At 44.2% G+C, this 72,089-nt stretch overlaps 2 protein-coding genes and 1 pseudogene across 2 annotated transcripts; all 3 read left to right on the top strand.

The window, feature by feature from the left end:
- Positions 1-25,464: 25,464 nt before the first annotated feature.
- On the top strand, positions 25,465-27,133 carry LOC123402729 (pathogenesis-related thaumatin-like protein 3.5). Its single transcript, XM_045096682.1, has 3 exons — positions 25,465-25,891; positions 25,978-26,647; positions 26,747-27,133. Exons 1-3 carry the CDS (start codon positions 25,735-25,737, stop codon positions 26,877-26,879), a joined length of 960 nt encoding a protein of 319 aa, XP_044952617.1. The 5' UTR covers positions 25,465-25,734; the 3' UTR covers positions 26,880-27,133.
- A 3,655-nt stretch (positions 27,134-30,788) lies between these two features.
- On the top strand, positions 30,789-31,849 carry LOC123403177 (thiosulfate sulfurtransferase 18-like). Its single transcript, XM_045097132.1, has 4 exons — positions 30,789-31,138; positions 31,254-31,324; positions 31,395-31,448; positions 31,550-31,849. The coding sequence occupies exons 1-4, from the start codon at positions 30,955-30,957 to the stop codon at positions 31,640-31,642; spliced, it is 402 nt and encodes a 133-aa protein (XP_044953067.1). The 5' UTR covers positions 30,789-30,954; the 3' UTR covers positions 31,643-31,849.
- Positions 31,850-48,731: 16,882 nt separating this feature from the next.
- Positions 48,732-50,828, top strand: LOC123406117 (annotated as a pseudogene).
- The last annotated feature ends 21,261 nt before the right edge of the window (positions 50,829-72,089 follow it).

Here is a 72,089-nt window from a genome sequence, read left to right on the forward strand (position 1 = left end):
ACCTTGGTTAGCTCATTAATATTATATACTTAGCTTGTTTTCCTCTATAATGACATAATTAGCCCATTTAGCTCCAAAAATACATAGTTAGCTAATTTAGCTCCAAATAGGAGAAATGAAAAGGAAGAACAAAAAGAAGAAGAGAAAGAGAAGAGAAGGAGAAGGAGAAGAAGGAGGAGAAGAAGAAGAAGAGAAGAAGGAGAAGGAGGAGAAGGAGCCGTCCTTATTCTCCTTCTTCTTCCCTCCTTCTTCTTCTCTTCTTCTTCAATTTAGCTTATTTTCCCCAACAAAGACATACTTAGCCAATTATCCAAAATGACATAATTAGCTTAGTTAGGTAAAAACATCATAAGAACCTTGGTTAGCTCAATAAAATGACTAATTAAGCTCCTAAAAGACATAATAAGCTCAAAATGGCATAAGAACCTTGGTTAGCTCATTAATATTATATACTTAGCTTGTTTTCCTCTAGAATGACATAATTAGCCCATTTAGCTGCAAAAAGACATAGTTAGCTAATTTAGCTCCAAGAAGAGGAGAAGAGGAGAAATGAAGAGAAGGAAGAAGAAGAAGAGAAGAAGAAGAGAAGGAGAAGGAGAAGGAGAAGAAGAAGGAGGAGGAGGAGAAGAAGAGAAGAAGAAGGAGAAGGAGCCGTCCTTCTTCTTCTCTCCTCCTTCTTCTCCTCCTTATTCTCCTTCTTCTTCTCTTCTTCTTTTTTCTTCTTTTCCTCCTCCTTCTCCTTCTCCTTACCATCCTCCTCCTCCTCCTCCTTCTTGTTTTTCTTCTCCTTGTTCTCTTCTTGCTTCTTCTCTTTCTTCTTCAATTTAGCTTATTTGTCATATATATGTTGTTGTTGTTCTTCTTCTGACTTTCTTATTCCCATTTTGCAGATTGGATGTACTACAAGCATGGAAGCTAGCATTGGAGTGCTTTAGTTCCCATTTTTATTTGAGTTGATGAACAATGTGGAACTATATGTATATGTATATATGGATGAACAATATATGTGCAACTATATGTATGTATATATGGATGAAACTTTGTATGTGTTGGTTCTTTTGATATATGGGATGTACGCTGATGAACAAATGGCATTAATGAGCTTTATATGTATATCATATATGTCTTGTGACCTATTTATCATATATGTGCTATGAATTATATGTATATGTGATGTGAAATAGAAAAAATAAACAAAAATGTGACAATATAGGCTCTTTGCCGTTTGCCAGCTGATGGCAAAGGCCTTTGCCATCAGTTGAGCGACGGCAAAGGTGCCACGTGGAGCCCAGCTGTGCAACCTAGGCAGTAGCAGCTGGCCATATAGTATCTTTGTCGTCTGCTTCCAGGGGGGCAGACGACAAAGAAGATGGCACAGAGGAGGGGGGAGGAGGAGGTGGAGGCTGACGGCAAAGAAGAAGAGGAGGCAGATGACACAGAAGAGGGGGAGGCAGACGACAAAGAAGAGGGGGGAGGCAGACGACACACAGGAGGGGGAGGAGGAGGGGGAGGCAGACGGCAAAGAAGAGGGGGAAGGCAGATGGCAAAGCCTCCGTTAGTGTGACAGCCCGATGCCGGCGTTCCAGAAGATTCCCCTCTCTTTTTGTTTTCGTCGTATCCTATTTTTATTTGTTGCATCATCATCGCATCATGCACATCATCTGCATTGCATCGGCATCTCCGTTGCCGCCAGTTTTCAAAACTTGCATCCGCTAGTAGTTGCCGGTTCTCGTCGTTGTCCGTTCTGAGTCCGACCACACACGCACGCGCCCGCGGCACCGTCGTAACTCTGGTTTTAAAGCGCGTTTAAAACTTTCACTGATCAGGTTGAGATTTGACGTGCGGTCTCATTTTAATATAGGTAGGCCGCCTGTCGAATTTCGTCGCGATCGGAGTTCGTCTGGTACCCGAACGGTCGACCGTAGCGGCACCGTATTCGGTCTACCGTCGGACGGTCATCGGTGTTTCAAAAAAATTGTTGCCGTGCCGCCCGTTCTCCCTCTCGTCCCCGGATAACCACCCTACACGGCCACGTACCCGTTCCCGCGTTCGGAATCATCTGAATCCGACCCCGCGGTTGGATCCGGAGCGCGATTCCGGTTAACCGAGCCCCCCCCCCCCCCGTTTGTCTATATATAGCCCCATGCCATTAATTAGAGAGCCACACCCTCCTCCACCTTGAAATCCGTGCAAAACCTACTCCTAACCCTAACTGCGCAGCCCCACCTCCAGCCTCCTCCTCGCGCCGCCGGGCCCGCGAGCCCATGCGAGGCCCGCCGGGCCCGAAATGCCGCCGCCGCCCGATCTGCCCCCTGCTCTCCTCCCGAGCGGCCGCCGCCCTGCTAGCGCAGCAACTCCGTCGCGCGTCACCTTCCTCGCCGGAGTTTGCCCCGTTGCCGGTGCCCCGCTGCCATGCCTCGCTGGAGCCCCGTCCCCGCTCGCCGCCAGGCTAGCAGCCGCACCCTGGTGCCCTCTGCGCCGCCGCCATGCTCCGCCTGCCGAAGCTCGCCGGTCGCCGTGGAACCTCCCGGATCCGGTTCCTCCGGCCGCCTCCCGCCTGCATCTGGCCTCCCGCGACCCCACCACGTGCAGCCCCAGTTCGTCGGCCTCCCCTACCAGCGCCTCGCCGCCGTCCTTCGTCGCCGGCAACAGCCGCCGCCATGGGATCTCGCACAGGAGGACGAGGAGGTCCCTCCCGTGTCGCTCGAGCGCAGCGCACCGCTCGGCCTCGCCCTGGCCGCGTGGGCCAGCTCGCCCGGCCCAGCAGCAGGCAGCGCCAGGCGCGCCCCCGGCCCAGTCTCGCCCACCAGCAACCGCTCGGAGCCGGCCCAGCTCCTCCTCCCCCCCAGGGCGGCCTACTTTGGCCCGAAGGTGAGCCCCTTTCACCAGCGCCTTCCGCGCGTGTTAGCTATATTGCGCCCAGCTTTTTTTCCGGTCTGGTAGAATATTAGGCCCGGTAGTATTTATTTATTTTAGGATTTTCGGTATTATAATTTCAGGATATGTAGATAAATTAAAACGCCCGTAATTTTTTTCCGTTAGTCGGATCGAGGTGATCTTTATATGGATTTGGTGTAGAATTTCACGTAGTACCTGTTTTTGCAACTTGCATCATCATTTGACGTAGTTTGACATGCCAAACGCCTAGTTTTGCGTGCTGTTTCAATAGGATAGACGCCGTATTTATATTTTCGCGCTAGACCGTATTGCCCGTATGCCGTTTTAGAAATGCCCATGTTTTAGGGACCATTTTTCCATGCTTTTTAGAGCGGTCACTCGTATTTTTTGCGCGTAGGATTTGCCGGTAGTTTATTTTCCCGTATCTAGGTTATTTTCCCACATTAATGTGTGGCTTTATTTTGTGTTGCAAACCCCACATATTTTATATGTTTCCGGGGTAGAAAAATCCCATGGATTTTTCTGTGCAATTAGTTTTAGCGTTTGAGGAAGTTAGTTCGCGAGATATTTTGCCATGATGCCCTTTTGTTTAATTTGTAGGATTAAATCCGTTCTTCATTTAACGGAGTTGTCAACTAGAGAGTTGATCTTGGATGTTTGGTTTAGCCCCTGGTATTTTTGGTTGCAATAGAAATGCATGTTTAGGTGTTATTTGCTTGCTCTCAAGTTGCTAGAAATAGTGCTGATTTGGAGGAGCTGAAATATTTCTAAGTCTGGAATCTGTTATTATTTTGTTGCTGTCTTGTCTTGCTTGTATCTTGTGATGTGTAGCTCTTTTGAGGTTGGTCCAATGGAGTTAGTTGTACCCCTTGTATTTCTCTAGCATGCTGTAAAGTTTCATGACATTTGGAGTCCTGTAGCTATAGGTTGTGCTGCTGTCAATATTGCTTCAGATCGAAAACTGCACTTTCATGAGGTGTTATTTTCACAAAGTCTGAAATAGTGCGTGAAATGCCATTTTGTGTCTTCTTTTTCTAGTGCTCCTTGCTGCCATCTTAGTTGTTGTTAGTAGTTTGTAGTAGTGCTTCTTGCCCTCTTCCGTGCCATGCCTTTCTTGAGCATATTGGAGTTGTGTAGCCGAAGTTGTGAGGCGTAGAAAATGCTATTTGGCTGTTTTTGGCAGATTGTAGTCATTTCTTGTTTTGCTCGTAGTTGTTGAACCGTAGCTCCGATTTGATCGTGTCCTACATGAAACATGCTTAGAATCTCATATAGTTTCATTTTCTCTTGCTGTTTGAATGTTTTGAAGTGCTCGTGACCGTCGTTGCACACATATTGCATTCATGCCATCATATCTTGCGGTGCTTGTATCTTTTGATCCGTAGCTCTGTTGGAGATGTTCTTTATGTGTAGATTTCTTGCCTTGACGCGTAGAATCACGAGAACCTATTTGTTTTGCTGTTTAACTACTAATTAAATGTGTTAATTCAGATCTGGACAGAATTGTAAATTAACATGTGAGGTCTTCTCGGAGATGATATATGTCATTTCCGACCTCATTTAAAATGCCTAGATAGGTAGCTTAATTTCCGTTTCACCTCTTGCATGTTTGACAACATTAATATTGTCGTGTAGATAACCGGGAGTGAACTAACTAATTCCTCTGTGGAGTTTCGTCAATATGCAACTCGTTGCATATTGAACTTCACTTAACGTGTACTGTTTGATTGTGTGAATTGTCATGCCGTGACTTGCATGAATTCAGTAGCTCATGCATCATATGTGTCTTGCATCGTGTGGGGAATATCGTGTGTTGATGCTTGTTTCTGTTTCCCTCCGTCTCGATAGAGTTCCGCAAGCGTGTCGGATGTGAGGACCGTTCGACTACGTCGGTTCGTCTGCTTCACGGAGTCATTCTTCTTCCAAGCAGGATCTCACGCAAGATGATCATTTCCCCAGATATCATTACTATCATTGCCATGCTAGTCTTATCGCTTCTACCGATTATGTCTCGTTGCCTACCACCTGTTAAATATCAGCCTCTCAACAATGCCATGTTAACCATCAACCTGTTCAACCTAGCAAACCACTGATTGGCTATGTTACTGCTTGCGTAACCCTGTTGATAGTGTTGCTAGTTGCAGGTGCAGTTGCTTCCATGTGATAACATGGGTTCCTTCTTATATCACCATATTAAATGCTATTTAATTTAATGCACCTATATACTGGTAAAAGGTGGAAGGCTCGGCCTTTCTAGCCTGGTGTTTTGTTCCACCTTTGCCCCTCTTAGTTTCCGGCTATCGGTGTTATGTTCCATAAATGAGCGCTCCTAACACGATCGGGGTTGTTATGGGGACCCCCTTGATAATTCGTTTTAGATTAAAGCTGGTCTGGCAAGGCCCAACTTTGGTACTACATCCGCCTAATAACCTAATAATTCATAGGGACCCGCCGGCACCCGCGGACTATTTTAATCAACCCCCGGGCCAGTGCTCCTCATGAGTGTTGGTCCAAAACAGAGCACTGTGCGGGGCCACCACGAGGTAACTCGAGGTTTGGCACTTGTACGCGTCGCTTATCCGTCGTGTCCTGAGAACGAGGTACGCGACTCCTATCGGGATCGTCGACACGTCGGGCGGCCTTGCTGGATTAGTTTTACCTTTGACGAGATATCTTGTGCATCGGGATTCCGGTGATTCTTTGGGTAATCTCAGAGTTGAGGTTTTCCACTAGGGAATCCGACGAGATCGCGAGCTTCATGATTGAGGATTTCTATGCGGCTTGTGGTAATTTGTGATGGACTAGTTGGAGCACCCCTGTAGGGTTAAATCTTTCAGAAAGTCGTGCCCGCGGTTATGTGGCAACGTGGATACTTTGTTTAACACTGTTTCTAGAAAACTTGAAGTTAACTTAATTAAAACATGACAACCGCGTGCGTAACTGTGACTGTCTCTTTTGGAGTTCTTACTCCGATCGAGGACACGGTGGGGTTATGTCTGACGTAGGTAGGTGTTCAGGATCATTCACTAGATCAACAGTAATTCACGTCCGCTATGCGTAGATCTTCCCCCTCTTATTTCTGGTACTCGTAAATTAGCCACCAAATATACGCTTAGTCGCTGCTGCAACCTCACCACTTAACCATACCTCACCCATTAAGCTTTGCTAGTCTTGATACCTTTGGAAAAGAGATTGCTGAGTCCCGTGTGGCTCACAGATTACTACAACACCAGTTGCAGGTACACGTAATGGTTACTTGACGCGAGCGTGTTGATTGTTCATTTGGAGTTGCTTCTCCTTCTTCTTCTTCATCGATCTAGGATGGGTTCCAGGCCGGCAGCCTGGGATAGCAAGGATGGACGTTGTTCTTCTTTTGTCGTTTGTTTTCGTCCGTAGTCGGACCCTGCTCTTACTCTTGATGATTATGTAATGTACTGATGTGACTCTGATGTAGCTTGTGGCGAGTGTAAGCCAACTCTTTATATACCTCTTCTTTTCAGTACATGTACTTGTAACGATATCCATTCTTGCGGCACGACGATATGCGCTTCTATCCCTAACGAGGCCCTCGTGCCAAATTGGGGATAGGGTCGCATCTTGGGCGTGATAAGTTGGTATCAGAGCAGTACCGACCTAGGAGCCCCCTTGATTGATCGAACTTGGCCGAGTCGAGTCTAGCGAAAAACTATTTGAGTCTTAGTTATATATCGGAGAGTAGGATTCTTTTTTCTCCTCTTCTATGCTCTGGTGAGGAATCTTGACGTAATAATTTATTCTACTTCTCTTCCCACTCAAAAAAAAATTAGGATCATGTGGATATTTTTGGAATCTATAGGATGCCGATGTGACGGAGTTCTGTCTTGGTGCCTCATGTCTAACTTGATTTTCTTCCAAGGAGTTGAGCTCCAGGGGATTCTTGAGCACATCGTTATCATTCAGATTTCTTAATATCTCAGAACGAAGGATGTTCGTAATTGCTTCAATACTAGTAGTGGCGAGATAACCCCGATGTCCCCAGTACTGGTGCAGCTTGTTCGGGAGTACTGCCATACTTTGTATCGTTGTGATCACGAGGGTCTGTTGTAGATGAAGGTCCGAGATTATGGTCGTGTGTTGACGGATGTGATACAAGTGACGGGTTAGTATAGGAGTTGTGTGATATTACTCCTTGTATCCGTTTACCAGATTGCATGACCAGATATTTCGGGAATTCATAGGTGGGAATTCAAGTAGTTGCTTATAGGACAATCTTCCAACAAATGCATGATGTTAGGTTGGGGTTCGACATCTAGTGGATTCGTTTGTTCACGGTCGACTTACAGCGGTACACGTTGTGTCTTAAAGAGTCCTTGTAGCTTGCTACGACTCGGGGACGCTTCGTATGTCGGGTGCACTGCCTTGCACTTGATGGCTACTATAAAATCGAGCGCGTGCGATCCTGTCCACGAAAATATCGAACGGAAATCTTTCTCATGAGTTTGTTCTGGCTTGTTTCATAAGCCGCACCCTTTGTTTTGTTGAAATATAGTAATTCAGTTGCTTCCATGTCAAGTGGTGATTTTAGATCTTTCCAAGAGGTGTTCTCATATTTTTATGTGGGAATGCAAATTCTTTGCTCAATCAATTGTATTATCAATTCTTGTCAACCGGAGTCGTCATGTTAATTCCTTTTTAACCGGTGTGTTTCTCTTCAAGTGGATTCAATCCTCTCTAATTTGTGCAGATCATTCTCTCTTTTATTCTGGAGTTCATCTCATCTGCCCCAAGTTATCTTTGTTTTTTTCCCGCCCTCCCGCCCTTTTCTTCAGTGTTTGGATTTCATCCAAGCGTCTTCTTATTCAGTGATGCTTCCGCTATCTCGTCTTCCTTTCGTAGCTGGTGATTCATTGTGAAGATTCTCAGGAGCTTCGTGTTCCTCTTTGTTCATTCTTGTCATCCTTACCGTTGAATTCAATTCAGTTGTCCGTGGTCATCATATCCTTTTCATCCTTGTAATTATTTCCTATGTTGGAAATTTTTATCATTCTATCTTCTTGTTGTCATTCCTCTCTATTCTATCCGGAGCGTTGAAGTTTTATCAAAATTCTTGTTCTCAATTCTTTAATTATTTCGGGGTGCTAACCTCATCTAGTTTTCTTATTCCGGTGCAATATCTCTCGTTTTAGCAATTGTTTCAACGGTGATCTCCTTTGAGTGGGCCCATAACCCACAGGTTTTCCCAGGATCTTACATGGCTCTTTAATCTTTTGCAGAGATCCTTAATTCTTTTCAACTATGACGTAAGTATGAATTTCATCAGTCATATTCCTTCTTCAAGATCAATTTGAATTAATTCTCTTATTTGGCTCAACCTTGCATCCTTCTTTATTCTGGAGTGTCTCATTAATTCTTGGTGGTGTTCTCCTCCTCATTCTCAGCTTGCTATCCGAATGAGTGTTTCTCTCAATCTTGGTTCATTCTCTTGCAGATTCTTCATTTCAGCTTTGTGCCATCATCTTATTTGTTCCAATCATGAGTAATTCCTTTCTGGCTATCCGGTGCATTTCTGAGTTGTTTTCATTCTCGATCCTCCGAAGGCCATCATTTCCGAAGATTCTTCGTTCTCAGCTTTCAGCTTTCATCCTCAATTCTTCTCAATTGTTGTCTCTTCGTTCGTCTCTCGGTTATTCCGGTGCCTTGTTCTAGTTTTCTCTCAGGTGACTCATGATCTCTTCGTTCTCATGTTTCTCCATTGATTCTTGGTGTTCCATTCAACTGTGAATTCTTACCGGTGCTTCCTTCAATTAGGCCTCAAGTGGTGCTTATCTCTCTCTCTTCAAGATTCTTTCAAGAAGGATAAGGTGTATGCTAGATCCGTTGCTTGTCATCAATTATACTTGATGAAGGATTAGCATAACATAATTCTTATTCTGGTATTCCTTCTTCCAAGAGATTTCAATTCTTCTTCCGGAGTGGCTCTTGATATCAATTCTTTTCTCAAGTGTCCTTATCTTTTCTTTTCCGAAGTTCCAAGTTCTATCAAGTATCTCTTTGTGAAGCTTCATCTAAATCTTGGCAAGGTCATAATCTTATTCTTTTCTACCTTGTTATCTTTGCAACATTCATTCGTATACGGAGGTCCTTCATGGTGGTTCATCAAGATTTCAATCCATTCTCAAGTGTTCTTCAAGAATCTTGTTGGAGTACCTCAAGTATTCATTCTCTTCCATTTTCGGTGCATTTGTTCTTCCGTTATCCTTTGAGGTGGTATTATAGCCTTCTTGTTAGTGTAGGAGCCTCGAAGAGTTTTCTTTTCAAGAATGAGATAATAAAACCCACCAATTCTATGGTCATGAGATATTTCAACCCATGATTTCTTCATTGAGCTATCTTGGTTTGGATTTCACCTAAAGCCTTTCCTATGGATTGTTGCTATCATGGTGCTTGTCATTAATCCAAGTTCTCAATGTATCCTCTTGGTGTAAGAAATTCTTCATATCTTGTTTCCCCCAATCAATCCTTGTTTCTGTTAGTGGATGGTTGTCACTTCATTAGTTTGAAAGGTTCCCATAATCCCACTACCATCTTGTTCTTTTCGTTGTTGTTTTTCCAACAACTCCACCCAATTATTCTTGCAAGGATGCTTGCCAAGTTCATTGGAGTTAGTAGTTGTCATTCTCTCTTCATTCTCTTCTTCCGTATGAGCTAGTTCCTATTCTATTGTTCCGGAGGCTTTATGATGTTGCTCATTTGGGTCAATCTTGTTGTTCTATCAAGATCATGGCGTTCCCTTGTTCTATTTAGTTGTTTGTTGTGAATATTGTCTATTTCTTCCACCTTTTCGAATTTTTTGTCCTTTTTTCCTACCGAAGTGCTGCCGAAATTTTCCGTGAATTCTTGCTTCTTTCTCATATCATTCCTCATTGCTTTGCAACCTTCAAGGTTCATTGTTTTCACTCGTTTGTCAAAGAAGCAATTAAGTTTTTACCTCGTGTTCTTTCTTATCCTCTCCCCTTTTCATTCTTGGATCTCGGGGCGAGATCCTCTTGTAGTGTAGGAGAGTTGTGACAGCCCGATGACGGCGTTCCAGAAGATTCCCCTCTCTTTCCGTTTTCGTTGTGTGCTATTTTTATTTGTTGCATCATCATCGCATCATGCACATCATATGCATTGCATCGGCATCTCCGTTGCCACCAGTTTTCAAAACTTGCATCCGCTAGTAGTTGCCGGTTCTCGTCGTTGTCCGTTCTGAGTCCGACCGCACACGCACGCGCCTGCGGCACCGTCGTAACTCTGGTTTTCAAGCGCGTTTAAAACTTTCTCTGATCGGGTTGAGATTTGACGTGCGGTCTCATTTTAATATAGGTAGGCCGCCTGTCGAATTTCGTCGCGATCGGAGTTCGTCTGGTACCCGAACGGTCGACCGTAGCGGCACCGTATTCGGTCTACCGTCCGACGGTCATCGTTGTTTTAAAAAAATTGTTGCCGTGCCGCCCGTTCTCCCTCTCGTCCCCGATAACCACCCTACACGGCCACGTACCCGTTCCCGCGTTCGGAATCGTCCGAATCCGACCCCGCGGTTGGATCCGGAGCGCGATTCCGGTTAACCGACCCCCCCCCCCCCCCGTTTGTCTATATATAGCCCCATGCCATTAGTTAGAGAGCCACACCCTCCTCCACCTTGAAATCCGTGCAAAACCTACTCCTAACCCTAACTGCGCAGCCCCACCTCCAGCCTCCTCCTCGCGCCGCCGGGCCCGCGAGCCCACGCGAGGCCCGCCGGGCGCGAAACGCCGCCGCCGCCCGATCTGCCCCCTGCTCTCCTCCCGACCGGCCGCCGCCGTGCTAGCGCAGCAACTCCGTCGCGCGTCGCCTTCCTCGCCGGAGTTTGCCCCGTTGCCGGTGCCCCGCCGCCATGCCTCGCTGGAGCCCCATCCCCGCTCGCCGCCAAGCTAGCAGCCGCACCCTGGTGCCCTCTGTTGGAATTATGCCCTAGAGACAATAATAAATATAGTTATTATTATAATTCCTGTATCAAGATAATCGTTTATTATCCATGCTATAATTGTATTGAATGAAGACTCATTTACATGTGTGGATACATAGACAAAACACCGTCCCTAGCAAGCCTCTAGTTGGCTAGCCAGTTGATCAAAGATAGTCAGTGTCTTCTGATTATGAACAAGGTGTTGTTGCTTGATAACTGGATCACGTCATTAGGAGAATCACGTGATGGACTGGACCCAAACTAATAGACGTAGCATGTTGATCGTGTCATTTTGTTGCTACTGTTTTCTGCGTGTCAAGTATTTGTTCCTATGACCATGAGATCATATAACTCACTGACACCGGAGGAATACTTTTTGTGTATCAAACGTCGCAACGTAACCGGGTGACTATAAAGATGCTCTACAGGTATCTCCGAAGGTGTTAGTTGAGTTAGTATGGATCAAGACTGGGATTTGTCACTCCGTGTGACGGAGAGGTATCTCGGGGCCCACTTGGTAATACAACATCACACACAAGCCTTGCAAGCATTGTGACTTAGTGTAAGTTGCGGGATCTTGTATTACGGAACGAGTAAAGAGACTTGCCGGTAAACGAGATTGAAATAGGTATGCGGATACTAACGATCGAATCTCGGGCAAGTAACATACCGAAGGACAAAGGGAATGACATACGGGATTATATGAATCCTTGGCACTAAGGTTCAAACGATAAGATCTTCGTAGAATATGTAGGATCCAATATGGGCATCCAGGTCCCGCTATCGGATATTGACCGAGGAGTCTCTCGGGTCATGTCTACATAGTTCTCGAACCCGCAGGGTCTGCACACTTAAGGTTCGACGTTGTTTTATGCGTATTTGAGTTATATGGTTGGTTACCGAATGTTGTTCAGAGTCCCGGATGAGATCACGGACGTCACGAGGGTTTCCGGAATGGTCCGGAAACGAAGATTGATATATAGGATGACCTCATTTGATTACCGGAAGGTTTTCGGAGTTACCGGGAATGTATCGGGAATGACGAATGGGTTCCGGGAGTTCACCGGGGGGGCAACCCACCCTGGGGAAGCCCATAGGCCTTGAGAGTGGCACACCAGCCCTTAGTGGGCTGGTGGGACAGCCCAAAAGGGCCCTATGCGCCTAGGAAAGAAAATCAAAGAGAAAAGAAAAAAAAGGGAGGTGGGAAGGGAAGGAACGACTCCCACCCACCAGACCAAGTCCAACTCGGTTTGGGGGGAGCCTTACCCCTTGGACTCAGCCGACCCCCTTGGGGCTCCTTGAGCCCCAAGGCAAGGTCCCCTCCCTCCCACCTATATATACGGAGGTTTTAGGGCTGATTTGAGACGACTTTTCCACGGCAGCCCGACCACATACCTCCACGGTTTTTCCTCTAGATCGCGTTTCTGCGGAGCTCGGGCGGAGCCCTGCTGAGACAAGGTCATCACCAACCTCCGGAGCGCCGTCACGCTGCCGGAGAACTATTCTACCTCTCCGTCTCTCTTGCTGGATCAAGAAGGCCGAGATCATCGTCGAGCTGTACGTGTGCTGAACGCGGAGGTGCCGTCCGTTCGGTACAAGATCGTGGGACTGATCGCGGGATTGTTCGCGGGGCGGATCGAGGGACGTGAGGACGTTCCACTACATCAACCGCGTTCACTAATGCTTCTGTTGTACGATCTACAAGGGTACGTAGATCACTCATCCCCTCTCGTAGATGGACATCACCATGATAGGTCTTGGTGCGCGTAGGAAATTTTTTGTTTCCCATGCGACGTTCCCCAACAGTGGCATCATGAGCTAGGTTCATGCGTAGATGTCTTCTGGAGTAGAACACAAAAGTTTTTGTGGGCGGTGATGTGCGTTTTGCTGCCCTCCTTAGTCTTTTCTTGATTCCGCGGTATTGTTGGATTGAAGCGGCTTGGACCGACATTACTCGTACGCTTACGAGAGACTGGTTTCATCGCTACGAGTAACCCCGTTGCTCAAAGATGACTGGCAAGTGTCGGTTTCTCCAACTTTAGTTGAATCGGATTTGACCGAGGAGGTCCTTGGATGAGGTTAAATAGCAACTCATATATCTCCGTTGTGGTGTTTGCGTAAGTAAGATGCGATCCTACTATATACCCATGGTCACCACGTAAAACATGCAACAACAAAATTAGAGGACGTCTAACTTGTTTTTGCAGGGTATGCTTGTGATGTGATATGGCCAACGATGTGATGTGATATATTGGATGTATGAGATGATCATGTTGTAATAGAAAATATCGACTTGCACGTCGATGGTACGGCAACCGGCAGGAGCCATAGGGTTGTCTTTATACTAACGTTTGTGCTTGCAGATGCGTTTACTATTTTGCTAGGATGTAGCTTTAGTAGTAATAGCATGAGTAGCACGACAACCCCGATGGAAACACGTTGATGGAGATCATGGTGTTGCGCCGATGACAAGAAGATCGTGCCGGTGCTTTGGTGATGGAGATCAAGAAGCACGTGATGATGGCCATATCATGTCACTTATGAATTGCATGTGATGTTAATCCTTTTATGCACCTTATTTTCCTTAGAACGACGGTAGCATTATGAGGTGATCTCTCACTAAAATTTCAAGACGAAATTGTGTTCTCCCCGACTGTGCACCGTTGCTACAGTTCGTCGTTTCGAGACACCACGTGATGATCGGGTGTGATAGACTCAACGTTCACATACAACGGGTGCAAAACAGTTGCGCACGCGGAACACACGGGTTAAGCTTGATGAGCCTAGCATGTGCAGACATGGCCTCGGAACACATGAGACCGAAAGGTCGACCATGAATCATATAGATGATATGATTAGCATAGGGATGCGTACCACTGAAACTATACTCAACTCACGTGATGATCGGACTTGAGCTAGTGTAAGTGGATCATGAACCACTCAAATGACTAGAGAGATGTACTTTTTGAGTGGGAGTTTAGCAAATAATTTGATTAAGTTAAACTCTAATTATCTTGATCATAGTCCAAGTCCACTTTGAATATATTTGTGTTGTAGATCATGGCTCACGCGACAGTCACCCTGAATTTTAATACGTTCCTAGAGAAAGCTAAGTTGAAAGATGATGGAAGCAACTTTGTAGACTGGGCTCGTAATCTTAAGCTAATCTTACAAGCTGGGAAGAAGGATTATGTCCTTAATGCTGCGCTAGGAGATGAACCACCCGCTACGGCTGATCAGGATGTTAAGAACGCTTGGTTAGCACGTAAGGAGGACTACTCAGTAGTTCAATGCGCAGTTTTGTATGGCTTAGAACCGGGACTTCAACGTCGCTTTGAGCGTCATGGAGCATTTGAGATGTTCCAGGAGTTGAAGTTTATCTTTCAGAAGAACGTCCGGATCGAGAGGTATGAGACCTCCGATAAATTCTATGCTTGCAAGATGGAGCAGAACTCGTCTGTCAGTGAACATGTGCTCAAAATGTCTGGGTATTCAAACCGTCTAGCTGAGCTGGGGATTGAACTCCCGCAAGAGGCTATCACTGACAGAATCCTTCAATCACTGCCGCCAAGCTATAAAGGCTTTGTGTTGAACTACAACATGCAAGGGATGAACAAGTCACCCGGCGAGTTGTTTGTGATGTTGAAAGCCGCAGAGTCTGAACTCCGTAAAGAACATCAAGTGTTGATGGTGAATAAGACCACTAGTTTCAAGAGAAACGACAAAGGAAAGAAGGGTAATTCAAAGAAGAGCGGCAAGCCTGTTGCCAATCCGGCGAAGAAACCCAAAGCTGGACCTAAGCCTGAAACAGAGTGCTACTATTGCGAGGGTATGGGTCACTGGAAGCGCAACTGCCCCAAGTATCTGGCTGATAAGAAGGCGGCCAAAGAAAAATCAGGTATATTTGATATACATGTTATTGATGTGTACTTAACCGGCTCTCGTAGTAGTGCCTAGGTATTCGATACCGGTTCTGTTGCTCATATTTGCAACTCGAAACAGGAACTGCGGAATAGACGAAGGATGGCGAAAGATGAAGTGACAATGCGCGTAGGAAATGGTTCCAAGGTTGATGCAATCGCCGTCGGCACAGTTTCACTTCAGTTACCATCAGGATTAGTGATGAACTTAAATCATTGTTATTTAGTGCCTGCGTTGAGCATGAACATTATATCTGGATCTTGTTTATTGCGAGACGGTTACTCTTTTAAGTCAGAGAATAATGGTTGTTCTATTTCTATGAGTAACATCTTTTATGGTCATGCACCTAATGTGAGAGGATTGTTCATATTGAATCTTGATAGCGATACACATATACATAACATTGAGACCAAAAGAGTTAGAGTTAACAATGATAGCGCCATATTTTTGTGGCACTGCCGCTTAGGTCATATTGGTGTAAAGCGCATGAAGAAACTCCATGCTGATGGACTTTTGGAGTCACTTGACTTTGATTCACTTGACACGTGTGAACCATGCCTCATGGGCAAGATGACTAAGACTCCATTCTCCGAAACTATGGAGCGTGCAAGTGACTTGTTGGAAATCATACATACCGATGTGTGTGGTCCGATGAGCGTAGAGGCGCGCGGCGGATATCGTTATTTTCTCACCTTCACTGACGATTTGAGTAGATATGGTTATGTCTACTTGATGAAGCACAAGTCTGAAACATTTGAAAAGTTCAAGAAATTTTAGAGTGAAGTGGAAAATCATCGTAACAAGAAGATCAAGTTCCTACGGTCTGATCGTGGGGGTGAATATCTGAGTTTCGAGTTTGGTGCTCACTTAAGACAATGTGGAATTGTTTCACAGTTGACACCGCCTGGAACACCACAGCGTAATGGTGTGTCCGAACGTCGTAATCGTACTTTATTAGAGATGGTGCGATCTATGATTTCTCTTACCGATTTGCCGTTATCGTTTTGGGGTTATGCATTAGAAACAGCTGCATTCACTTTAAATAGGGCACCATCAAAATCCGTTGAGACGACACCATATGAACTGTGGTATGGCAAAAGGCCAAAGTTGTCGTTTCTTAAAGTTTGGGGATGTGACGCTTATGTCAAAAAGCTTCAGCCTGAAAAGCTGGAACCCAAAGCGGAAAAGTGTGTCTTCATAGGTTACCCAAAAGAGACAGTTGGGTACACCTTCTATCTCAAATCCGAGGGCAAAGTGTTTGTTGCTAAAAATGGAGCTTTTCTCGAGAAGGAGTTTCTCTTGAGAGAATTGATGGGAGGAAGATAGAACTTGACGAGGTTGTCGAACCTCTCATCCCTCTGGATGGTGGCGCAGGACAAGGGGAAACCTCTGTCGTTGCGACGCTGGTTGAGGAGGAAGTTAATGATGATGATCATGAAACTCCGGTTCAAGTTTCTATCGAACCACGCAGGTCGACGAGACCACGTGCTGCTCGAGAGTGGTACGGTAATCCCGTCTTGTCAATCATGTTGTTGGACAACAATGAACCTGCAAATTATGAAGAAGCAATGGTGGGCCCAGATTCCAACAAATGGCTAGAAGCCATGAAGTCCGAGATAGGATCCATGTATGAGAACAAAGTGTGGACTTTGGAGGTACTGCCTGAAGGCCGCAAGGCTATTCAGAACAAATGGATCTTTAAGAGGAAGACGGACGCTGACGGCAATGTGACCGTTTATAAAGCTCGACTTGTGGCAAAGGGTTTTTCACAAGTTCAAGGAGTTGACTACGATGAGACATTCTCACCCGTAGCGATGCTTAAGTCCGTCAGAATCATGTTAGCAATAGCTGCATTTTTCGATTATGAAATCTGACAGATGGATGTCAAAACGGCGTTCCTTAATGGTTTCCTTAAGGAAGAATTGTATATGATGCAACCCGAAGGTTTTGTCGATCCTAAGAATGCTAACAAGGTGTGCAAGCTCCAGCGATCCATTTATGGACTGGTGCAAGCATCTCGGAGTTGGAACAAACGCTTTGATGAGGTGATCAAAGCATTTGGGTTTATACAAGTGGTTGGAGAATCTTGTATTTACAAGAAAGTGAGTGGGAGCTCTGTGGCGTTTCTAATATTATATGTGGATGACATATTGCTGATTGGAAACAACGTGGAGTTTTTAGAGAGCATAAAGGATTACTTGAATAAAAGTTTCTCTATGAAGGACCTAGGAGAAGCTGCTTACATTCTAGGCATAAAGATCTATAGGGATAGATCAAAACGCCTGATAGGACTTTCACAAAGCACATACCTTGATAAAGTTTTGAAGAGGTTCAAAATGGAACAGTCCAAGAAAGGGTTCTTGCCAGTTTTACAAGGTACGAGATTGAGTAAGACTCAGTGCCCAGCAACTGATGAAGATAGAGAGCATATGCGCTCCGTCCCTTATGCTTCAGCCATAGGTTCTATCATGTATGCAATGTTGTGCACTAGACCGGATGTTAGCCTGGCCATAAGTATGGCATGTAGGTTCCAGAGTAATCCAGGAGTGGATCACTGGACGGCGGTCAAGAATATCCTGAAGTACCTGAAAAGGACTAAGGAGATGTTTCTCGTATATGGAGGTGACGAAGAGCTCGCCGTAAAAGGTTACGTCGATGCAAGCTTTGACACAGATCCGGACGACTCTAAGTCGCAAACCGGATACGTATTTATTCTTAATGGGGGTGCGGTAAGCTAGTGCAGTTCCAAGCAAAGCATCGTAGCAGATTCTACATGTGAAGCGGAGTACATGGCTGCCTCGGAGGCGGCTAAGGAGGGTGTCTGGATGAAGCAGTTCATGACGGATCTTGGAGTGGTGCCAAGCGCATTGAATCCAATAACCTTGTTCTGTGACAACACGGGTGCCATTGCCTTAGCAAAGGAACCACGGTTTCACAAGAAGACCAGACACATCAAACGACGCTTCAACCTCATCCGCGACTACGTCGAGGGAGAGGACGTAAATATATGCAAAGTGCACACGGATCTGAATGTAGCAGACCCGCTGACTAAACCTCTTCCATGGCCAAAGCATGATCAACACCAGAACTGTATGGGTGTTAGATTTATTACAATGTAATTCGCATGATGATGTGAGGGCTAGATTATTGACTCTAGTGCAAGTGGGAGACTGTTGGAATTATGCCCTAGAGGCAATAATAAATATAGTTATTATTATAATTCCTGTATCAAGATAATCGTTTATTATCCATGCTATAATTGTATTGAATGAAGACTCATTTACATGTGTGGATACATAGAAAAAACACCGTCCCTAGCAAGCCTCTAGTTGGCTAGCCAGTTGATCAAAGATAGTCAGTGTCTTCTGATTATGAACAAGGTGTTGTTGCTTGATAACTGGATCACGTCATTAGGAGAATCACGTGATGGACTGGACCCAAACTAATAGACATAGCATGTTAATCGTGTCATTTTGTTGCTACTGTTTTCTGCGTGTCAAGTATTTGTTCCTATGACCATGAGATCATATAACTCACTGACACCGGAGGAATACTTTGTGTGTATCAAACATCGCAACGTAACTGGGTGACTATAAAGATGCTCTACAGGTATCTCCGAAGGTGTTAGTTGAGTTAGTATGGATCAAGACTGGGATTTGTCACTCCGTGTGACGGAGAGGTATCTCGGGGCCCACTCGGTAATACAACATCACACACAAGCCTTGCAAGCAATGTGACTTAGTGTAAGTTGCGGGATCTTGTATTACGGAACGAGTAAAGAGACTTGCCGGTAAACGAGATTGAAATAGGTATGCGGATACTAACGATCGAATCTCGGGCAAGTAACATACCGAAGGACAAAGGGAATGACATACGGGATTATATGAATCCTTGGCACTGAGGTTCAAACGATAAGATCTTTGTAGAATATGTAGGATCCAATATGGGCATCCAGGTCCCGCTATTGGATATTGACCGAGGAGTCTCTCGGGTCATGTCTACATAGTTCTCGAACCCGCAGGGTCTGCACACTTAAGGTTCGACGTTGTTTTATGCGTATTTGAGTTATATGGTTGGTTACCGAATGTTGTTCGGAGTCCCGGATGAGATCACGGACATCACGAGGGTTTCCGGAATGGTCCGGAAACGAAGATTGATATATAGGATGACCTCATTTGATTACCGAAAGGTTTTCGGTGTTACCGGGAATGACAAATGGGTTCCGGGAGTTCACCGGGGGGGCAACCCACCCTGGGGAAGCCCATAGGCCTTGAGGGTGGCACACCAGCCCTTAGTGGGCTGGTGGGACAGCCCAAAAGGGCCCTATGCGCCTAGGAAAGAAAATCAAAGAGAAAAGAAAAAAAAAAGGAGGTGGGAAGGGAAGGAAGGACTCCCACCCACCAGACCAAGTCCAACTCGGTTTGGGGGGGGGGAGCCTTCCCCCTTGGACTTTTCCACGGCAGCCCGACCCCCTTGAGGCTCCTTGAGCCCCAAGGCAAGGTCCCCTCCCTCCCACCTATATATACGGAGGTTTTAGGGATGATTTGAGACGACTTTTCCACGGCAGCCCGACCACATACCTCCACGGTTTTTCCTCTAGATCGCGTTTCTGCGGAGCTCGGGCGGAGCCCTGCTGAGACAAGGTCATCACCAACCTCCGGAGCACCGTCATGCTGCAGGAGAACTCTTCTACCTCTCCGTCTCTCTTGCTGGATCAAGAAGGCCGAGATCATCGTCGAGCTGTACGTGTGCTGAACGCGGAGGTGTCGTCCGTTCGGTACTAGATCGTGGGACTGATCGCGGGATTGTTCGCGGGGCGGATCGAGGGACGTGAGGACGTTCCACTACATCAACCGCGTTCACTAACGCTTCTGCTGTACGATCTACAAGGGTACGTAGATCACTCATCCCCTCTCGTAGATGGACATCACCATGATAGGTCTTCATGTGCGTAGGAAAATTTTTGTTTCCCATGCGACGTTCCCCAACACCCTCTGCGCCGCCGCCATGCTCCGCGTGCCGAAGCTCGCCGGTCCTCGTGGAACCTCCTAGATCCGGCCGCCTCCTGCCTGCATCTGGCCTCCCGCGACCCCGCCGCCTGCAGCCCCAGTTCGTCGGCCTCCCCTACCGGCGCCTCGCCGCCGTCCTGCGTCGCCGGCAACAGCCGCTGCCACGGGATCTCGCACGGGAGGACGAGGAGGTCCCTCCCGTGTCGCTCGAGCGCAGCGCACCGCTCGGCCTCGCCCTGGCCGCGTGGGCCAGCTCGCCCGGCCCAGCAGCAGGCAGCGCCAGGCGCACCCCCGGCCCAGTCTGGCCCACCAGCAACCGCTCGGAGCCGGCCCAGCTCCTCCTCCCCCCCAGGCCGGCCTACTTTGGCCCGAAGGTGAGCCCCTTTCACCAGCGCCCTGCGCGCGTGTTAGCTATATTGCACCCAGCTTTTTTTCCCGGTCTGGTAGAATATTAGGCCCGGTAGTATTTATTTATTTTTAGGATTTTCGGTATTATAATTTCAGGATATGTAGATAAATTAAAACGCCCGTAATTTTTTTTCGTTAGTCGGATCAAGGTGATATTTATATGGATTTGCTGTAGAATTTCGCGTAGTATCCGTTTTTGCAACTTGCATGATCATTTGACGTAGTTTAACGTGCCAAACGCCTAGTTTTGCATGCTGTTTCAATAGGATAGACGCCGTACTTATTTTTTCGCGCTAGACCGTATTGCCCGTATGCCGTTTTAGAAATGCCCATGTTTTAGGGACCATTTTTCCATGCTTTTTAGAGCGGTCACTCGTATTTTTTGCGCGTAGGATTTGCCAGTAGTTTATTTTCTCGTATCTAGGTTATTTTCCCGCATTAATGTGTGGCTTTATTTTGTGTTGCAAACCCCACATATTTTATATGTTTCCGGGGTAGAAAAATCCCATGGATTTTTCTGTGCAATTAGTTTTAGCGTTTGAGGAAGTTAGTTCGTGAGATATTTTGCCATGTTGCCCTTTTGTTTAATTTGTAGGATTTAATCCGTTCTTCGTTTAACGGAGTTGTCAACTAGAGAGTTGATCTTGGATGTTTGGTTTAGCCCCTGGTATTTTTGGTTGCAATAGAAATGCATGTTTAGGTGTTATTTGCTTGCTCTCAAGTTGCTAGAAATAGTGCTGATTTGGAGGAGCTGAAATATTTCTAAGTCTGGAATCTGTTATTATTTTGTTGTTGTCTTGTCTTGCTTGTATCTTGTGATGTGTAGCTCTTTTGAGGTTGGTCCAATGGAGTTAGTTGTACCCCTTGTATTTCTCTAGCATGCTGTAAAGTTTCATGACATTTGGAGTCCTGTAGCTATAGGTTTTGCTGCTGTCAATATTGCTTCAGATCAAAAACTGCACTTTCATGAGGTGTTATTTTCACTAAGTCTGAAATAGTGCGTGAGATGCCATTTTGTGTCTTCTTTTCCTAGTGCTCCTTGCTGCCATCTTAGTTGTTGTTAGTAGTTTGTAGTAGTGCTTCTTGCCCTCTTCCGTGCCATGCCTTTCTTGAGCATATCGGAGTTGTGTAGCCGAAGTTGTGAGGCGTAGAAAATGCTATGTGGCTGTTTTTGGCAGATTGTAGTCATTTCTTGTTTTGCTCGTAGTTGTTGAACCGTAGCTCCGATTTGATCGTGTCCTACATGAAACATGCTTAGAATCTCATGTAGTTTCATTTTCTCTTGCTGTTTGAATGTTTTGAAGTGCTCGTGACCGTCGTTACACACATATTGCATTCATGCCATCATATCTTGCGGTGCTTGTATCTTTTGATCCGTAGCTCCATTGGAGATGTTCTTTATGTGTAGATTGCTTGCCTTGACGCCTAGAATCACGAGAACCTATTTGTTTTGCTGTTTAACTACTAATTAAATGTGTTAATTCAGATCTGGACAGAATTGTAAATTAACATGTGAGGTCGCCTCGGAGATGCTATATGTCATTTCCGACCTCATTTAAAATGCCTAGATAGGTAGTTTAATTTCCGCTTCACCTATTGCATGTTTGACAACATTAATATTGCCGTATAGATAACCGGGAGTGAACTAAATAATTCCTATGTGGAGTTTCGTCAATATGCAACTCGTTGCATATTGAACTTCAGTTAACGTGTAGTGTTTGATTGTGTGAATTGTCATGCCGTGAATTGCATGAATTCAGTAGCTCATGCATCATATGTGTCTTGCATCGTGTGGGGAATATCGTGTGTTGATGCTTGTTTTCGTTTCCCTTTGTCTCGATAGAGTTCCGCAAGCGTGTCGGATGTGAGGACCGTTCAACTACGTCGGTTCGTCTGCTTCACGGAGTCATTCTTCTTTCAAGCGGGATCTCACGCAAGATGATCATTTCCCCAGATACCATTACTATCATTGCCATGCTAGTCTTATCGCTTCTACCGATTATGTCTCGTTGCCTACCACCTGTTAAATATCAGCCTCTCAACAATGCCATGTTAACCATCAACCTGTTCTACCTAGCAAACCACTGATTGGCTATGTTACTGCTTGCGTAACCCTGTTGATAGTGTTGCTAGTTGCAAGTGCAGTTGCTTCCATGTGATAACATGGGTTCCTTCTTATATCACCATATTAAATGCTATTTAATTTAATGCACCTATATACTGGTAAAAGGTGGAAGGCTCGGCCTTTCTAGCCTGGTGTTTTGTTCCACCTTTGCCCCTCTTAGTTTCCGGCTACCGGTGTTATGTTCCATAAATGAGCGCTCCTAACACGATCGGGGTTGTTATGGGGACCCCCTTGATAATTCGTTTTAGATTAAAGCTGGTCTGGCAAGGCCCAACTTTGGTACTACATTTGCCTAATAACCTAATAATGCATAGGGACCTGCCGGCACCCGCGGACTATTTTAATCAACCCCCGGGCCAGTGCTCCTCATGAGTGTTGGTCCAAAACAGAGCACTGTGCGGGGCCACCGCGAGGTAACTCGAGGTTTGGCACTTGTACACGTCGCTTATCCGTCGTGTCCTGAGAACGAGGTACGCGACTCCTATCGGGATCGTCGACACGTCGGGCGGCCTTGCTGGATTAGTTTTACCTTTGACGAGATATCTTGTGCATCGGGATTCTGGTGATGCTTTGGGTAATCTCAGAGTTGAGGTTTTCCACTAGGGAATCCGACGAGATCGCGAGCTTCGTGATTGAGGATTTCTATGCGGCTTGTGGTAATTTGTGATGGCCTAGTTGGAGCACCCCTGCAGGGTTAAATCTATCGGAAAGCCGTGCACGCGGTTATGTGGCAACGTGGATACTTTGTTTAACACTGGTTCTAGATAACTTGAAGTTAACTTAATTAAAACATGCCAACCGCGTGCGTAACCGTGACTGTCTTTTTCGGAGTTCTTACTCCGATCGAGGACACGGTGGGGTTATGTCTGACGTAGGTAGGTGTTCAGGATCATTCACTAGATCAACAACAATTCACGTCCGCTATGCGTAGATCTTCCCCCTCTTATTTCTGGTACTCGTAAGTTAGCCACCAAATATATGCTTAGTCGCTGCTGCAACCTCACCACTTAACCATACCTCACCCATTAAGCTTTGCTAGTCTTGATACCTTTGGAAATGAGATTGCTGAGTCCCCTGTGGCTCACAGATTACTACAACACCAGTTGCAGGTATACGTAACGGTTACTTGACGCGAGCGCGTTGATTGTTCATTTGGAGTTGCTTCTCCTTCTTCTTCTTCATCGATCTAGGATGGGTTCCAGGCCGGCAGCCTGGGATAGCAAGGATGGACGTCGTTCTTCTTTTGTCGTTTGTTTTCGTCCGTAGTCGGACCCTGCTCTTACTCTTGATGATTATGTAATGTACTGATGTGACTCTGATGTAGCTTATGGCGAGTGTAAGCCAACTCTTTATATACCTCTTCTTTTCAGTACATGTACTTGTAACGATATCCATTCTTGCGGCACGACGAGATGCGCTTCTATCCCTGACGAGGCCCTCTTGCCAAATTGGGGATAGGGTCGCATCTTGGGCGTGATAGTTAGCCCCTAACGGAGGCAACGCCTGTCGGCTGCCGTCTCGACCACTTTGTCGTCCGCTTCGATGAGGCAGACGGCAAAGAAGCTACAATGCCGTCGTAGGCTGATGGAGAAATTTTGCCGACAGTGAGATTCTTTGCCATCTGTGATATACTCTTTGTCGTCCGTGATATACTATTTACCGTCTGTGATGGCAGACGGCAAAGAAGCTAATTCCTGTAGTGAACCCACACGCGTGCATGTGGACAAAACAGCTAACAGCCACACCGCATGCATGCATGTGGGTATCATTTTGGATTTTAGTTTCTAAAATGTTTTATCTTGTAAATGAAAAATCCGATTGAAGATCCGTTTTCATCATTAAATCCATCGCGACGAGATCTTTGAAATTAGATCTCATATCAATATATTTTGATGAAATTAATTTTTGGACAACAGTTTGCCATGATGTTACACTGTAGTTACCATGGTGTTTACAGTGAAATTACCATGATATGTTTCAGCTATTTTTTCTTCTTCATTTAAAATTAAATTTTAACATATTATAAAATGAGGAATTAAGAAACCAGACTTGCAATGAACCATAAACTAAAATTGCCATGATGAAAAAAAATTCATGGACAATTAATAAAAAAATCGTAAAAAGTAGTTACAAATATAGCAGTAGCTTTAAATTTAGAAGAAAAATAGGTAGAACATGTCATGACAACTTTAGTGTGAACATTATGACAACTATTATGTAAACATCATGGCAATTTTTGGTCAAAAAAAAATTCATCGATCATGGTCAAAATTCTAAAACTGCCATGATCTATAAACTAAATTTGTCATGATGGATTACTAAAAAATGGCATGATTCATGCATCAAATTTGCCGTGGTTGATTACTAAACATTACCATGGTCAATTAATAAAAATTGCGGTAATAAATAGTTGAAATATATCGATAGCTTTAAATCCAAAAGAAAAAAATAGATAAAACATGTCATGGCAACTATAGTGTAAACACTATGGCAACTACAGGGTGATATCATGGCAATTGTTGCCTGATTTTTTTCATTAAAACATATCACCATGTGATCTAGTTTTAAAGATCTCGCCAAGACGAATTTAATGATGAAAACGAATTTTTAATTGAATTTTTTAATTAGGAGATAAAACATTTTTAAGCCGAAAACTAAAAAAGATTCCTGTTAAGAAAAAAACAGACGTGTGAATGAAGTGGTTAAATACCCACACACCAGCCCAGTCCTACGTGATACGAAAAACTGTCACAAAATACCAAAATTAGTGCAAAATACAATCGGACGCATATCCATACGTGTGGGCGTTATCTTTTCCCATATTTAAACCTATCTTTATTCGAACAAGTGGATCCAAAATTTTGGGTAGGTCAAAAGCTGTTATATCCTTTTGGCTCTACAAACTGCACGCGGCCCTGGATTCAAATGATCATGGGTCTCGACAACACAAACAACTTACATGTTGAGCACTTTTCCGTTTAAAGCCCTCTTGAGAAGGTAAGTATGCGAGGCAAAAACTGATGCCAACATTAAGAAAGATGGCCACCTGCATGCGTGTAGCAGCAACAGGAATCTGAGGAAGGAGTACACAGCACAGCAGCAGCAGGCCAGCAGAACAGGTAAGGGGGAGACCAAGGAAGGGAAGAAAGGAATGAAAGCTTCTGAAGATTTCACCCAAGACCAAGACCCGAGGAAGGTAGCCTGGCACCTGCTAGCTAAGCTAGGCCCTCCATGGATCCCTGTCCCCGCCGGCGAAGCAATCCAGCAGCGAGGGAGGGTGCCCTCGATCTTCCTCCCCCCTCACGTATTCGTGTTCCTTTCTTCGTCCCCCTACTGTACTTCCCCTCCGTTGTTTATCTTTTCAATTCAAGCTGCGCCCGACATCGCCGGAGGCGCTCCGCCGATCGATGCTTCCCGCCATATTTATACCCGCGCGCGCGCGCCAAACGGCCATACCCACACCAATACTTCCAACTCCTCTTCTCCTTCTGCTTGGAGACGCCATGGGTTCCCCGTCGAGAGCCGCACTGGTGCTCGCTCTGCCTCTCCTTTGCTTCCTATCAGGTACGCATTCCATCGGTCGCCGCTGTCGAGCTTGCTTCCTTTCAGAATTTTGACATGTAGTGGTGCGTACGTTTGTGTCCACGCAGGCGCGACCATGCGTGCCGAGTCGGCCAGGAAGTTCACCATCATCAACAAGTGCGAGGCGACGGTGTGGCCGGCGGCGACGCCCGGGGACAGCTTCAACGGGGGCGGGTTCGAGCTCAAGACGGGGGAGTCATCCGTCTTCACGGTGCCGCAGGCGTGGTCGGGCCGCATCTGGGGCCGCACGGACTGCGCCTTCGACCAGGCCGGCACCGGCAAGTGCGGCACGGGCTCCTGCGGCGCGGCCCTCAAGTGCGGCGCGTCCGGCGACCCGCCGGCAAGCCTGGCCGAGTTCACGCTCGCCTCCCCGGACTTCTACGACGTGAGCCTCGTGGACGGCTTCAACCTGCCCATCACGGTCACCCCCGTGAACGGGCGCGGCAACTGCTCGGTGGCCGGGTGCGACGGCGACCTCCGGGACACCTGCCCCGCCGAGCTCTCCGTGAAGGGCCCCAGCGGCAAGACGGCGGCGTGCCGGAGCGCCTGCGACGTGTTCAACACCGACCAGTACTGCTGCCGCGGCAAGTTCGGGGGTCCCTCCACCTGCCCGCCCACGCCATACTCCAAGAAGTTCAAGGAGGCATGCCCGTCGGCATACAGCTACGCCTACGACGACCCCAGCAGCCTCTTCCAGTGCTCCGGCGCCGACTACATCATCACCTTCTGCGCAAACAGGTGACGCCATTAATAAAATTCCTGTCATCTTCACACTTAGTTTAGATTGCGAGATTCCATTTTCGGGTACCAATGCATACATTCTTGTCTTTCTACCAGGAAGCAATCGGTGTGCACGCACCACGACAACAAGCTCGAGTGCAGCGGCTCAAGCCGACGCCTGCCGATCATGTCCGCCATGACGCTGCTGGTGCTGCTCGTCAGCTTAGGGGCAATGCAGTTTGTCATGTGATTCAGGACAACAGAATTCAAGGTGGATCTCGGTTTATCTTTGGAGTTTGGAGAGGAAACGTTGGCGATGTTCCTTCTTTTATTACCTCTGTTTTCAATCGTCTGTCCTGGTGTGAATGGAGGCGCGGCCACAGCATGCAGTACACATTGTTCCTGTGAACTTTTTTTACTGAACCGGCTCTTGCCAAATGTAAATAGGGCGCAAATGTAAGTGTGACTCAAAATGTTCTTCCATGGAAATAAACAGTTTGATCACACAAGGCGGTAACAGAAACATAATGAGGGCATTGCATTATCACCAGCCTCAACTTCAAAAGGCAAAGTACTTTGTTATGAGATTTTTTTTTTTATTATTATGAGAAAGTTGGCTAAGTAAGAAATTTCTTTGATTTGATCACCAGCCTCAACTTCAAAAGGCAAAGTATTTGTTATGAGATTTTATTTTATTTTTTTGATAATGAGAAAATTGGCTAAGTAAGAAATTTCTTTGATTTGATTTGGTTGGGTTGTGTCAGGCCTGCAACGCCCAAGCAATATATGAGGAGCCCGATGACTATTTATAACCTTAGAGCATCTCCAACCGCAACGTAAAAAATATGCGTTCAATAAATGTTTTAACACGCAACTGTACTTTTTTAAAGCGTGGGGACTGGAGCATCTCCAACAGACACGCGCTAGTGTGACGTTCAATCCAACCCGATCCAAGGGCCCCACTTGCAACAGCTCAGAGTTTACTGCACGCGATAATGTTTTTAAGCGCGTGCCCAAAAAAATTTAACGGACGCACTGTTTTACAGCGTTTGTTGGAGTTGTCCGGCGCCCAAAAAACGAATCATTTAAAGTGTGGAGCAGTTTTTCGGCGTCTGTTGAAGATGCTGGTCTATGCAGTTCATGAATGAAAAATTAAAGAAGAAATGAGGGTCTTTATGGGATTTGAACCTGCTCTCCCAATTCACAAGAAGTGCGACTAGCCACTGTACTAGACTCTTGTTTGTGATGGATAAGTAGGGCGATTATTCTTTACGAAACAAGCCGTGTTTTCACTGTTTACTCTCCGTTTTATTTCCAATTTTTTTCTCCGTTTTCACTTTTTTCATTGTTTTTTCTCTTTCTTTTTTCTTTTTTTCTTTCTTTAGTTTTTCTTTTTCTTTTTTTACTTCTCCATTTTTTGTGGCACTTCCTTTCTTCAGTTGTATTTTTTCTTATCTTTATTTTTTTTCACTCTACATTTTCATATATATCAAAAATATCTTTATAATAAGTGATCAACATTTTCTGTATACACGCTCAACATTGCCTGAATGCTTATTTAATATTTTTTAACATTTTAATACTTCTTCAACATTTTCTAAATATTTTTAAACATTTTTCAAATACTTGTTCAACATGTGATAATTATTCAACATTTTCAAATACATGTTCAACATATTTTAAATACTTGTTCAACAGTTTTTAACACTTATTCAACCTTTTTCAAATATATTTTTAACATTTTTAATTCTTATTAAAAAATAGGTACTTGTTCAATATTTTTCAAATATTTGTTCACTTTTTAATACTTATTCAACAGTTTTCAAATATTTATTCATGATTTTATAAATTTTTAAATGCCTTCACTTTTAATTGACCTTCTTCTATAAAAGTGTATCCTTTATAAATACAGTTTTAAAGCATACACATTTTATAAATGCATTTTTCAAATACTTATTCATCATTTTTAAAATACTTATTCATCAATTTATAAATGTTTATTAAAAGAAAAAGAGGGCCAATTTCTAAAATGTTTAGTCCATACATGACCAATACAATGCCACGTCACCAAAATATGTATGGTAAAATGGGGGAGCAGATTTGGACCATAGATGGTACAGGAGATGGGACGACTGAATTTGGACCATAGATGGACCCCTTACGTTGATTGAGGATGATTTATAAATTTGAGATTTGGTATGTACAGTCTCCAGATATTCGAGCGTATTTTACCCTGTTGCATGAGATTGAGCAATAGTTACTCCCTCCATTTCAAATGAAATAAAGTTGAAGGTTTGTCTTAAATGAAACATTTTTAAGTTTGACTAATTCTATAAAAAATATTTAACATCTAAAGCGTCAAATTAGTTCCATGAGGTTATTTATAAAATATATTTATTTACTATATATATGTGATGTTGTAGATGTTGCAATATTTTTTTATAAAGTTGATCAAACTTAAACAAGTTTAACTTACAATAAACATGCTTAGCTAAGAGCATCTTCAATAGATGGTCCAAAACTTGACGGTCCAAAACTGTAGATGTAAAATTTGGACCGTCAAAAAGGTATGATTTGAAGCTTCGAATAAAAGCTCAACTCCAACAGATGGTCCAAATTGATGGTTCAAAAGAGCAACTCCAATAGATGGTCCAAAATGAAGATGTAAAATTTCTTAAAACGACAAACTACTAGTCCATTCAACATAGTTCAGACATCAAATTCAACATAGTTTCATACATGAACTTCAACTACTACTTCAAACTACTAGATAAACTACTCCTCATCGTCGGAGCTGCGGAATTGCTCCCAAAACTCCTCCTTATCCGTGTCGTCGCACCCCTCCTCCTCCTCCTCCGAGAAGTCTGCCCAGTCCTCCTCGGAAGAGGGCTCGATGGGGATCACCGTCGAGGGACCGGCCTCGTCCTCCTCCTTCTTCTGCTCCGCCTCACGCTTCCAGTAGTGCTCCAGCTCGGCCTGGACGTACTTCGGATGCTCCCGAGCAAACCTCGCCATCGCCTCCTCGTCGGTCTCGCCGGCATTGACGACAACCGATGGCTTCTTCGTCGTCTTCTTCTTCGTCGTAATCTCCTTCATCTTGATGCCTGCGGCACAAGCATCTCCGCTTCCACCCGACTCTACATCTCTGGGAAGTTGAGGTGCTCCCGAGGCCTCTCGGCATGCCACACCGTGGACGGGGCGGCGACGCACGGGGCGGCGGCGTGCGCTGCGGCGGGCCGGGGCGGGCGGGGGGCGACGTGGAAACAGCGGCGGGGGGCGGGGCGGGGCCGGATCTGATGCGGGCGGCGTGCGGTGGGGTGGCGACGGGTTGTGGGGGCGGCGGGGTGGCGTGCGGCGGGGCGGCGGGCGGTGGCTGGGCGGCGTGCGGCGGGGCGACGGCGGGTTGTGGGGGCGGCGGGGCGGCGGCGGACGGGCGGGAGGTCGCAAGCGGGCGGGTGGGAAAGGAAATGAAGTGGCGGTTGGGCGTTCGCGGGCGGCGGCTGGTTTTGGACCAGATGCATCTCGTGATGTAAATTTTCATCGTAAGGTGTTGCATTTTACATCACGAAGAGGCCGCGGTTCAAAACTTTTTACATGAACAGTCTGTTAAAGCTGCGTTTCTGATATCACACGATTTAAAAGTTAGTTGCTTTTACATTTGGATTATCTATTAGAGGTGCTCAAACAAATAATTTTGAAAGATGCCCCGGCTCATATCAAATACTCCCTCCGTCTTAAATTTTTTGTCTTACATTTGTTTAGATATGAATGTATTTAGTCATATTTTAGTATTTAGATATATTCATTTCTAAACAAACCTAAGACATTAATTTTGAGACGGAGGGAGTATGTAGGTACAGATTGTACTATGTGTTTTCTCTCTCGGGGATGAACAGTAATGCGTGTGGCCGTCTAAAGTCAGATGGTCTCTGCACGACAAAAGGAATAATTGTAAATTTCTTAGTCAGAGCAAACAAAAATGCAAATTTCTTAGGCATAAGAATTAAGAAAAGTCAACCCAATCCATCCTGGCAGCACATGCACATGCATGCATGTTGCTGTCGTTGCTGACAACTGAGGCTGGACAAATGCACATTCAGCTCTGTTTTCTTCTATACACCTGTGGCCAATTGGTAGTTAACTAAGCAAAAAATGACGACACAATGAACTAAGCTAAGCCGGGCGAAGACTTTCGACAATATGCTAATATCCCGATCAATCCTCTCCTGGCCCTGCCAATTTGCAATATAAAGGAGGATAATGAGGAGCAGGCTCGTTAATTCGGCAGGGCAAGATCATACACCATCTCCCAGTCATCGTCAGTAATGGCGTCTGCCGGAAAGGAGGAGCAGGTCAGCGCCACCCCGACCGTCGACGCCGGCCAAGCCCGCGCGCTCCTGAGCTCTGGCGGCCACGCCTACCTCGACGTGAGGTTGCCGGAAGACTTTGAGAACGACCACGCCGCCGGCGCCGTCAACGTCTCCTACTACCTCGCCGTCACTCCCCAGGGTCAGCTGCTTAATTAACCAGCCAATCCCTTGCCCTGATCAGCAAAATATTTAATTTTTCCTTAGATCCATCGCTGATACCAGTGTTTGTCCTCCTCCTTTCTGATCATCTCAAGGCAAGGAGAAGAACCCAAAATTCGTGGAGGAGGTAGGCGCGCTCTATGGGAAGGAACAACACTTGGTTGTGGTAATTAACAAACTCTGCTTACTAGACGTAATTACTTTTTGTGTTTTAATCCAATTTTATGCTTTTGTAGGGTTGCCGCACTGGCGTGCGATCCAAGCTTGCGACCGCAGACCTCGTAAACGCGGTAATCAAGACCCTACCTAAACGATCTAGCTTGAACTGCAAAAACGTCTTATGTTTAGTTTCAGAGATAGTATCTTACTTGTGATTTGGGCGTACGTGCAGGGGTACGAGAACGCGAGGAGCCTGCAAGGCGGCTACCTTGCCTTCCTCCAGAGCGCAGCGGCGGATCAGCAGCCCGCAGCTGAGCAGGAGTAAGCTTGAGCATGGCCGAGGAAGAGCGAGAGCTGGGAATGCTGTTCATCCTTGTGGAATAAGTTTGGGATCGCCCAGAACCTTTTTACGTTTGTTTACCATGTTCCCGAATCTCGATGACGTAAAGATATGAAAAATGATTGCAAACCATCTACGCATTTATCTGCGTCCGTTTGTGATTTATACTAATCTTAATATTCTTTTATAGTATTCTTATGCCACATAGGAAGGGGCTGGTGTGTGTGCATTAAGGAGTTCGCCCACACGCGTGTTTCGCGCACACCCATACACGGCTGTCAACCCAATTTGTGGTGGAACGGACGCTACGTCCACACGCTCGCATGCATGTCACTTTCATGTCTTCCTAGTATTACATGGCAATTGAATGAAACTGTCGTGACCGCATGCCTGTCAGTTGTCATGTCTTTCCAGTGTTACATCGCAACTGAGTGGAACTATGGAGCCCGCATACCTGTCAGTTGTCATGTCTTTCCCCCATGGCAACTGATTGGAACTGTCGTGCCCGCATGGCTGTCAGTTTCCATGTTTTCTCCATGACAACTGAGTGGAACTGCCGTGTCCGTTTGCCTGTCAATTGCCATGTCTTTCACATGGCAACCGAGTGAAACTGTCGTGCCCGCATGACTGTCAGTTGCCATGTCTTCCCAGTGTTACATGACAACTGAGTGGAATTGGCTGTGTCCGCATGCCTGTCAGTTGCCATGTCTTCCCCCATGGCAACTGATTGGAACTATCGTGCTCGCATGGTTGTGAGTTTCCATGTCTTTCCCATGGCAACTGAGTGGAACTGTCGTGTCCGTATGCCTGTCAATTGTTATGTCTTTCTCATGACAACTGAGTGAAATTGTCGTGCCCGCATGACTGTCAGCTGCCATGCCTTCCCAGTGTTACATGGCAACTGAGTGAAACTGATTGTGCCCGCATGCCTGTCAGTAGCCATGTCTTTTCAGTATTACATGGCAACTGAATGGAATTAGACGTGTCCGTATGCGTGTCATTTGTCATGCCTCCCAGTGTTACATGGAAACTGAGTGAAACTGTCACGCGGAAGCACGCGGGACCGCAAGGTGGCAGGTCGAATGTGTGGGTCACGAGGTAAGAGACCGAACGTGTGGATGTTAGCTGCTTTGCCCACACGCAAACGTGTGAACTGTTTTCTTTCCACATCACACGAAATGTGTGAACAACATCCCTTGACACCCACACGTATGGGCGTTATTAGCACCTAAAGATATTGGAGCCGTGTAAGTGTGGATGGGAATATGTCGCCATTTCAATGGGCCAGGGGTCGGGGGCATATATGTATATGTACGTGGATTTGCGTTTGAGGATGTATTTCACATTGTATTGTGTTGTTCCATTGATGATTGATTCTTGTCTTCCATCGTGCTTTTGTTCACCTTTAATTGGCCTGAACTAGTTTGTTCCTTCAGATTTTACTCTAGAATTTAGAGTCTACTTCAGTCTTTACTGTAAAAATTCAGAGTCCTCTCTAATGGGATCCTTTTCTTGTCTACATTTTAGACAAAAAAAAGAAGTGATACGCGGCTGGTGTGCCTGTTCAAATTTAGACCGGTCACACCAGCAGCGTAAGATGTATCGACTTGTAGTCGTGCGATCTCTTTTGCACTAGTGAAAAAAATGGCTAGTCATAATTTAATTGGTACGTGTCATTTTCAACGAACACATATAATGATTGCGTTGACATGTTTACTACTCCCTCCGTCCGAAAAAAGATGTCCACCCCTAGTTCATTTACAGTTTTGCAAAACGACCCTTCTAATCTTTAAACCGTTGCTAATCAGCCCCCTCTGCTTCTTCTTCCTTCCCCAGATTCACCCGTCGGCCTCCCGCACCGTGGTCGTCCGTCGTCCCATCCACCGTCAGTCCCAACGCTCTACGCTGGCGACACACAGGCCACTCAAGCTCCTGCTTCTTAGACTCCATCGGGGAAAAATTAGATCCCCGCCAGAGAGACCCTGGCCTGCCCGCTGACGTCGCCATCGCCGGCCACCAGATCCCCGAGGAGGATGAGGACGAGGGGTACGTGACGCCGACCCGCCCAGCCCCAGCAGCACGGCCGCGTTCCGGAGGAGGGAGGAATCCGAAGGGCTCGAGGAGGAGGAGCACTACGCCGACGAGCAAGACGAGCAGCATCACCTCCAACACCGGCGCCGCGTGCAGAAACAAGGAGCCTATTGGCCCGTCCGGAGCTGTGATTCTTTTTCTTCGGCCGACAAGCGCCTCGCCCCGGGCTATGCCGGCGCCCTGGTTATGCTCCTGCTGCTATATCGAAGGTCCTGGTCCTGATCCTGCTGTTGCATCGAAGGTCCTCGTCCTGATCCTGCTGCTTTTGATGCTCCTCCGCACGGAATGACCTGTGTTGTTGCATGTTGCCAGTGATATGTAATGCCTCCCTTTGTAAATTTGCACCTTCAGAATATTTCGCCTTGTATGAATTCCTGCACACCGAATCAGTAATGTTCTGAATCTATTACTGTTTAGTTATTTAGAGCTCTAAATCAGACAGAGGAGTTGTTCTGTTTTCGGCAGCCGACAGTAATGTTTTGTTTTGTTGCTCAGGCAATAACAATGAGCGACAAGATGCCAAATGAAGACAATAAATCAAACATTGAGTTGACAAGATGCCAAATGAGAAACTGAACTTGCTGTCAGGAAATGTGGCACCGAGGGGCAATAGAGAACTGTTTTTAGTGGGTTCGGGGGCAACGCAGCGTCTCTCAGATCTTTCAGGAGATTGGGGTGATTTTGCCCGCTTTCATCATGGGCGATGTAGCCATTGTTTTGTGCAAAGGAACCACATGGTTCCCATTCAAGACACTGAAGCATTCTGAATGTGTCTAGAGTAAGGTCGGTAAATTTGAGATGTTGTTGTTGTTGCTGCTGCTGTAGGTTTTTTTTTTGTGTCCCTAACCTTGAAGCCACCAGTAGTGCTGTGATAGTAACTGCAACTGCAGTGGGATGTTCGGTGTTGTTGTACGGTGGCCTGTGCATTCTGATGTGTGACAATTGTCTGTACTTACATGCTCCTTGATGAATCGATCTGACTCTAGTTCTTCATTTCTTTGCCTACCATTCTAGTTTTATTAATTGTGATGTGATTTGATCACAGCTGCTGAAGTGATCAACGGTTCCTCCATCCATCTCTGAAAAAATGAGTACAGTGACAGTGACACTCTCTGGCCCATGGAATCAGTCATTGTCTTAACTAGCACACTCTCTGGCCCATGGAATCACCAGCTTGGCTTCTCCATGGAGGAAAGTAAAGAACCACCTTGTTACTAAACCGCACGGCAACCCTGTGAATTTTTTCATGCAAAACTATGGAAAACCACTGGTGAAAAGAGTAGCATACTTGCACTGCAAATATACCAAGCTTTGTAGATCAACATCACACAAGTACTTTGATGTGAGGGGTTGTTTTTGGATTTTTTTGGTGCAGTTTTTTTCTAAATGGTGCAAGTCACTCGACATTTGAAATTTGACCAGTTTATGTTCCATAAAAAACTTTAGTTAACTCTTTAGCTATTGCTAATTCAGTTAACTCTTTAGCTATCGCCCGAATTTAGAGCTTTAAATTCTGAATTCCAAAACAAAGCACCGACATCAAGCTCTAAATTCAGTTAACTCTTTAACTATTGCTAATTTAGTTATTTTTTGGCCATAACAAACTTATCATCTGACCAGATTCATCTTTTTCCATTTATCATTGATTATAGATAGAAGCAGAGGAACGACTATGGATTTGAACTTGATGGCTGAAGAGGAGGAAGGAGCTCGAGAGGGTCTGTTAGAGCATATATCTCCATATGTGGTTTTGGTAATTGATGACAATTCCTATGGACTAATGATTGCCTTAAGTTATATTTATAGGATTTGTCCATAGGCACTTCTTGAAGTCCATCTGTTGGGTTCAAGGAGTTTATATGATGACCAAGGTGGTATTCAAGGTATTATCCAAAGAATGGTCATAGAGACACAAGGTTGATCAAGATCGTCATACAAAGAGTAAATCAAGATGATCAACACACAAAGCGTACAAGATGTACCGAGAGGGATCAAGTGATCCCATGGTATGGTAAGCATTGTCCAGTACGTATTTGTGTACTAACCCATTGTCTTTGTGAGAGTTCTATGTGGGGGTTAGGTGTGTTTCCATGGGCTTGCGTCTAGAGGAAGATCTCATACAACCCATGAAGGATGACGTCAAGTGGTGATCGTCATCAAGATTGCGGTGTGCAAGTTCAAGTGGATCAGCACGAAGATATCATGCTTGAAACTTGTCGTCCATTGTGGTGGCAATGGACTTGTGAAGATATGTTGAAGAGTGGCTCACCCATAGTGAGTATGGGGGAGCAATCAACTAGTCTTCATCAAGCCAATGCAATCAAGAAAGGTGGTCCATCTTGAGGAAGCCAAGATCATCATCATCTAGCTCTAGAGGACGAGGTGCAAGGTATAGGTTTGCCCTTGATAGGTTTTCTGTTTAGGATAGATTGTTGTACTGTCAATGGGGGCTCTCAAGTGAGTAGCTTGATCGTATCGTTCGTTGAGAGCTCAAACCATTTGCATCCTTACATCATACTTCTTGGTTCTTGTTTGGAGTTTCTCTTTGTGAGTTTTAGAGCTTATGGTCATTTTCATGACAAGCTCGAGTTCATCGAAAACGGAGTCCATATGCATCTACTATGATGTTTTCGATGTTGGAGTTTTTGCCGGTTCTTCATTCATAGAGGTCTCACATCTCTATATCATTGGCATTTTCATATCTGCATGGTCGTTGTTTGGATAGCTCTTGTCGTCCTGAATCCAACAAGCTTGGGTTTGCACGATTCGGAGCTCGTATGTGAAAGTTATGGTTGCTTCAGTGGCGAGCGATAGTACCGCTGGACCTAGCGGTAGTACCGCTCGCCCTAGCGGTAGTACCGCTAGAGCTGGTGGTAGTACCGCTCGCCCTAGCGGTAGTACCGCTAGAGCTGGCGGTAGTACCTCTGACCCAGCGGTAGTACCGCCCCTGGTCAGCGGTAGTACCGCTCCGGGACTTTAGTACCGTCATCTTTGCGGTTGTACTACGTCGGACTTTTTGCGAAGACTTTCTTGGCGGTGCTTGGCCCGGTAGTATCTTTGCGCTACCATGGGCTCAGCGGTAGTACCGCTGCAGCCAGCGCTAGTACCGCTGCAGGGTCAGCGGTAGTACCGCTGCAGCCAGTGGTAGTACCGCTGGAGGGTCAGCGGTAGTATCGCTGGAGCCAGTGGTAGTACCGCTGGACTCGGGCTGTAAGTGGGGGTAACGGTCTGATTCCTTCCCCCACTATATAAAGGGGGTCTTCTTCCCCCTTGGACTGATCCATCCGTTGAGCTCTTGTTCTACCTCCATTGGTGACATTCTTAGAGCTTGCTAACTCTCAATCCCTCCAATGATTCTTGCTTGTTCTTGAGGGAAAAGAGATCGGAGATCTAGATCCACATCTCCACCAATCACTTTCTCCTCTATGTGAGGGGAACCCCTTGGATCTAGATCTTGGAGTTCTTTGTGAGCTCCTTGTTCTTCCTCTCATATTTCTCCATAGCTTTCGTTGTTGTGGAGGGATTTGAGTGTGAGGGACTTGACCACTTCGTGTGTTCTTGCCATTGCATTAGTTGCATCGGTTTGAGTTCTCCACGGTGATACGTGGAAGTGAGAAGTTGAGAAGCTTATTACATTTGGTACTTAGTACCCTAGATATTGTTCTTCGTGGATGCTTTGGTGTCCTAGAAGCTTGGTGGTGTCTCGGAGCTCAATCATTGTGGTGTGAAGCTCCGGACAAGCGTCGGGGTCTCTAATTAGGTTGTGGAGATTGCCCCGAGCAATTTGTACGGGTACCGGTAACCGCCCCCAAGGGTTGCCATGTGTACGGGTTCGGTGACCGCCCCCAAGGTTTTCCATTTGTACGGGTTCGGTGACCGCCCTCAAGGGTCCCTTAGTGGAATCACGGCATCTTGCACTGTGCGAGGGCGTGAGGAGATTACGGTGGCCTTAGTGTCATCTTGGGGAGCATTGTGCCTCCACACCGCTCCAACGGAGATTAGCATCCGCAAGGGTGTGAACTTCGGGATACATCATCGTCTCCCCGTGCCTCGGTTATCTCTTACCCGAACCCTTTACTTATGTACTTTACTTTGTGATAGCCATATTGTTTATTGTCATATATCTTGCCATCACTTAGTTGTTTATCTTGCTTAGCATAAGTTGTTGGTGCACATAGGTGAGCCTAGTTGTTGTAGGTTTTGTGCTTGACAAATTAAACGTTAGTTTTATTCCGCATTTGTTCAAGCCTAAACCATAATTATTTTAAAGCGCCTATTCACCTCCCCCCCTCTAGGCGACATCCACGTCCTTTCAGGGTCATGCTATGGATTTGAACTTGATGGTTGAAGAGGAGGAAGGAGCTCGAGAGGGTCATGCTATTGATTTGAACTTGATGGATGAAGAGGAGGAAGGAGCTCGAGAGGCTCATGCTATTGATTTGAACTTGATTGCTGAAGAGGAGGAAGGAGCTCGATATGGTCATGCTATTGATTTGAACTTGATTGCTGAAGAGGAGGAAGGAGCTCGACATGGTCATGCTATTGATTTGAACTTGATTGCTGAAGAGGAGGAAGGAGCTCGACATGGTCATGCTATTGATTTGAAATTGATTGTTGAAGACGAGGAAGGAGCTCGACATGGTCATGCTATGGATACAAACTTGATGGCTGAAGAGGAGGAAGGAGCTCGACATGGTCATGCTATGGATACGAACTTGATGGCTGAAGAGGAGGAACAAGCTCGAGAGGAAGAAGCTTATGCACAAGGTAATGTAAAAAAGAAGGAGCTATCAAACAATGAGAGGTTTGGTGTTTACTTTGCTCTGCGAGTAATCGAGCTCTGAGATGGGGAGGTTCATCTATATGATAAGGTGCTCGTCGCAACGCTGATGAATGTATGTGTACGAACAGTTTCAAGAATATGGAATCTAGCGAAAGAACAACTTGACTTAGGCCAAGAAGTGAACGTTTCAAGCAAGAAGAAGGGGAATGTTAGTAGAAAGAAAAAATAGCAAGACTTGGCGAGAACAGCTATGGTCCCACTGAACAGAAGAAGGACAATCATATCTCTTGCAAGGTGTTTGGGTGTTCCCCGCTCAATGCTACATGATAGGTTTCAGTTGAAAGAGCTGAAACGCATCACTAACACTATCAAACCCTTCCTCAAGCCAGCCAACAAGATAGCGAGACTGAAATTCTGCATATCCATGATGGATGAGCACTCGATATCAACCCCCTATCCTAGCTTCAAATCAATGAATAATATGGTTCATATAGACGAGAAATGGTATGACATGACCAGGGTTAAGAACACTTACTATGTACTGCCCGAAGAACCTGAACCTGAGCGCACCGTGTCAAACACTAACAATATTGGGAAGGTCATGTTCTTGACCGTCGTGGCAAAGCCTCGGTACAATGATGAAGGACATATGACATTCGATGGAAAGATCGGGACTTGGGCGTTTGTTGTTGAGACAGAGGCACAACGGAGCAGTCAAAACAAAGATAGAGGAACGATTGAGGTGAAATCAGTGAAGGTAACCAGACATGTATGCAGAGAGTACCTGATCAATAAAGTAATCCCGGCAATCCAAGACAAGTGACCCGACGATGACGAGGGCACCACAATCTTCATTCAACAGGACAATGCAAAGCTTCATGTTCTTCCTAACGATGCAGGTTTTCGAGAAGCAGTGGAACAAACAGATATGGACATTCGATTGTTACAACAACCTCCAAACAGCCCCGAGTTCAATGTTTTAGACATGTGCTTCCACCGCTCTCTCCAATCCCTAACCGACTGCAGAGCGCCTATGAATATTCGGGAACTGATACAGGGTCTAGAGGAGGAGTTTGAGAACTATGAGGCTCATAAGCTGTTCAAGAGCTTCATCACACTCCAAGCAGTCACGGTAAGAGTCATGGAAGATCAAGGAGGAAATAGCTACAAAATGCCTCATTTGCACAAAGATCGCTTACAAAATGCCGGGGAGGAAATAATCGGTGTGTATTGTAGTGCCGAGCTAATTACCGACACAATGGTCATTCTTGAACAAGGATAATAGACTAAGGAAAAGGAAAGCAGTAGATAAGGAAATGAAAAGAAAGGATAGGAATTTGTGTCATGTGTCATGTGTATGCCATGTGTGATATGTATGTCTTGTGTCATGTGTTCAATGAGATAAGATTGGAGTATGTCATGTGATTTATTTGGATTTATTTGAATTATTTGGATTTTTATGAATTTATTTGGATTTATTTGGTTTTTTATGAATTTATTTGAATTATTTGGATTCATATGAATTTATTTGGATTTATTTGAATTATTTGTTTCTTCTGAATTTATTTGAATTATTTGGATTTATATGAATTTATTTGGATTTATTTGGATTTTTATGAATTTATTTGGATTTATTTGAATTATTTAAATTAATTTGACAATAAAATTTTATGACAAGATATAAAGACAAAACTCGAGTTTAGAGAAATAATATCTTCATTAAGGGTCATTACAAGATGTACAAGGTCAATACAAGGAGTTGGAAGAAGAGAAATAATATCTTCATCAAGGGCCATTACAAGTTGTACACATGAGTTCCAAACATACAAGAGACTTGAACTTGCACAGTTATAAACTGAGAACAAGAGATCTTAAATTCAAATTGCGTCTTCTACATTCTGAAGATGCAACTTGTGGTTCTGTCATTGCAAATCCCGAACGAATTTTCCCTTCCAGTAAAGGAACAAGCCACTGCTTCTATTGCTCCTTAGTTCCATATCTCAATAGGACATACAATGTGATTTTCATATTATAAATAAATTGTTGGATACAAAATTACTTCAGAAGAAGTCTCAGGTATCACAAAAAAAAATTACTTGGCCATAGACAAAGCCTTCCTTTCAACTTCAAGCTCATACTGAAGTTGCACAGCAGCCTGGTTTTTCATTCTCGAATTCCTTTTGAAGTTTCTCAATCTTGTTCTTCTCAAAGTTGATCTCGGCCTTCTTGCTCAGCACATTCTGCAGCTGCTCCTCTACTTCACACCTCAACTTTGAAAGAACTTCTATTTCGTATTAAACTACAAGAACTGTGATCAACCATAACGAGATCAACATAAAATGGCTGCTTTCCAGTGATAAGAATGCTCAATATAAAATGGTTGCTTTCTAGCGATAAGAATGCCCAACCAATTTATTCAAAAAAAATGCTCAACCAAGAGCATCCTAAAACTACAAGTAGAAGAAATGGATCAAAATAAGTTCAAGTACAGTACATAGAACACCGCATAAAACAGTATAGGAAGGCATTGCTAATAAGTTCAAAATGGAGCATCCAAACAGTACTAGGGGTAAAGGGAGCATACATGAAACTGCTTCAGTTAAGGGCCACCACGGAGTCGCGGGACAAGATGCAGAGTGGATTCTTTTTGGATGTTATAATATGCCAAGGTACGCCCATCCTCCAGCTGCCTCCCTGCAAAGATAAGCCTCTGCTGATCTGGAGGAATCCCCTCCTTGTCCTGGATCTTGGCCTTCACATTATCGATGGTGTAGGAGCTCTCCACTTCAAGAGTAATGGTCTTCCAAGTTAATGTCTTACAAAAATCTGCATGCCACTGTTAGAGTTATAATACAAGTCATGTACCCTTTTGTATTTATCCCAATATATAAGGGGTTTTCCTGCATATAGTCCATCACCTGTACGTGTATATATATCGGCCTATGGCCTCATGGGAATACAAGTTGCTTATTCCTAACATGGTATTAGAGCCTAGGTTCTTTTTGCACGCACAACTCGTGCTCTTCCCGATCTAATATTTTCCCACCTCGTCTCGTTCGTCACGTCCGGCTCGCCTCGTCGTAGGTTCCCGATCAGCACCAGTCCTCGTCCTGCTCGTCTCATCCCGCGTCGAGGCTGCTCCCGATCGGTTCCCTGCCTCGTCAGATCGAGGCCCACCAGCCCGCGTCCCATCAGCGTTCGGTGGTTCCCACCCGGCCCGCCCCGATCCCGGCGGCTCCAGGCGAAGTCACGACTGGAGGCCGCCGACTCCGAAGCGACCCGCCACGCTCCCGCTGCAGTGCTGGATCTCGAGCCCCGGCCCGTCCCGATCCCAGCGGTTCCAGGCAACGTCACGACTGGAGGCCGCCGACTCCTCCCGACGCGACCCGCTGCGATCCCGCTACAGCTCGGACTCCACCCGCCGCGATTCTTCATCTGCTTCGATCCGGACTCCGCCGCTGTTTGGACTTGTTCCCGATTCGGTTTCATCAGCAGGCCTTCTTCAAGTAGCCGGCTCCACTCGAAATTCCTCCTGAGATCGAACCAGGGTCCTGATATCGTCGCCCCTGCTGCTGATTTCGCCAGATCCAGCGCTGCTCTCGTCCTCCCGTTGCAGCGCCGCCAGCCGCCGCCCTGATCTCGTTTTGATCTCGATTGGATCCGGCTCTCTGGTTGCAAAAAAAAATGTCTGCTTCATCCGGCTATGTTGCTGTTCCTCGTTGTCCGGTGATCTTTGATGGCAGTAATTACACCGAGTTCATTGGCTTCATGCGCATTCACATGCGTGGCATCCGCCTATGGGGTTTTCTTTCTGGCGAGGTCTGTTGTCCGCCATGCCCGGTTCCTCCCGTGGCTCCCACTCCGCCGACCCCACCGTCTCTTCCTGCGGATGCTTCTCAGGCCGCAAAGGATACGGCTAAGCTTGCTGATGAGGCCGCTATCCGTACTTATGATGAGAAGGCTTTGGCTTATGAGGAGGCCCTTCAGACGTATCATGGTGCTCTGTCTGCTTACACCCAGTGGCTTGATGATGATGCCCGTGCTGCAGCTGTTCTCACTGCTAGCGTTCTGCCTCAGTTTGCCTCTGAGTTTCTAGGCCTCCCTACTGTGTTTGAGATGTGGACTCACCTTCGTCAGCGCTATGAGCCCTCGGGTGATGCCTTATACCTCTCCATGGTCCGTCAGGAGCATGCTCTTCAGCAGGGTGACTCCATTGTTGATGACTTCTATGCACAGAGTTCTGCTATCTGGCGCCAGCTTGATTCTCTCCGCAGTGCTGGTTGTCGTACTTGCCCCTGTTGCCAGGCTGTCCAGGCCGATTTGGAGTTTCATCGCGTCTACGAGTTCCTGTCTCGGCTCCGTAAGGAGTTTGAGCCCCGGCGTGCTCAGTTGTTTGCTCGTGGCCGTATCTCTCTCATGGAGGCGCTTTCTGAGATTCGTGCTGAGGAGACTCGCTTACGTGGTGCTGGTTTGCTGAGTCCAACTGCTACACGAAGAAGAAACACTTGCGCAAGGCGCGCTCCTCATCTACAGAGACCTCGTCGTCTACCTCGACGGCTTCAGCCATCGCTTTGACTGAGCAGGATATTCTGAGACTTAAGCGTCTGCTCGCTGCTTCGGGTTCTTCCTCAACGGGTACTGCTGGTTCTGTGACTGAGGCTTCCCGCACTGAGCAACCACCTTCTACACAGTCAGGTACATCCCCATGGGTTCTGGACTCTGGAGCTTCCTTCCATATGACTTCTAATTCTTCCACTCTGTCCTCTCTTCGATCACTTGATTCTCCTGTTCATGTCCTAACTGCTGATGGTACTCCCCTTCCTGTCGTTAGTAGAGGCACTCTTACCACTCCTTCTTACTCTGTTCCTGATGTTGCTCATATTCCTCGACTTACCATGAATTTGTTTTCCGCTGGTCAACTTGCTAATTCTGGTTGTCGTGTCATCCTTGACCTTGACTCTTGTTCTGTTCAGGACCGTCGCACACACACTCTGGTTGGGGCTCGTCCTTGCCGCCGTGATTCTGAGGGTCTTTGGGAGTTGGACTGGCTTCATGTTCCTTCCGTTGCCCACTCTATCGCCAGTTCTTCCGCTTTGGTCGCCTCGGCTACTGGTTCCTTCCAGCAGTGGCATCATCGACTTGGTCATCTGTGTGGTTCTCGTTTGTCGTCGTTAGTTCGTCGAGGTCTTCTGGGGTCTGTCTCAGGAGATGCCTCTTTAGAGTGTCAGGGTTGTCGTCTTGGCAAGCAGATTCAGTTACCATATCCACATAGTGAGTCAGTGTCTAAGCGTCCTTTTGATTTAGTTCATTCCGATGTATGGGGTCCGGCTCCCTTCGCTTCGAAAGGGGGTCATAAATACTATATTATTTTCATAGATGAATTCTCTCGTTACACATGGCTTTATTTCATGACTTCTCGTAGTGAGGTGTTGTCCATTTATAAGCGTTTTGTTGCCATGGTTCATACTCAGTTCTCTTCTCCCATTCGTGTGTTCCGTGCTGACTCCGCTGGTGAGTATATCTCTAAGATGTTGCGTTCTGTTCTTACTGAGCAAGGGACTCTCTCTCAATTCTCTTGTCCTGGTGCTCACGCTCAGAATGGCGTGGCTGAGCGCAAGCATCGTCATCTTCTTGAGACGGCTCGTGCATTGATGATTGCTGCCTCTCTCCCGCCTCATTTTTGGGCTGAGGCCGTCTCCACCTCCGCCTATCTCATTAATTTCCAGCCTTCCGCTGCTCTACAGGGTGGTGTTCCTTTCGAGCGTCTTTTTGATCGGTCTCCCGATTATTCGACGCTTCGCTTGTTTGGTTGTGTTTGCTATGTTCTTCTTGCCCCCCGCGAACGCACCAAACTGACCGCTCAGTCTGTTGAGTGTGTCTTCTTAGGCTATAGTGATGAGCATAAGGGCTATCGTTGTTGGGATCCTATCAGTCGTCGGATACGTATCTCTCGGGATGTGACTTTTGATGAGTCTCGTCCCTTCTACCCACGTCCATCTTCCTCGACTTTTTCAGTGGAGGATATCTCTTTTCTCACTTTTCCTGACACGCCTATCACACTCGTCGAGCCTTTGCCTACTCATTCCGCTCCCTCTGCTTCTCCACCTCCAGTCGATTTGTCGCCACCATCTTCCACGGTCTCCTCGTCTAGCATGTCACCGGATTCTACACCTTCATCTCCGGTGACTTCTTCGTCGCCACTCTTCGATTCTACTTTAGTGATTCCTCCTTCCATTGTTCCATCTTTTCCTCAGTGTTACACTCGTCGTTCACGTACTGTGGATGCCTCTCTGGATGTGCCGTCATCCTCGTCTCAGCCTACTTATGGCTTGCGTTCTCGTCCTCGTCCGCCTGTTGATCGCTTAGGATTTTCCACCGCTGGAGCTGCTGTTCTTGAGCCAACTACTTATCATCATGCTGTTGTTCATCTTGAATGGCAGTTTGCGATGGCTGAGGAGATTGCTACTCTTGAACGCACAGGTACGTGGGATCTTGTTTCCCTTCCTCCCGGAGTCCGTCCCATCACTTGTAAGTGGGTCTACAAGGTAAAGACTCGCTCCGATGGTTCTCTTGAGCGTCACAAAGCTCGTCTTGTGGCTCGTGGTTTTCAGCAGGAGCATGGTCGTGATTATGACGAGACTTTTGCTCCTGTGGCTCATATGACCACTGTTCGTACACTTCTTGCCGTGGCCTCTACACGCCACTGGTCTATCTCTCAGCTTGATGTTAAGAATGCTTTTCTTAATGGTGAGCTGCGTGAGGAGGTGTACATGCAGCCTCCACCTGGGTATTCTGTTCCTGATGGCATGGTATGCCGTCTTCGTCGCTCTCTCTATGGCCTTAAGCAAGCCCCCCGAGCCTGGTTTGAGCGTTTTGCCTCTGTGGTGACTGCCGCTGGTTTTTCACCCAGTGTTCATGATCCAACATTGTTTATTCACCTTTCTCCTCGTGGTCGGACTCTTCTTCTTCTTTATGTTGATGACATGGTCATCACTGGGGATGACCCCGAGTATATTGCCTTTGTCAAGGCTCGTCTTAGTGAGCAGTTCCTTATGTCTGATCTTACATCGGTTCATACTCTGAGTCAGTTCGTCTCCGCTCTCACATCGGTTCACTACAGTCATCTCCTTCGTGTTCTCCGATATCTTTGAGACACGATCTCTCACCGTCTATTCTTTCCTCGCTCCAGTTCTTTACAGCTTCAGGCCTATTCGGATGCTACGTGGGCTAGTGATCCTTCAGATCGCCGTTCACTTTCTGCTTACTGTGTTTTTCTTGGTGGTTCTCTCATTGCCTGGAAGACGAAGAAACAGATTGCAGTTTCCCGTTCGAGTGCAGAGGCTGAGTTGCGAGCGATGGCTCTTTTGACGGCAGAGGTGACTTGGTTACGGTGGTTACTTCAGGATTTTGGTGTTTCTGTCACTACACCGACTCTGCTCTTATCTGACAGTACAGGTGCTATTAGCATTGCGCGCGATCCTGTGAAGCATGAGCTCACCAAGCATATTGGTGTTGATGCTTTCTATGTGCGCGCTGCTGTGCAGGATCAGGTTGTTGCTCTTCAGTATGTGCCTTCCGAGTTACAGCTGGCGGATTTCCTGACGAAGGCCCAGACTAGAGCACAACATGGCTTTTATCTCTCCAAACTCAGTGTTGTTCATCCACCATGAGTTTGAGGGGGGGTGTTAGAGTTATAATACAAGTCATGTACCCTTTTGTATTTATCCCAATATATAAGGGGTTTTCCTGCATATAGTCCATCACCTGTACGTGTATATATATCGGCCTATGGCCTCATGGGAATACAAGTTGCTTATTCCTAACAGCCACCACGCAAACGGAGGACCAAGTTTAAGTTTAAGTTTCAGTTTCAGCAAAAAGATTCTCCAATTTAATGCAAATGCAAGGTATTATAGGCTGTGTAATCCATCTTATGTGAAGGGCCTTTTCGAAAAAGAAAAAAATCTTATGTGAAGGGTGTATACAAGCAAGATCACATGAGCACAAGGATGCTCCATTCATATGCAGCCTGCGCATAATCATGATGAACACCACATTCCGAATTTTTACAGTTGCTGCATTACACACCAATTTTGGATGGAGTTTTTAGACGGATGGATTAACAACATGGGCAGAATCTTGTATGGAGTACAAAGTGGCAAGCTGGCAAACAGAACCAAGACATTTAATCTTGTATGGACAAACTAGCAAGCCTACTCCGGCAGAGGCTGTTGTTTTAAGAAGCAACGCATAGTCAAAAGAGAACCAACCCTTTCAGTACGTCTGCTGAATCTGAATCACGGTAATCCAAGTGTAAACAACGCAAGGCTATCAAGGTTACCTTCAGTCTCGAGCAGGGGTGGAGGGGCATCCTCCATGGCTTCGGGGGCACAGACCGGATCAGGGGTGGAGCGGCGTCCTCCATGGCGTCGGCGTCCCGATGCACGAGCGAGCTGCAGAGCCGCATAGTGAATCTGAGAGGGAGAGAGGATGGGTGAGGAAGAGAGGATGGGGTGAGGAAGAGAGGATGGAATTTGAAATAGTGGAGGGACCTACCGGAGCCTCGTCGGATCTGGAGTATGCACGGGACAGTGCCGCCGCCGGAGCCGGCAAATCGCGAGCTTTGAAGAAAAGGGGGCTCCTTCCATCTTGAGCTCCTGATGAGGAAGAAGAGAAGAGGTCGACGGTCAGCGGGGCGATAGAGACGGCGGCGAGACGAGCGGGAGAAGCCGGTCGGTGGTCGGCGGGGCGATAGAGACGGCGGTGAGACGAGGCCCGGAGCTTGGGAGGCGGCGCGGCGCGGTGGCACCAGGAGTTGCGCAGCGCGGCGCACGATGGAGGAAGATGGAGGGGAACGCGGGTTCGGTCGGGCAAACATGAAGGGGGTTTTTGAAAAAATGTCTCCGTGACATCTTTTTCCGGACGAAGGGAGTAGAATCATAGTGATGGTGTTGCAAATAGTTGAACATTATGGTTAAGTGGGACCCATAGTTTGTATAAGACATAATATAATGGTGGTGTAGTATTAACATGGAGCGTCAACACTATCTCTACTATTAAAGCAGGATGTGCCGTCATGATGGTTCAACCAGCAATGGTTCAACCTTACGCGAGGCGATAATAAACCCACGTCCCACGACCGAGCGCACAGAGAAAAAAACCGCGAGTTCTCCACACCACCACGACCTACCTCCTCACGTCAGATCCCGCGGCTGCCGCTGCTCTGCTCTCCCCCGGCTCCCAAATGGTCGCCGCCGCCTCCTTCCTCACCGCGCCCTCCCCGCTCGCCCGCCCGCGCCTGCGCCATTCCCTCCGCCACCTCGCGCGCGCCGCGGCCGCCAGGCCGCCGGCCGGCCCCTTCGCGCCCCCCGCCTCACCGAGCCCGCGGAGGCCGCTCCGGACCTGGCGCTGCGCGACCTGGCGGCGGGCCCCGTCGCCGAGGCCGCGCGGCGGGCGCTGGCGGCCGCCGTGGGGCCCCTGGTCGTCGCGCTCGCCTCCGCTGCCGCGGTATGTGGGTCGGGTGAGATCTACGCCTCAATCGGCTGATTGATGGGGTCTCGCTGGGAAGAATTCTTGATGTGTTTTTGTTTGTCCCGACCGATTTATTGTTAAGATTAATTGTGCTTCAAGCTTCCAATCCTCGTTTTTGGTCTGCCTTGATTGCTGCTAGACCTTGATGATGATTTGATGTGGTTTGATTTTATCCACCTCCGAGCGACGGATCTGATTTCTTCTTGTTTCTGTTGTGCAACCTTACGTGGTGTTGGTGGTGTCCTCACCATGGGCAAGCAGAAGGCGGCCATGGCCGGCAAGTCCGACCCCAAGAACACCCGCCACGCCCTGGGCGACATCGGCAACATTGAGGCCAACAACCAGCACGCCCCCTGGGCGACATTGCCAACATCATCAACCTCCTCGCGGCCGAAGGGTAAGGAGGAGAAACCCACTACCCATTCCAGTACGACCCCCTTCTTCTTCCTGTGGATCTTCCGCTAATGGTGCCTTCTTAGAAACAGGAAGCCGCAGCTACATGAGCCCGCGAACCGCCCCGTCACTCTCTCTTTCTTCTGAATAATAACTATGGCTTCCCCCTCACTCTCTCTTTCTTCTGAATAATAATGCATGGATTTGATGTATGTTTTCCCCCACAAAAGCTCGACTTCATTTGAATTTGGAATAGTGCAACTTCATATGGCAAAGATGGATTGTGTATCAAATTGGTTCGTCAGACTTTTGAGTAGTACTACTACTTAGTTTCAAGATCCTGTAAACTGAATGCATTCTCTGACAGGGCACACCTCCGTCATTGTCCTTATGCTCATATTCCTTGGAGGATCCGATGCTAACCCAGCTGCCCGTCGCCACAGTCAGCTGGATGTAAACCACAAGAAGCAGCCACTACAGACATCAGACCTTACAACATTGCCCACAGGGGTTCCAATGGCGAAATACCCGAAGAGACAGCTGCGACATATTTGGTAACCAGCTATGTACTCCTGTATCAGATCCAGATTGATATATTTTGATGCCACGTCAACTCCATATTAAGTACTGAACCTAATAGTCCACAGTGCCCAACAAGACTATAATATAATTTTAGGAGTTAGGACAACACATTCACATGCCCAGCCGTAATGAAGGGAGGTGTATGCTGAAGCAATATCCCGAAGATCATGTAATGTCCAGATTATTAGCCTGTTATTATACTGATGGAGATTCTTTTAAGACTGAAATCTAATATCTTAATGAAAACCTGAATATACTTATGCATTGTTTATGGCAGAGGGCTATCGAGGAAGGTGCAGACTTCATAGAGACTGATATACTTGCATCAAAGGACGGACATCTGATATGTTCCCATGATGTAATCCTGGATACCACGACGGACATCGCGAACCGTACTGAGTTTACTGGCAGGAACAGAACCTATGATGTCCAGGGAGTAAAGTTGACGGGATGGTTTATCGGTATGGGACACCATGTCTCGAGCTTCTTTTCTTGCACTTGCTATTTCTGACATTTTTGGCTATGGATCTACTTTGACTTTTGGAGTTCTTGCTTCCAGTGGATTTTACTTTAAGAGAACTGAAATCACCGAGGGTGAAACAGGGCTACAATTTTAGGGATCAATAGTATAATTGTATATCTTTTGTCTTCTCTCTCTCTCGCTTTTTCATATTGCATTCTCTTTGTAAAATACTATTGACATCTCATCACTAATGAAATAAAATACAGTATAATTAGGATGCCTTGATCTGTATTATTTTCTATTTAAATGTCTCTATAAATATGTAATCCTTTTGCTCTTGCAACTGCTAATAATGTTCTCCTACTATATTTCAGGGAAGTACAATATTCTTACATTTGATGAGTTTATTTTGATTGCACTTCATGCTGACAGGGTGGTCGGAATATACCCAGAGATCAAGAATCCTATTTTCATCAACCAGCATGTAGGTGATTTCAACCTGACCAACTTTAATATCTACCGATTTCTTGACCTTTTTCACTATATGATTACGAAATAAACATGCAGGTCAAGTGGTCACGTGGCAAGAAGTTTGAGGACAAGTTTGTCGAGACGCTTCTCAAGTATGGCTACAAAGGCGAATACATGTCTAAAGATTGGCTTAAGAAGCCGCTATTCATCCTATCCTTTGCTCCAACTTCACTAATTTACATCTCAAACATGACAAATGCTCCAAAACTGCTTCTGATATACCCCACCACGGTTCCAACTGAAGATACCAACCAGGTAAGATCAACAGTAAGCACTACTTTTTTTCTCTACCAAGTTCATCACCGGAAAACAAATAGTTTTCGAAGACCATTTCTAACCTGCAGTCATACTATGAGATAACTTCGAACGGTTATCTCGCGTTCATAAGGAAGTATGTAATTGGGATTGGGCCATGGAAGGATACAATTATCCCCCAAACAATAACCATCTAGGCCCTGCAACCGATCTTGTGGCACGGGCACACGCTCTGAATCTTCAGGTGAGCAACAGATTTCTCGCTGTTATACATGTACATATATACGTATGCCAGGTCTTAGATGACAGTACCATGCTGAATCATGGTGGCGTTGTAGGTGCATCCATACACATTCAGAAATGAGAATTCATTCTTGCACTTCAACTTCCATCAAGACCCTTATGCTGAGTATGAGTACTGGCTGAGAGAGATCGGAGTCGACGCGCTGTTCACCGATTTCACCGGTAGTTTGCACAAGTACCAGGAGTGGACAGCTCCACACCAAAGGAAGGAAAAGAAATGCACAGGAACTCCTGCTTAGGTTGCCAAGTGTGCACCGCTGAAGATTATCCAAGCCCTGTGCCATAGTTGTTGTAGAGATAGATTAGCATCTGGTCGTGTAACTTATCTCTCTCTATATATCCCATGTGCTCACTTCTCTTGTCCGTGTTCTGTGGAGAATTTGAGAGGAGAGGTTGCACATTAGTTTGATTATCATAGGTTTGCACATATACATGTTTGCTTACAAATTTCATAGTACTCAACTGTCTTCCAGATTCCTGTGCATATTTATGAATGATTTCTTGTTTTCAATTTAATTCTGGCAGATAGAATACAAGGAGCATGATCATGGACAATTTCATGTATGTATATTGTTGTTGTGGTACAAGGTTAGGTGTGTAATATATTCAGGTATGTGTCGTGACATTATTTTTTATAGTATTGCATACATAATTGCTCACAGTATAATTCAAAATCAAGCCTCATACCTCATTATCTATGTTTACATTGTATCTTGCATACTAAGGCAACCCGTTTTAACAAAACCCACACTTTGTAGCATTGTACCACTAAGGATTTAGCTTATATTTCCTTTTCTCGTGATTCTATAGATGGTCAAAGCATGACTGCATGAGTATAAACAACTACATCAGCCATGAGGGTCTTCAGGTCTGCTCTAAAATTAGATCTTGTAGTTATTCTAAACTGATATACTGGTATGTGTAGGCGGAATCAGAAATCATACTTCAACTGCTTCTCAACCATATTACTATCTTCCAATTCTATAATATTTATTTCCTATGTCGGTACTATTAACCTATTCATTGGTTCGTATCTTCTCAATCTTGTTCATTCTGTATGTTGTATCTGCATCGGAGTATACGTTAACCAATCAGAGATGTATACTCCTAATGCTTTTTCTTACAATTGTGTGGGTGATTGTGATGCACATATTTCTAGCAGTAGCTGTGCTACCTGCTATTTGCAGTCTGTAGGTTATGTTGTTTTGGCAGTCGGAAGCAATTGTATGGTGCGACGGTCTTGGATGTGATGTCGTTTTGGGAGCTTGCATTGGACATCTATATGCTTTGGTGTGAATAAAACCATGAATAAAGAGTCCAATTTTTTAGATTTTAGCATGGAAAAAAGGATGTGGTGAGTGAACTTAACCAGTCTGGTGCTACATTTAGACTTGAACAGATTTGGTTTATTTATGGTTCAATTGAACAGATAGTGTTTATTTATATTATCTCTATTATTAAAGGGGGATCTGTCGTCTATCGTGATGGTTCGATCATGACAATCCCCCCGTTGCTAGCACGTCCACCGCTAGCAGTTCCATCGATTTTTTTTCATCCCTCCATAAACCAATCGATTAAATACAGAATAAATCCGGTTCACAAGGCAAACCCTCTACCTCCCTGGTTCACAGGGCAAACCCTCTAACCATCTCGTCCCCTACGCTCTCCAACCGCACGGCCCCTCCGATCTCGCCGCTCGACGCCAGCCACCCCCACGCCGCCAACCGCTCGGCCCCACTGTCACTCAGCCCGCCGCCCCTTCTCGGCACCGCAACTGCTTCATCCCCACTTCCCTTTATCGCCGCCAATCGACGTGATGCCGCACATGCCCCCGACGCTGGCGGATCAGACTAGGGATTGGCGGAACATGCATGGGAATGGGAAGCCGTTCCCGTTGTATGCGGCGAGGGACGACGACCTCAAGGTTGCGCTGTGGTGGGAGAAGAAGGCACATAGATGACTCGTGCGAAACGGCTGCTGGACCTGCCAAGATGAAGCAGTTGCGGCGAGCGGGGTGGGGGACGGGTGGGTGCTGGCCAAGAATTCCGGGTGAAGTACGATATGGTGGAGTCCGTGCATGGTGTGTGGTCCCGCGGCCAGGATGTTGTCGCCGTCCGGTTCCTCGAGCCGCTCTGAGATGAATAGAGCAATGGAGATCCTTGAGGTACGTAGGTCTGGTTCATAGATGGACGAAGCAAGGGAGATCCGGAGGTGTGTAGATCCTTGACGGATTGTTTGTGCTTTAACCAGGATCTCATCGTCGGAAGAGGTGGAGGAGGTGGTGAACCAGAGGAAGATGCACGGCCAGCAGTACAGGTGCCCGCACAACGTCACCACCGGCTCCGTTGTCGTCTCCAGGCAGATGCTGCAATTTTTATTGTATAATTGGTATGCACTTCATAGTATATACTACTTGAGTACAACTTAGGTTATGTCAGTGTGTTGACAGCTATGCTTCATTTAGAAGTATGATGCAGCAGCTGCAGGTTTATAATTAGGGATAACATATCTGCAGATGGTTTATCGTTCTTATTATTGATGTTATGATTTACAAATTGTATATTCGAAATTCATGTTTTCTCTTATTTTCCCCAAATACAATTGTTTTGGTGGCCAAATTAAAGATAGAGAAGCCATCTGGCCTTCCGGCGGGAGCACAAACTTGTGCATGAAAAACATGTAAGAGGTTAGGAAATCATTCTGTAATGTAGTATCCATCCTAAGTTGTTGTTACCTTGTGAAAAGGTGATCGTGTGGAAGAGCACAAGCTATTATTGTTGTGTCCTGTGCGTGCACACACATACAATGTTAATCTAATAGTGTTTATTACCATGTGAAAAATATCACAACTTGACATGGACGAACTCTCTTTTCTGTTATAAGAACATGAGTGTCTTGCGGCTGTGGCCATGGTTATAGCAGAGCTTATTTTGGTGACTAATATCAAGACTTGAGATGTACCGTAGTTTTCCTGTTGAATTAATTCCATTTAGAATCCCTCTACTCGAGGTAGACAAGCAAAATGAGCAGTGCTTTTCCCATCATGATATGAAAGCCTTGATCCTTGCTTCCTACCGAAATAAGCATGTTCCAGTGTCTTATGAGTTGTGACATATTTCTGCTAGAAAATGATCTCGGTCTGTGATGTGCAACTTTGGAAAAAGGGAACATGGAGCAAGTATGGTAGGCACTGCAAGATTTAGCCAATGGCTTGATCTTCTCTGTGCCACCTTCCTGAGTACCTCCTCTCCTTTGCTGCCCCAAGCAATGGCTTCATCTTCTTTGTCTATGTAGATGTGAGCAGAGGGCCAAACCTCTAGGCGAGCTCCTCAAAGCTAAAAGCATGGTTTATTTTTTCCATGAAAGCATTCACATCTGAAGGTTTTTTTCATCCCCAGCCTGGATTTTTGATTGACTTGATTCAATTTTGATTCTACAGTGTGGAGATGGTTCTTACTTATCAGGGATACTGGTGAGCTTGCACGGTGTAGCAGCCTAGAGAGGCGGCCGACGATGCACCTGTGAAGCAACAATAAACACGTCTCATACCAACACGCCAAGATGAGATTCAGCCAATCCCTCTCTCTGTATATATGCAAGCTTGAGTTATGTGCTCTGTTTCCTCCTCCCTTTTTTTAATTAGTGGATCTCTCACTGAGCAGAGCATGTTCTTTAGGTCGGCAACATAAATGATATAACTAAATTATCTTCATCATAGTTGAGTAATTGTTGGCTAAATTATCTTCATTATAATTAAAGAATTGTTGGCGTTGGCCATGTCCATTAGGCAGGGATTTTCAGGGATTTCAGGGAATATAACGATTTTCTGTTGTTTTCTCAGTTAACGGCTTAAAATATAATATTTCAGGGGAAAAAGTAATATCACATTCTGAAGGTTTGTTTCCTTATATATGGGCGAGGAGTCCTTAAAATGTGAAGTATTGTAGGTTTCTAACCATGTACATAGGTGGTATGCAGCTAAGCACTCAAGCTATGATTATGTTATGTATCGATTAATAGTGCTAATCACTATTTGTTCAAGCATTGAATAGCTAAAACCTACTCAAATGTATATGCTCTTTCAAAGGAACTAATGTGACTAAAGAGATTGATTGATGACAAGGCATGCATTTCTTATGCATCGGAATCAGATTCAGAATGTATGATGAATGGTTTCTTTTGTGGCCATGTTAAAAATATAGGAAGCAACTTCTCATGAGCCAATTTTTTTTGGGTGTGTTGTACCCAGGAAATCTTATGGTTCCATGTGTACTGTTTGATTGTGTATATCCAAAGTTTTTTTGTTGCTTACTCAAAAAAATGCTTTATTTACTTCGATTAATCTGTTGGTAGCCAAAAAAAACTGTTTCTTCGTGCATAAATGTATACTGTTCATTATTCGGGTGAAATGAGTGAAACTATCGTTTTTTATCGGTTTCCAGGGAGGATCATTTCTGTGTGCATGATCCATGACCTGGTAACCAATGTTTATATATTTAGTTTTTATAAAATCCTTGACCTAGCATTGCTTAAAGTAGGAAGTGAGGTGCTGATCGTTACTAAGTATTATGTTATTATTTAACTAAGATGCTCTGTTTCTTTTTTCAAGTAGGAAGTGATGAATCGAACGGGGAGAAAGGACACTTTATCTTCGACCATTCTTGACTGTGACCCATCCACGACGAGCATATAGTGAGTGAAGTTAACCACTCCGTCCAATTTGATGCTACATTTATATTTGACTATGGTTTGTTCTACTGGAATTAGAGACTTAGCATGAACCTATCAGATTTGATTTCCGTTTTCAAGAGAAGGAGATGTTATCTATGACATATTTGTGGGTATTGGCTGAATTTCTACCGCAGTTATACAAAAAATATCTGTTGTATATGCAAATGAACAAACATTGTTTATTATCTAAGGACAAATGCAAAAATCGAATGTGCGCAAGTGTTGTTTTGGATTATATGCACATGTTCATATCTGATTTTGTATAGGATTTGAGAACACTACATGTAGAATACAACACATTTTCCTTCAAAAAAAATGGGTAGATTTTGCATTTAAAGTTTGTGAATCGTTATGAAGGGCGCTCAATACGTGTTATAGAAGCTGCCGATGCGATGACTCTTACAGAGTTGCTCTAAGTTTGATGTTCCGTGGCAACGCACGGGCGTTCAACTAGTAATGATTAGATGTGGCATGTCATGGGTTGCGGCATGAGCATTATATGACATGGACTCTAATTTTTGAAATTACTTTTCTCTACTGTTATTTACTAAATTGCGTTATTTATTAAATTGTGTTATTTATTAAAATGTGTTTTATTTATAGTTATTTATTAAACTGGTTTTTATTTATAGTTATTTATTAAAATGGCTTATTTATTAAAATGTGTTTATACTTATAGTTATTTAAGAAAATGACTTATTTATTAGAATGTGTTTATACTTATAGTTATTTAAGAAAATGTGTTATTTATTAAAATATGTTACTTATCAAAATGTGTTTTATTTATAGTTATTTATTGAACTGTGTTATTTATTATACATTTTTTTGTTTATAGTTATTTATTAAAATTTTCTATTTATTAAAATGACTTATTTATTAAAATGTGTTTAGAGTTATATTTATTTATGAAAATGTGTTATTTATTAAAATGGCTTATTTGGAACAATATGTTTTATTTATAGTTATTTATTGAAATATGTTATTTATTAAAATGCGTTTATATTAAAATGTGTTATTTATTAAATTTTGTTTTGAATTTTGTCGGAGCACTATTATTATTGTTAGTCTTTCATTTGTTTTTAGTAGTTGTGGCATATTGGGCCAAGCCCATAAATTCACAAGAAGGAGCGGGGTCAAAACCAAGGGGACAACGACCCCCTCGCCCCACCTCGCTGTGTGTGAGTGCCCCGCTCCACCCTCGTTCTCTTTGCCCATGCGTGTTCCTTTCTTGTTCCCCTCTAATTCCGGCAAATGCTGCGATTTGATTCCAACAAACGCTCCGTTTTGGTTCCGGCGAACGCTGCATTTTGGTTCCGATGCTGAGGTAACAACCAACCTCCCTCCCTCGTCGCTCGTTGCCCTCCGATGTGATTCGTTTGACTTGAATCTCTAGGGTTTCAGTGGCGGCGACGACGAAAGTGAAGGGCTGCTAGGGTTCATCCCCTCATGACATTGCCTACAAATCATCGGTGAGTTCATCCCCTCCACCTTGTTTTTCTTCCGATAGAAACATCGATGAGTTCATCCCCTCCCATTGAGATTTGCATCACTAGGGTCTGGTATGGCCAAATGAATTTGACTGAGTAGGCAAAATTAGGAACTACAATCTGTTTGTATGACAATGCAAGATAATTTGAATAGATGCGTCATTTGCATGTGTTGAAACTGCCACATGTTGCATTTTTAGTTGATATACAGGTTGATACATATGTGGATAATTTGTATGACATTTTTAGTTGATACATTGCCAAGTCATTTTAGAAATTTGTGTGACATGGTCGTGTCCCCCGTCCGCTCTGAGCCGTTCGAACGAGGACTAATGCTCACATTAGTCTGATACGTCTCCAACGTATCTATAATTTTTGATCGTTCCATGCTATTATATTATCAACTTTGGATGTTTTATATGCATGAATATGCTATTTTATATTATTTTTGGGACTAACCTATTGACCTAGAGCCCAGTGCCAGTTCATGTTTTTTCCTTGTTTTTTGACCCTTTTCAGATAGGAATGTCAAACGGAGTCCAAACGGAATAAAACTTTCGCCGTGATTTTTTATGGAAAATATCAAAAATATAAGAAGAAAAATATACCACAGGGGAGTCCCGAGGAGGCGCGCCCACCCCCTGGGCGCGCCTGGGGGGCTCGTGACTCCCTCGTGGGTCCTCCTGACATGTTCTCGACGCCATATGCTCCTATAAATACAAAAACCTCCAGAAATAAACCTAGATCGGGAGTTCCGCCGCCGCAAGACTCTGTAGCCACCAAAAACCAATCGGGAGCCCGTTCCGGCACCCTGTCAGAGGGGGATCCATCTCCAGTGGCCTTCTTCATCATCCCGGTGATCTCCATGACGAGGAGGGAGTAGTTCTCCCTCGAGGCTGAGGGTATGTCCCAGTAGCTATGTGTTTGATCTCTCTCTCTCTCGTGTTCTTGAGATGTCATGATCTCGATGTACCGCGGGCTTTGCTACTATAGTTGGATCCTATGATGTTCCTCCCCCTCTCCCTTGTTGTAATGAATTGAGTTTCCCCTTTGAAGTTATCCTGTCGGATTGAGTCTTTAAGAACACTTGATGTATGTCTTGCACGTGTCTATCTGTGGTGACAATGGGATATTCATGTGAGTACTTGATGTATGTTTTGGTGATCAACTTGAGGGTTTTGTGACATCGGGAACCTATGCACATGGGTTGGCACACGTTTTGACTCTCCGATAGAAACTTTGGGGCACTCTTTGAAGTTCTATGTGTTGGTTGAATAGATGATTCTGAGATTGTGTGATGCATATCGTATAATCATGCCCACGGATACTTGAGGTGACAATGGAGTATCTAGGTGACATTAGGGTCTTGGTTGATGTGTGTCTTAAGGTGTTATTCTAGTACAAACTCTAGGATAGATTGAACGGAAAGAATAGCTTCGTGTTGTTTTACTATGGACTCTTGAATAGATCGATCAGAAATAATAACTTTGTGGTGGTTTCGTACCCGAAAATAATCTCTTCGTTTGTTCTCCGCTATTAGTGACTTTGGAGTGACTCTTTGTTGCATGTTGAGGGCTAGTTATATGATCCAATTATGTTATAATTGTTGAGAGAACTTCACTAGTGAAAGTATGAACCCTAGGCTTTGTTTCCACGCATTGCAATACCGTTTGTGCTCACTTTTATTATTAATTACCTTGCTGTTTTTATATTTTCAGATTACAAAAACTTATATCTATTATCCATATTGCACTTGTATCACCATCTCTTCACCGAACTAGTGCACCTATAAAACTTACCATTGTATTCGGTGTGTTGGGGACACAAGAGACTCTTTGTTATTTGGTTACAGGGTTGCTTGAGAGAGACCATCTTCATCCTACGCCTCCCGCGGATTGATAAACCTTAGGTCACCCACTTGAGAGAAAATTGCTACTGTCCTACAAACCTCTGCACTTGGAGGCCCAACAACGTCTACAAGGAGAAGGTTGCGTGGTAAACATCAAGCTCTTTTCTCGCGCCGTTGCCGGGGAGGTTAGCGCTTGAAAGTATATCTTTATATTTTGTAATTGAATCTTTTAGTTTCTTGTTTTATCACTAGTTTAGTTTATTAATAGAAAACTACAAAAAAATTGAATTAAGGTTGCCTCATATGCTTCATCTTTTTAATGCCTTTCGTGAAAATGATGGGAAGGAAAATTGTGCTCAAGTGCTAGAAGAAGAATTACATAGAATGCTTGGCATAAAATATGTGAATGATGAGCATGATTGAAATGTTGTTAGTATGAATTCTTTGAATACCCATGATGCTAATGATATGCAAACCCACAAGCTTGGGGATGCTATGTTTGATGAAGATGATCTTTTTAGTTCCCCCACTTTGAATGATCAAATTTATTATGATGAAAGCATGCCCCCTATTTATGATGATTATTGTGATGATACTTATGCTATAAACAAGAAAGATGATAAAAATTGTCACAATTATGAGTACCCTTTTACTGAACATTACTCTTTTAATGTGGAAACAATTTGTAGTGTTCAAGTCTTTTACGATACTCCCACTACTATTGATGAGAATAAATTTCCTTATGTGGAGAGTAGCAAAATGTCTATGCTTGTAGATGGTGAAAATAATGCTTTAGGTGCTGGTTATATTGTTGAATTCATTCATGATGCTACTGAAAATTATTATGAGAGAGGATCATATGCTTCTACATATTGCAATAATATCAAGCTTCCTCTCCATGTGTTGAAACTTTTGAAGTCATGCTTGTTTTATCTTCCTATGCTAGTTGATTCTTGCTCCAATAAATTGTTTGATCACAAAATCCCTATGCATAGGAAGTGGGTTAGACTTAAATGTGCTAGTCATATGCTCCATGATGCTTCCATTTTATTTCAATCCTTATCTTTTATGTGAGCATCATTGAAATCATCATACCTAGCTTGAAAGTCATTAAAGAAAAGTGCTTGTTGGGAGACAACCCAATATGTACCCTTACTGTTTTGTGTGTTCACATGATTAAGCTAATGCATTAATCATGTTGTATTGCCTTAGTTTCAATAAAGTGCCAAGTAAAGCCTTTATGCTTAGTTTGGGTGATAGTTGTTTGATCATGCTGAAAAAGACAGAAACTTTGCGCTCGCGAAATCATTTCTAATTTCTATCCAGAGAGTGATTTTTGGTTGATTATTTTTGCTTCTGACTTATATACAAAGTGCCTTAATTTTCATATTTGTTTCAGGAATTTTTGGAAGTGCAGAAGTATGGTTATCATTCAGATCATTACAGGCTGTTCTGTTTTTGACAGATTCTGTTTTCAATGCATAGTTTGCTTGTTTTGGCGTTTCCATAGATTATATTGAGTAATATAAATTTTGTAAATAGTAAGATACAGTAGGAATTGTGTGAAAATAATTATGAGTCTTGTTTTTATAGTACCCAAGTGATTGATTTGCTCGTTATCATACTAACACATCTCACGAAGTTCCGTTAAGTTTTGTGTTGTGAAGTTTTCAAGTTTTGGATAGAGTTTCGATGGACTATGGAAAAAGGAGTGGCAAGAGACTAATCTTGGGGATGCCCAAGGCACCCCAAATCCATATTCAAGGACACCAAAGAGCCTAATCTTGGGGATGCCCCGGGAAGGCATCCCCTCTTTCGTCTTCAATCCATCGGTAACTTTACTTGGGGCTATATTTTTATTCACCACATGATATGTGTTTTGCTTGGAGCTTCATCTTATTTTATTAGCACTTGCTTTATGTTATTTATATTAATGTTTTTCATCATTTAGTTCAATAAAAATGTCAAGGATGGCCTTTACCATGCTTAATTTGCAAGTTTAGGAGTTGCTGTTCCAAAACAGAAAGTTTGCTTGTAGTGCAAAAATTCCCTAGAATTTTCTGTATGTCAGAATAACTTGAAATTTGTACACAGTATGATCTAATAAATTCTATACATCATGGAATTGTTTCAGATTTTTTGGAGTTAATTAAGTATGGATCTTGTTGCATTCTTCACAGACTGTTCTGTTTAGGCAGATTGCTGTTATGTTTGCATTGTTTGCATATGTTTGCTTGTTTAATGATTCCATTCGATGATGGGAGTTTTAAATATGAAGAGGCATTTAGTATGCAATGTCAAATAATAATCTTAGTGATTTACTACAGTAGAGTATGATAAAGTTTTGCATTGATTTATACTAACCTATCTCACGAGTTTTTGTTGAGTTTTGTGTGGATGAAGTTTTTAAGATTTTGGAGACCATCATATGAGAGGAACTAAGGAGACACAAAAGCTCAATATTGGGGATGCCCATGTCATCCCCAATACATATTTCAAGAAGTTTCAAGCACCTAAGATTGGGTATGCCCCGGATGGCATCCCACCTTTCTTCTTCAAACAATTATCGGTTAGTATCGGTTGAACCTAAGTTTTTTGCTTCTTCACATGATTCGTGCTATCCTTGAAGTGTCATTTTATTTTGTTTGAATAAGGTACTTAAGATCTGAAATTATTATATGGGAGAGTCTTCACAAAGCCAAATAATTATTCAACTACTCATTGAGCTTCACTTATATCTTTTGGAGTAGTTTGCCTTTTGCTCTAGTACTTCACTTATATCTTTGTAGAGCATCGCGATGATTTTATTTTATAGAAATAGTTGAACTTTCATGCTTCACTTATATTATTTTGAGAGTATTAAACAGCATGGTAATTTTCTTAGGTTATGAATCTAGTCCTAATATGATGGGCATCCAAGAGGGATATAATAAAAACTTTCATATAGAGTGCATCGAATACTATGAGAAGTTTGATTCTTTGCATATAGTTTTGAGATATAAAGATGGTGATATTAGAGTCATGCTAGTGAGTAATTATGGATTGGTAGAAATTCTTGTGTTAGAGTTTGTGATTCCCGTAGCATGCACATATGGTGAACCGCTATGCTAGGAAGTCGGAGCATGATGTTTTTATTGATTGTCATCCTTTGTGTGGCGGACGGGATCGTGCGATGGTTAACTCCTACCAACCCTTCCCCTAGGAGCATGCGTATAGCACTTTCTTTTGATTACTAATAAAACTTTCGCAACAAGTATGTGAGTTCTCTCTGACTAATGTGAGTCCATGGTATATACGCACTCTCACCCTTCCACCATTGCTAGCCTCTCTAGTACCGCACAATTTTTGCCGGTGCATAAACCCACCATATACCTTCCTCAAAACATCCACCATACCTACCCATCATGGCATTTTCATAGCCATTCCGAGATATATTGCCATGCAACTTCCACCGTTCCGTTTATTATGACACGCATCATCATTGTCATATTGATTTGCATGATCATGTAGTTGACATCGTATTTGTGGCAAAGCCACCATTCATATCTTTCATACATGTCACTCATGATTCATTGCACATCCCGGTACACCTCCGGAGGCATTCATACAGAGTCATATCTTTTGTTCTAAGAATCGAGTTGTAAGTAAATAAAAGTGTTGTGATCATCATTATTAGAGCATTGTCCCATGTGAGGAAAGGAAGGAAGCTATGATTCCCTCACAAGTTGGGATGAGACTCCGGACTATAAAAATAAAATTAAAGAGACCAAAGAGCCCACACAAAAATGAAAATGAAAAAAAGAGGCCAAAGATCCCAAACAAAAAAATGAGAGAAAAAGAGAGAAGGGACAATGCTACTATCCTTTACCACACTTGTGCTTCAAAGTAGCACCATGATCTTCATGACAGAGAGTCTCATATATTGCCACTTTCATATACTAGTGGGAATTTCATTATAAAACTTGGCTTGTATATTCCAATGATGGGATTCCTCAAATTGCCCTAGGTCTTCGTGAGCAAGCAAGTTGGATGCACACCCACTTAGTTTCTTTTTGAGCTTTCATACACTTATAGCTCTAGTGCATCCGTTGCATGGCAATCCCTACTCACTCACATTGATATCTATTGATGGGCATCTCCATAGCCCGTTGGTACGCCTAGTTGATGTGACCATCTCCTCCTTCTTGCCTCACAACCTCCACCATATTCTATTCCACCTATAGTGTTATGTCCATGGCTCATGCTCATGTATTGCGTGAGAGTTGAAAAGGTTTGAGAAAGTAAGTGAAAACAATTGCTTGACTAAGACCGGGGTTGTTCATGATTTAAATACATTGTGTGGGGAAAATGGAGCATAGCCGGACTATATGATATTGTAGGGATAACTTTCTTTGGCCATGTTATTTCGAGAAGACATGATTGCTTTGTTAGTATGCTTGAAGTATTATTGTTCTTATATCAATATTAAACTTTTTGCTTTGAATCATATGGATCTGAATATTCATGTTACAATATATGTTAGGTATCATTCCACATCAAAAATTCTGTTTTTATCATTTACGTGCTCGAGGACGAGCAGGAATTAAGCTTGGGGATGCTTGATACGTCTCCAACGTATCTATGATTTTTTTATCGTTCCATGCTATTATATTATCAACTTTGGATGTTTTATATGCATGAATATGCTATTTTATATTATTTTTGGGACTAACCTATTGACCTAGAGCCCAGTGTCAGTTCTTTTTTTGACCTTTTTCAGATAGGAATATCAAACGGAGTCCAAACGGAATAAAATTTTCGCCATGATTTTTTATGGAAAATATCAAAAATACCAGAAGAAAAAGATACCAGAGGGGAGTCCCGAGGAAGCCACGAGCCAGGGAGGCGCGCTCACCCCCTGGGCGCGCCTAGGGGGCTCGTGACTCCCTCGTGGGTCCCCCTGACTTGTTCTCGACGCCATCCGCTCCTATAAATACAGAAACCTCCAGAAATAAACCTAGATCGGGAGTTCTGCCGCTGCAAGCCTCTATAGCCACCAAAAACCAATCGGGAGCCCGTTCCGGCACCCTACCGGAGGGGGAATCCATCTCCGGTGGCCTTCTTCATCATCCCGGCGATCTCCATGACGAGGAGGGAGTAGTTCTCCCTCGGGGCTGAGGGTATGTACCAGTAGCTATGTGTTTGATCTCTCTCTCGTGTTCTTGAGATGTCATGATCTCGATGTACCACAGGCTTTTCTACTATAGTCAGATCCTATGATGTTCTTCCCCCTCTCCCTTCTTGTAATGAATTGAGTTTCCCCTTTGAAGTTATCTTATCAGATTGAGTCTTTAAGAACACTTGATGTATGTCTTGCACGTGTCTATCTGTGATGACAATGGGATATTCATGTGAGTACTTGATGTATGTTTTGGTGATCAACTTGCGGGTTTCGTGACATCGGGAACCTATGCATATGGGTTGGCACACGTTTTGACTCTCCGGTAGAAACTTTGGGGCACTCGTTGAAGTTCTATGTGTTGGTTGAATAGATGATTCTAAGATTGTGTGATGCATATCATATAATCATGCCCACGGATACTTGAGGTGACAATGGAGTATCTAGGTGACATTAGGGTCTTGGTTGATGTGTGTCTTAAGGTGTTATTCTAGTATGAACTCTAGGTTATATGGAACGGAAAGAATAGCTTCATGTTATTTTACTACAGACTCTTGAATAGATCGATCTGAAAGAATAACTTTGTGGTGGTTTCGTACCCGACAATAATCTCTTCGTTAGTTTTCCGCTATTAGTGACTTTGGAGTGACTCTTTGTTGCATGTTGAGGGCTAGTTATATGATCCAATTATGTTATCATTGTTGAGAGAACTTCACTAGTGAAAGTATGAACCCTAGGCCTTGCTTCCACGCATTGCAATACCGTTTGTGCTCACTTTTATTATTAATTACCTTGCTATTTTTATATTTTCAGATTACAAAAACTTATATCTATTATCCATATTGCACTTGTATCACCATCTCTTCGCCGAACTAGTGCACCTATACAACTTACCATTGTATTGGGTGTGTTGGGGACACAAGAGACTCTTTGTTATTTGGTTGCAGGGTTGATTGAGAGAGACCATCTTCATCCTACGCCTCCTGCGGATTGATAAACCTTAGGTCACCCACTTGAGGGAAAATTGCTACTGTCCTACAAACCTCTGCACTTGGAGGCCCAACAACGTGTACAAGGAGAAGGTTGCGTAGTAGACATCATAGTCCCGGTTCATAACGCGACCGAGATTATTGCTGTTTTCTACTAGTGGCTCTAGGCATTTTTAGAAATGTGTTTGCTCTAGTGCATTTCCAAGTGAGTGCCAAATCAATGCCACATTGCCAAGTCAGTGCCAAATCACTGCCTACGCATGTGGATAATTTGGGTTTGCTCTAGTGCATTGCCAAATCAGTGCCACATTTCATATTTCTACTCTATTCATATACTCTAGTTCATCCGAGACACAAGTAGTGTTGATAGCTCATGTTAGGCATTTAGGAAATTTATGTAATGTAGGCATGAATAGGTCTTAAACATGATAGTTCAATTGTCATACTTTGTCATGTGTAGTTCAATTGTCGATAAATGCCATGGTATAATGATCCTATTTGCATCTTAATTTGGCACACTAGTTTTCCCACAATAGCTTTTTGTTCATTAATAATAGTTCTTATTATTTTTTGTAATTTTTTGGTGATGAGTATCTTATATAGACATTACCGATCTTCCTCCAACTTCGCGGGGTATGCCGAAGACGTTGTCGAATCAAGCACAAACCGGGTAAGATTCCAAACAAATTGCGAAGAAACATGCATATCTAACGATTTCAAACATTGACTTGCTAGGAATACGTGCGACACCAGACACCGGCACCCTCGAGGAGAATCCACATGACGTGGACCGACTGAAAGTGCATGTTCCCCATGCGCGGTTTTGGTAATTGATGAGAATCCTAATGGACTAATGTTTGCATTGAGTTATACATTTGAAGGAATGTTCTATTTGCAATGCATTAAGAATATTGGATGAATTGAAGGATGTTTTGTTCCATGAAGATGCAAGAAGGAGCTCGAATGAATTCTAAATGAATGGCATATACATATTGTTGTGCATGCATCAAGGATGAGCTTAACGATTGAATCAAATATGATACAATCAAGATGAATTCCATGTGATGAACAAGATGTGATCTATGTGGAGTTCATTGAGGATCTCAGACATTCTCATGCTTTTTCTTATGGTTTGAACCATGATGGATCAAGATCTTGAGAGAATAGTTAAAGAGAAGAATTCTACATATGTCTTGAAAATAGGATCATGATGAGCTCATACATTGAGTCATGGATGATTATGTCTTCAAGAAAGTAATTCAAGTGAAGAATTCATTGTGCCTCTCAAGATACTATGTTGTATCATGAAGACGAGCAAGTTATAGCCAAATTGAGATTCATGGAGAAACTTGATATGGTCATGGTGAATCGAGATATTGGTAATCATGTCTTGAAGCAACGAAGCATAGTGAAGAAATCAAAAGGGCCTTCAAGACATCAAGTTTAATCATGGATCTAGATAAATATTGACCAAGTGGAAGATCAAAGATGACCATCACACAAGCTAAAATGATGTACCACATGGGATCTTGTGTTATGGTAAGTAATTGTCAATTGCATTTTGTGTACTAACCCAAACTATGTTATATCTATGTTGATTAGGTGATTCTCATGGGCTTGCATGAAGAGAAAGATTCCAAGTGTCCATGAGAGGATGACATCAAGATATGATGATCATGGTTGACAAGGGCAAGCTCAAGATAAGCATCATGAAGGATTACATGCTTGAAGATTTTGGATGATCACATGATGTACATGTGAATATAGAATGCAATGAACTAATCCCCACATGGCGTATGGGGGAGCTATATGAAGTCTTCACCAAATGGTGTGATCAAGGTTATGCTTCCATCTTGAGCCAATAATAAATGTCAACATCAAGGTCAAGTGGAATGCTCATCAAAAAGTATATATGCCCAAGAATGGATTTTTGGAAGCTATCTAGTATATCTATCTTATGATTCTTGAGTAATAGGGATCCCGCACTATTAAGAGGGGATCAAAGGGTTTCGTAATGGACTTGCTCAAGTGAACATCTTCTATACACAGTCCCACTCCTATCATATATCTCAAAGTTAAACCATAAGCCAAAAAGGATTTGATAACCCACAAGTATAGGGGATCACAACAGTTTTCAAGGGTAGAGTATTCAACCCAAATTTATTGATTCTACTCAAGGGGAGCCAAAGAATATTCTTGAGTATTAGCAGCTGAGTTGTCAATTCAACCACACCTGAAAAACTTATTATCTACAGCAAAGTAGTATGGAAGTAACGATAATGGTGGCAAACGTGACAGTAGCAGTTTTGTACTGATTGTAACAATAGCAACTAAAAAGTAACTTAGCAAAGACCAATATGTGGAAAGCTCGTAGGCAATGGATCAGTGATGGATAATTATGTCGTAAGGCATTCATCATGCAACAGTCATAACATAGGGTGATACAGAACTAGCACCAATTCATCAATGTAATGTAGGCATGTATTCCATATATAGTCATACATGCTTATGGAAAAGAAATTGCATGACATATTTTTTCCTACCCTCCCGTGGAAGCGGGGTCCTAATGGAAACTAAGGGATATTAAGGCCTCCTTCTTATAGAGAACCAAACCAAAGCATTAGCACTTAGTGAATACATGAACTCCTCAAACTATGGTAATCATCGGAAAGAATCCCAGTTATTGTCACCCTGGGGGATGCGGATCATAACTCGTAATAGTTGTCTACAACTTGCAAGATAGGATCAAGAACACATATATATTCATGAAAACATAATAGGTTCAGATATGAAATCATGGCACTCGGGCCCTAGTGACAAGCATTAAGCATAGCAAAGTCATAGCAACATCAATCTGAGGACATAATGGATACTAGGGATCAAACCCTAACAAAACTAACTCAATTACATGATAGATCTCATCCAACCCATCACCGTCTAGCAAGCCTACGATGGAATTACACACGAACGACGAAGAGCATCATGAAATTGGTGATGAAGGATGGTTGGTGATGACGACGGCGTCGATTTCCCCTCTCCACAACCCAAATCACACTCCAGATTTGCCCTCCCGAGGAAGAACAGGCGGTGGCGGCGGCTCCATATCGTAAAGCACGATGAACTCTTCTCTCAGATTTTTTTCTCCCCGGATAGGAATATATAGGAGTGCAAACGATGTCGGTGAAGCCACAGGGGCCCCACAAGCCAGCGAGCGCACCCTAGGGGGGTGCCCTGCAGGCTTGTGGCCAGGTGGTGGCTGATGTCAGCTGTGCTTTCCTGGCAACGGCGCCAGAAACACTTCTGCTACTGCAACAAAAGACCTTCCAACGGTGCCAGAAATAGTCGTGTCGACGGCACCAGGAATCCTTCTACTACGGCTACGCCTTAAGGGACTTCCTAGGCAAATATGCAAAGGATTTCCCCCGTGGCCTTGGAGCCTTGCGTTGGTGTTCCCTCAAAGCGGAAAGGGTGATGTAGCACAGCGGTGGTAACTATTTCCCTCAGTTTGAGAACCAAGGTATCAATCCAGTGGAGGAGTATCTCAAGATCCTGCACAAACACAAAAGCTTGCTCCCAACGCTATGAAGGGGTTGTCAATCCCTTATAGATTGTTTGCCAAGTGAGAACTGAAAGCAACAAAGTAACAAAGCAAAGTAAAAGCGGAGGTGTAAACGATGGATGTGAATAGACCCGGGGGCCGTAGTGTTTACTAGTGGCTTCTCTCATGAAAGCAAGTAGACGGTGGGTGAAAAAATTACTGTCGAGCAATTGATAGAACCGCGCAAAGTCGTGACGATATCTATGCAATGATTATTTCTATAGGCATCACGTCCAAAACAAGTAGATCGATACTGTCTGCATCTACTACTGTTACTCCACACGTCGACCGCTATCCAGCATGCATCTAGTGTATTAAGTCCATAAGAACAGAGTAACGCCTTAAGCAATATGACATGATGTAGAGGGATAATCTCAAACCAATGATAAAAACCCCATCTTTTTACCCTTGATGGCAACTACTTGATGTGTGCCTTGCTGCCCCTACTGTCACTGGGAAAGGTCACCACATGGCAGAACCCAAAACCAAGCACTTCTCCCATTGCAAGAATCATAGATCTAGTTGGCCAAACAAAACCCAAGACTCGGAGAGACTTACAAGGATATCAAATCATGCATATAAGAAATCAACAAGACTCAAATATATATCATATATAATCTTATCACAAATCCAAAATTCATCGGATCTCGACAAACACGCCGCGAAAGAAGATTACATCGGATAGATCTCCATGAAGATCATGGAGAACTTTGTATTGAAGATCCAAGAGAGAGAAGAAACCATCTAGCTACTAACTACGGACCCGTAGGTCTGAAGTCAACTACTCACGAGTCATTGGAGGGGCGATGATGATGATGAAGAAGCCCTCCAACTCCAAAGTCCCCTCCGGCATGGTGCCGGGAAGGGTCTCCACATGAGATCTCGCGGAAATGGAACCTTGCGGTGGCGGAAAAGTATTTTCGAGGCTCCCGTGATTTTTTGCGGAATATTTGGGAATTTATAGGCCAAAGATCTAGGTCACGGGGTGGCCAGGGAGGCCACAAGCCCCTGGTGGCGGAGTGGGGGCTTGTGGGCTCCCTGGAGCCCACCTGGCTTGGCCCAAAGGCCCCCCGATCTTCTTCCGTTCGGGAAAAAAATCATTTCGGGGTTTTTCTTCCGTTTGGACTCCATTCCAAAACCAGATCTGAAAAGAGTCAAAAACACGGAAAAACAGGAACTGGCACTTGGCACTGAATTAATAAGTTAGTCCCAAAAAAGATATAGAAGGTACATAAAACAACCAAAGAAGACAAGATAACAACGTGAAACTATCAAAAATTATAGATACGTTTGAGACATATCAAGCATCCCCAAGCTTAACTCGTGCTCGTCCTCGAGTAGGGAAGTGATAAGAATGAATTTTTGATGCTTTCATGCTACCTAGCATAGGTGTCCTTTGTAATTCCTCTTATGTGACGTGAATGTTCAGATCCATTAGATTCAAAACAATAGTTTGCTATTGACCTGGAAACAATAATAATTTAAGCAAACTAGCAAAGTAATCATAAACTTTCAAAATAACAAGGCCAAAAGAAAGTTATCCCTACAAAAGCATATAGTCTAGCTATGCTCTATCATCATTGCACAATGAATTTAAATCATGCACAACCCCGGTATTGGCCAAGTAATTGTTTCACACCTTTACTTTCTCAAACCTTTTCAACTCTCACGCAATACATGAGCGTGAGCCATGGTTATAGCACTATAGATGGTGTGGAATGTAGTGGAGGTTGCAAGACAAAAAGGAGAAGATAGTCACATTAACTAGGCATATCAATGAGCTGTGGAGATGCTCATCAATAGATATCAATGTGAATGAGTAGGGATTGCCATACAATTGATGCAGTAGAGCTATGAGTATGTGAAAGCTCTTAAACAAAACTAGTGGGTGTGCATCCAACTTGCTTGCTCACGAAGACCTAAGGAAATTTTGAGGAAGCCTATCATAGGAATATACAAGACAAGTTATATAATGAAAATTTCCCACTAGCTATATGGTGGTGACAAAACGAGAGACTCTCAATCATGGAGATCATGGTTCTTAATATGCACAAGTGTGGAAAAAGTGGTAGCATTGTCCCTTCTCTCTTTTTCTCTCATTTTTTTTTATTTTGGTGGGCTCTTTGGCCTCTTTTTTTTGGGTGGGCTTCTTTGGCCTCTTTTATTTCCTCACATGGGACAATGCTCCATTAATGATGATCTTCACACTTTCAACTCAAAACTTAGAGCAACTATGACTCTATACGGAATGCCTTCGGTAGTGTACCGTGGCAATGATCTAGCATGGCATAGACATCAATGGAAACATCATGCTAGCTATCTTACGATCATGCAATGGCAATGTAGACGTGGTGGCACATGTCATGGTGGTAGTTGCATGGCAATATATCTCAGAATGACTTTGAAAAAGCCATAGTAGGTAGGTATGGTGGCTGTTTTGAGGGAGGCTAATGGTGGGTTTTGTGCACCGGCGAAAGTTGCACGACACTAAGAAGATAGTGATGGTGGAAGGTTAAAGTGCATATAAACCATGGACTCAACATTAGTCATGAAGAACTCATATACTTGTTGCAAAAGTTTTATTAGTAATCGAAACAAAGCATTCAACGCATACTCCTAGGGGAAGGGTTGGTAGGTATAAACCATCGCGCGATCCCGACCGCCATGCAAAGGATGACAATCAATATACTAATCATGCTCAGATTTCATCACATAGCGGTTCACCGTACGTGCATGCTACGGGAGTCACTAACTTCAACACAAATATTTCTAGATCCACAACACCTTACTAGCATGACTTCAATATTACCATAAACCACAACTCAAAACTAATTTAGATGAATCAAACTTCTCTAACTATTCAATGCACATGAAGGTGGAAGTTTTCGTATCCCTTTGGATAACTACCCCTTTTGAGACTACTTCCAAAGCATAGATCAACTATCAAGCCACGCACCGCTGTGCTCTAAAAGATATAAGTGAAGCACACAGAGCAAAAGTATCTAGCTCAAAAGATATAAGTGAAGCACATGTGAGCTGAATTGTCTACCAAAAGATATAAGTGAAGCTCGACAAAATCACGGTGTGTTCATGTCTCTCTCTCTAGGTGTGCAGCAAGGATGATTGTGACACAAAAAAAAATACTCCTACGATACAAGACGCTCCAAGCGAAAACACATAACATGTGGTGAATAAAAATATAGCCCCAAGTAACGTTACCGATGGATTGAAGACGAGAGAGGGGATGCCTTCCCGGGGCATCCCCAAGATTAGGCTTTTACGACATCCTTGAATCTCTTGGGTGCCTTGGGCATCCCCAATCTTGAGCTCTTTCCACTCTTTATCTCTTTGTCCATAAGAACTTCACCCAAAACTTGAAAACTTCACAACACGAAACTTAAACCGAAACTCGTGAAAACATTAGTACAAGAAAGCAAACCACCACTTCCTTAGGTACTGTAGCAAACTTAAATTCTACTTATGCTGATGTTGGGTTACTGTAGTTTCAATCTTACATGGCTAATACCCCCCGATAGTATCCATAGTTTCATCAAAATAAGCAACCAACACAACAAAAACATAATCTGTTAACAACACTGTAGCAATCTGTATATTTCGTATACCTCTGGTACTTCAAACATTCTGAACAATTACGACAATCTGAAGAATTTGCGTAGCAATTAGCAGC

The sequence above is a fragment of the Hordeum vulgare genome, chromosome 6H (assembly GCF_904849725.1).
Source record: "Hordeum vulgare subsp. vulgare chromosome 6H, MorexV3_pseudomolecules_assembly, whole genome shotgun sequence".
In the NCBI taxonomy this organism is placed as follows: Eukaryota; Viridiplantae; Streptophyta; class Magnoliopsida; order Poales; family Poaceae; genus Hordeum; species Hordeum vulgare.

Coding starts and splice junctions, on each gene's coding strand:
- LOC123402729 (XM_045096682.1), top strand. CDS start 25,735: ATGCTTCCCGCCATATTTATACCCGCGCGCGCGCGCCAAACGGCCATA. Junction 25,892..25,977: donor TCTCCTTTGCTTCCTATCAG/GTACGCATTCCA, acceptor GTGTCCACGCAG/GCGCGACCATGCGTGCCGAG. Junction 26,648..26,746: donor ATCACCTTCTGCGCAAACAG/GTGACGCCATTA, acceptor TCTTTCTACCAG/GAAGCAATCGGTGTGCACGC.
- LOC123403177 (XM_045097132.1), top strand. CDS start 30,955: ATGGCGTCTGCCGGAAAGGAGGAGCAGGTCAGCGCCACCCCGACCGTC. Junction 31,139..31,253: donor CCTCGCCGTCACTCCCCAGG/GTCAGCTGCTTA, acceptor GATCATCTCAAG/GCAAGGAGAAGAACCCAAAA. Junction 31,325..31,394: donor AGGAACAACACTTGGTTGTG/GTAATTAACAAA, acceptor ATGCTTTTGTAG/GGTTGCCGCACTGGCGTGCG.